The 60,948-nt window shown below is 39.6% G+C and overlaps 2 protein-coding genes and 1 long non-coding RNA gene across 9 annotated transcripts; 2 read left to right on the top strand and 1 right to left on the bottom strand.

Moving 5' to 3' along the window:
- The first annotated feature begins 1,428 nt into the window (after nt 1-1,428).
- Nucleotides 1,429-4,364, top strand: LOC146761811 (uncharacterized). Its single transcript, XR_014943440.1, has 3 exons — nt 1,429-1,551; nt 2,906-3,097; nt 3,461-4,364. It is a non-coding gene; the product is annotated as an uncharacterized LOC146761811 (long non-coding RNA).
- Nucleotides 4,365-15,405: 11,041 nt separating this feature from the next.
- On the bottom strand, nt 15,406-19,650 carry TIMM21 (translocase of inner mitochondrial membrane 21). Its single transcript, XM_015855174.3, has 6 exons — nt 19,223-19,650; nt 18,218-18,280; nt 18,024-18,121; nt 16,727-16,800; nt 15,983-16,088; nt 15,406-15,887 (listed from the first exon to the last, which is right to left on the bottom strand). The coding sequence occupies exons 1-6, from the start codon at nt 19,482-19,484 to the stop codon at nt 15,795-15,797; spliced, it is 696 nt and encodes a 231-aa protein (XP_015710660.2). The 5' UTR covers nt 19,485-19,650; the 3' UTR covers nt 15,406-15,794.
- A 140-nt stretch (nt 19,651-19,790) lies between these two features.
- Nucleotides 19,791-39,885, top strand: FBXO15 (F-box protein 15). Of its 7 annotated transcripts, none has more exons than XM_015855172.3 (10): nt 19,791-19,888; nt 22,611-22,724; nt 24,171-24,275; nt 25,359-25,601; nt 25,862-26,071; nt 26,224-26,353; nt 28,683-28,765; nt 30,563-30,708; nt 36,832-36,956; nt 39,302-39,885. In XM_015855172.3, exons 2-10 carry the CDS (start codon nt 22,615-22,617, stop codon nt 39,569-39,571), a joined length of 1,422 nt encoding a protein of 473 aa, XP_015710658.2. In that variant the 5' UTR covers nt 19,791-19,888; nt 22,611-22,614; the 3' UTR covers nt 39,572-39,885. The 7 variants fall into 7 exon arrangements, 4 of the variants coding, with proteins under 4 accessions (XP_015710658.2, XP_015710655.2, XP_015710659.2 ...); XM_015855169.3 differs by lacking the exon at nt 19,791-19,888 and adding an exon at nt 20,662-20,835; XM_015855173.3 differs by lacking the exons at nt 19,791-19,888; nt 36,832-36,956; nt 39,302-39,885 and adding exons at nt 20,662-20,835; nt 31,998-36,152.
- Nucleotides 39,886-60,948: the final 21,063 nt, after the last annotated feature.

The following is a 60,948-nucleotide window of genomic DNA, read 5'->3' as shown; positions in this document are numbered from 1 at the left end:
TGCACGTCTTCCCAGCTTAGTTTCCAGTAACTGGGGATTTTTGTGTAAAAATTCCCTAACATAGGCAAGACCTGTAGGCTAAGAGCCAAACTGAAATAATTTTCTTTCCTGCAGATGTGCCTGGAACAAGGATTGATGTTATTTTGCAATCAGGAAGCCAATCAAAAATCTCTCAAGGCACTTCACAGTTTTCAGTATAGTTAAAGCAGCTTAATGAAGGACGTAGCCAGTGCTGTGGGAACATGAAAACTGTCCTGTGAGACTTTAATTACTGAAGATACAAAAGAGGGAAAAAGAAAATGGACCAAAAATTCAAGTTAATGTAGCCATTATCTGGCAGGCTTTGCAGTGCTGACACCGTAAGATATTTCTGACCTTGTAAACCAAGCATTTTTAAGATGCACTTGACAGACGGTGTGGGTTTACATCCTCACTGCAATACTTGCTTAAAGCTGTCTGCTCACAACAGATTTTCAGGTCCAGGTGAATATAATCTTTAATTAAAAATTGTTTCGGAAATTACATTTTAGTGCTGCACAACTGTTTTGACTTAAGGCCCATAGTTGCATTTCTTAAATCAGAAGGCCCAGACAAAACTCCTGAATGATTCACAGCTTTCCATTTTAGCAGCAAGGTGCTGAAGTAGCCGTGCTTGGCACGTCGATAACTCCCGCATTAGGGAATGACAAGAGGAACAGACACAAAACCTGTAGAGAAATACAAGGAGCAAGCTGCTAAATGCCTTTGACTGGACATTTATGTGTGTCAGAGCACTATAGGACAAATAAAACTGGCTGTAAAAATAAGCAGCTCTTGGAGATGAATGGCCCATCACTACATCTGTTTTGGCAAAGGATGTAAAACAAAACAGCAATGAAATGTCCCGGAAGAATTAATCATGACCTGTTCAGCTAGCAAGTAAGATCCCAGATTCTCCTCATCTAAACTCACTCCTGGTAAGTAAGCTGAAAAATGTGACAGACTTCACCAGGAAAGTAGCTCCTGTAGCAAAGGAAAGGGACTATTCATTTTCTGATAGTAACATACAAGGAGATAAAGGATAATTCTTTTTCTGTCCCCAGAAGTACCAAATCAATCCCATATAGAAGCAGGTCATCAATTCTCTCTCTTCAGGATTGATTCCCTTCTGCTACTTGCTCAGCGCTATCTCAGGCCTCAGCTGCAGATAGGAGTGAGCCAGGGGTCTTATGGCAGAGCACAGTTAATACACAGACAATTAAAGTTCCTGTAGTACGAATGTTTATTAATTCCTATAATTTTATCTTTTGAAACAAGAATGCATTATTTGATGCAGAATAACTTGCAAACTGTCCTGCAGACTTCTTGCCAAGAGGGCCATACAAAGATCTGTGTTTTACCAGATCTGTGGTGGTTTTTTGTTTGTTTGTTTGTTTGTTTTGTTTTTTTTTTTGTCTGTCAGCCAATTATTTGGCTGCTATCAATCTGGTCACATTTGACTGTGTCCTTCTCCTCATAGTGGAAGTCTAAAAGCTCAGACACTGGGTAACGTTGTCCTACATTTTCATTAAGGTATGTATGTTTTAAATTAAACAAAAGGATAAATAGAGGAATCCAAGAAATTAAGAATTTTTGGATTTGTAGCTCCTCAGAGTTACAGAATTGTTGTTGGTAGGAACAGGCAGGAGAGGGACTAGTTGCCATCACATCAGGGAAAGATGCATAGGGCTAAGCACCACTGAAGATGAGATCCTGGCCTAAAGTGGCCCTTTGATTTGAATCAATGCAGCTTCTGCTTGAACTTTTCCCTTTATTCTGAAGGGGAAAAAGACCCTCATTGCTGCAAGAAGTGGATGAGGAGGACAAAGCCCTGACCTCAGAGCCTGTGCTGCCACAAGCAAGAGCTGGACAGAGATGCTTCATCTCCTTTCCAGTTGGCAGTATCCCATGATCCCAAATGGCATTTTCCTTTTAAATGTGAAAGTACTCTTCAAGGCATTTATTTCAAGATAACGCTGTATGATAAAAAATATGTGAGGTTAACTTTGGGCAAAAGAAAATTCAGTTTTATATGGTCATTGTTTAAGAACTTTCTCATAAAATTTTCTTTAAATTCCAATTAAATAACTTCCGGTGACCTTCTAATGCATCTTGGGCATAAGAATCCCCTAATTTTTTCCTGCCTTTATTTAGCGGTTTCTTGAGGGAAAGGGTGTTCCTGCTTTAAATTTCTGGAAAGTCCCTCGCTGTTGTTCACAAACGTGCTGCATGTATTTTAATCATAAATTATTTTCTCCTCAGTTTCTGTTTCATTTGTTTTTTTTTCCTACCATTCGTTTGGCTATTGGTAGTGCTGGCTCTTGGTCTGGGATATGTTAGCTTCAGGCTGGTTCCATAGATGTCTGTCTCTGCAGTGACTTACTGGACCTAAAAGCAGAGTTTGCAATTTTATGGAGCAGCTGAAGCTGAAATCCCGCACGTGTGCGCAGTGGCTCTCTGCAACATACACTCCCTTTGCAAACAGTTGAATTGTATTTGCACACGTGCAAAGCTAAATAAATACATATGGATAAAGCTGTGGTGAAGAGGCTGAGAACTCTCGTTTATCTGAGAGAAGCCCAAGCTGGTGCCTGCAGGGCAGAGGACAAGTGATACTGCAGAGGAAGGGGATACATGTTCTGGGGAGGGCACTGCATGTCTTGTAGCCTTGTCAACCTTATTTGGAAGCTTTCCTATTTTAGAGCTTGTAACTAGCTACGTAAAATGTGGTGCATGATGTAGACAAAAGCACTATGAAATGCTATGTCTGCTTTCTGTAAAGATTAGCCAAACAAGTTGGGTTACGAATAGAAACAAAATACTGCTGGTTCAAAAAAAACAACCAGAGAAATTGTATTTTCAGCTACCTCATCTATTTTTCATTCAGGATAAAGTGCCTGTCACTGCCGTACTGCCAGGTAGTGTGAAACATCAGATAACCAGGAAGTGGTCTCAAAGCACAGACATAACTCACAGGTGTAAAATTTTATGTGGTGAGGAATCCCAAAGAAAATGGAGCATGAGCAGATCTGAGGCAGTGGGCATCAGTGTGCAGTCTGCTGATGTGAACCCTCCTGCTGTGAGTAGACTTCAAGTTTTCTTCTGCACTTTTATCTCTCTTCTGATTGTAGACTTCTCCTTTACGTTTAATTTTTATTTTTGTGGGTTTAGAGCAGGGCATGTCTTTTTTTAAGACACATGCATAAATATGTTTTAGTAGTCATTTAACTGAGATTCTCTGCTTTCAAGTTTGTAGAGTCTGGCAGTGATAAAACTTGGAGCATATTGAAACATAATTCAAAATGTAAGGAGATAAAGTAAATGAAATATGTTTCAAGAGGCTTGAAATCACAATTTGTGTACTTTAGTCAGCGTTAGTGTCACAGTTTAATTGTAACATAACAAAATAACCATTTTAAAAAATCATGTTTTGGAATTACAGAGTATCCTGGGTTGGAAAGGACCCACAGGGATCATTGAGCCCAACTCCTGGCTCTATACAGGACCACCAGCAAATAAAACTCAGCCGAGAACATTGTTCAGATTCTCCTTGAACTCTGGCAGCTTGGGGCTACGACACTGCCCTGGGCAGCCTGTTCCATGCCCACCATGTTCCGGTGAAGGAACTTTTTTCACAACACCCAACCTGGCCCTCCTTTGATGCAGCTCCATACCATTAAACATCACGTCAGCATTGATAAAACTCAGTTTTTAAAAGGTTATTATTATTTTTTTCCCCAGAGTTTTAAATTGTAAGTTTAACAAATCCAGATGCATTCTCTAAATCATAGTATTTGTTCCCTCTGGAGATTCTTCTTTCCCAGAGTTTTCAGTACAGCAACAAAACAAATCAATGAGACTTCTTATGTGGCTTGTGCATGACCCAAAAAGACATCAAGGCCCGAGTCCTACAGAAACACAATGATTTTGGGAACAGCTGACACTAGAGTTAAGAATTCTATTGACACCTCAGGTGCTGAATTTAGCTATCAATTAACCACACCAGGAAACCTGGCCCTTTCCACTCCTGCAGGGAAATGTTAACAGGAGCAAAAGGCTGGGAGGGCAACAGAACATCATCCATGGGATAGAAAGTCTCAGTCTTTACTCTAAAGTCACTTTTCCCTAACATCTGTGTTTGTATATCTCACTTCTACTGGCTCTTTTCTGATGGATGTCATTTCCTGATGTTTGTTTTATAGCTGTTCAGCACTTTTATTACCCTGCCATCTGCTCTAAGCAGTTAAAAACGCTTTTATTCTCAATTTTTCTTCAGGGATGTAGACGAGGCATCTGCCTCCAAATGTTTAAAGTCTCCCAATATCCTTCTACAAATTATTTATGTGAAATAATCCATATATATTCAGTATGATTTACAGGTGAGTGAAGAAAAACTGCATTGCTTATACCTTAAAAAAAAAGTAGAAAACCAGCATGCATACCAACAGCTCATTGTTTTTTCTAAGCAATTAATAAAGTTAGGCTTGAAATCAATAGAGTTGTTCATCTGAACATTCCTTTTTAAGCGTGATCTCAAGTATTTTGCTAAATGAGGATCCTTAAATAACTTCTTACTGCATTTCTTTTTTTTTTTTTTTTTTTTCAATCTGTAGTCCTAATAGTGCTAAATCTACAGGACATGTTATAGTAAAGCCCCGTGTAAACACTGATTAATCTAGTTAGTACACTGGGGACTCTGAAACAGAAAAAGAGACTTCTTAAAAGCTTCAGAGCAGAATTAGTGAGTCTAAGCTGAGCTTAAAACTAAGGATTTCCAGTTGTCAGGCCATGGAAATAAATCCCCTCCTGACCCAAGTGTATCAAGGGATGAGGTGATAGTTCTTTCAAGTTTTTTCAACTGCCCCCAGTGTATGGGGCTCTTTCTCATATATTTGATAAGAGCTGTTGCTAAAGACCTTGGGAAAAACATGCTTTCCCACTGCTATAGGCCTCTGCTCCAGCCTGTACTTATTAGTGTTCTCCAGGTGATAGGAAAATCCCAAGTGTGTATGGATGAATCCATACCAGGGTGGCCAAAGCAGCTGCCCATCCCCATTGTGATGTGAACTGTGGGGATTAAACCAGATCTGCAGTCCTGCTTACAGCTCTCAAGGTACAGGAGGATACAAAAAGACAACTCCACACTGGAACAGACTTCTGAAAGTCTTTTTACGTACTGATGTTCTTCTCTAGCATGAGTTCACAGTTCTTTGTTAATCTGGCAGCCATCTCCTGGGTGCTTGAGTGGTGGGGGCTGAGGTCCAGGCTTGCCATGGTGTCCACCTTGGGTCTGGCCATGGGAATCTGGCCCCACAGTCACAGTTAGCCCCACCATGGATCCCTTCTTCAGACTGGAGGTTACTTATGCTGCCAGAAGAGTGTCTTTCTATTTTACATCAGGCAGAGGAGAGGTTTTTGTTCAGTGTTAGCCCCAGAAACAGCCAAACTTTCTTCGCTGAAATTTTCTTGAAGGAATGTGGGGAAAAAACAGCTGAAAGCAGATGCTCATCATGCAAAAAATATTTCCAAGTCATTAAACAACTGTAAACTGATTTTCTAGCTTTTAGAGTTGGCGCTGTCACTTTGTATAATCAAACAATAATTGCTAATACATTGCGCATTCTGCTGTCTCTGTATGCTTTTCGTCCTCTTCAAATTTCTAATGCAGCAGTACCATCAAATTTGAAGCGCAGGAGCTGAAACACAAAGAGAACATCCCCTGTGGCAAAGTTCTCACACAAATGCTTTGTTCAGGGAGCTGGCTTTGAAGTTTGGTTGCCTGAAAGGTGGAAAATTCTCAGCAAACAAGTGTGTATTTGTGGTAGAATTCTCTTACTGCCCACAATACTTTGACTTAGTTAGCAGTCACTCACAAGGGAAGGTGGATTACACTGAAGAAAAGCATTGCATTGAAGTGACTGAGACCGCAGATCCAGTTTTATTACCCCTCTGTTTCAAACTAGCATTGATTTCTCCTGAGCAGCCCTCAGACACTACTTCATACCCCTTTCAAGAGGCCCAAAAGTTTGTGGTTGCTTTCTATTGTCAGCAGTGCCAAGGATCATGCACAAAGTACCTGCTTTTTAGAGTACAGCTCAAGATGAAAGAAGATGGAGAATCACCGCCTGCCCAGGTAAACCAGCCTGATTTGCCTGTGGCTTTTGGCAGACCAGAGCTGTCAAGGGCATGCTCTGCAGTGATAACATCCCTGAGACAGCCACTGTCTCATGTATAGCAGCAATACTTTGCAAAATGAAGCCAGAGCCTGTCCAAATCAATTTCATGTACCAGGGATATTAACATTACGACTGGAAAACATCATGATGCTCCTTCATGGCTTTCTAAATGTATGCCTACCCCACATGCGGCTGGTTTTGATCTGATGCTGAGAAATCTGAGAGGGACTTTACAGACAAGAGTCAGTGTCTGAGAAGGTCTGGAGAGCCAACAGGAGTACATTCATCTAAAAATGGTCTGTCTTACCAGCAGGAATAAATTTGTTCCTGTTTTCACACAGACATACTCAGTGTAATTTCCTTACCTGTAAATATCCCATACAGCTAAAAGAACTCTCCTAATACTTTTTCTGTGCAAACTCCAGATGGAACAAAAATCAAATTCAAATTTTAATAGAAGCATCAAATATACGTTCCAGTTGAGCACGCAGATCCACTTACACAGTTGTCTCTATAGAGTAGAAATAGTCTCTGACTGAGTAGAAATTGTCTCTGGCAATATTTCTATGCTCCATTGATTGGGACAAGGAAATAGTATCTATCTGTTTAGTGCTACATGCTATGAAGATACCCTTCAAACCATAGGGCATTTGGTGTTTGCCTTCTAAGGGACACACTGGAAATGCAATCCAAACAAGCTAAAATGAGAACTGAAAAGACATGAATTAAGCTTCATCACAGAATGATGTGGATGCTGTTAGAATTACAGCATCTTTAATTCTGTCTGCTTTTGTTCTCCTTAGAAAAGAAGTAAATTAAATTAAGATCATTTAAATTTTGAACTCTTAATGAGAATACTGATACAAAAGTGCAGGGTAATCCACATTAGAAGACTCATTTACATTCATTTTCTTGAGAGTGCCTGCAGAGAGGGTACATGGATTCACATGTATTCTAAAGGTTGACACCTGTCATTGCTTTGCTCTTACTATTGATCAGATGTTTTTTGACAGACGTAAATGTGCATTCATTCCATAGACTACTGTCATTATTGGAGCCATTGTCAGTTGGCATTTTAGGAAATGAACATGTGTGATCGAAGGATGGAGACCTGGCATGGATATATGTGATGGTTGCTTTGTGAGCAGTGTCAGTATCTTTTCCTTCCCCAGAAGAGACAAAAATGAGGGGCTGCTTTATATTCAACATCAGCTCATTCTCGACTAATCACACAGGCAAAGAAACTAAGCCACAAAACACTTAAGAGATTTCCCCATGGAAAAAGCATTTCTTGGGGGTGAAAACAATTTCACAACCAGAGAGGGAAGCAAAGGTTTAAGAGGAATGAAGTTTCAGCATCCAGCATGGCAGTAAGTGTCTGAGCCACTGGGCTGTCCTTTGAACTGCAAGCATAACTGTCACAATGCCACCCAGTATTCTGTCACCTCTACCTGGGGCAGCACCACCTGTGAGTCTCAGATGCCTCACCAAAGTGAAGGACTCAGACAAGAAGAGGTAATACACACCTCACACCTCTTGTGGTTTGGTTTTGTTTTTAAGTAACAGCAAATGAGACTTCCATTAAGGCAATCGTGTCAGGGGGGGCCATGAGATAAGGAGCTCAGCCTAGAAGTAGGTTTTGTGAAGGGTGACTGTAAGGTAACTTTGTGATTAAGCATATTCTTGGTTAGCTGATCCTAGACATGCCCCATGCAAGTGAGGGCAAGCTGGGAAACATGCCAAAGAACATGTTTAGAAAAAAAACATCACAGTGCTTGGCTTGAATATTCTTTGAAGCGTGTGCTTGTCTCTGAGTTTAACATAGGTCAATTGTCCCTATGTCTGTCACTTGCAGTGGTTTTTATACCATCTCCTTGGATTTTGAAAGTACTTCTATTGTAGACCGTGAGGCTGCCAGTGTAGTAGCTGCCAATCCTGATTCTTTTTAAAGGAATCACTGAAAATTTCCATAACTGTTGTTTATGATGAAGTGTAGAAAATTAGCTGAAACTTGTTACCTTCAATGTTGAGTAAACATTCAGATCAGGCACTTAAAGTCTCTCTCTCTCTCTCTCTTTTTAATAATGAAATATGCTAAAGTTCAGTGTAAACTTCACCTATAGATTACCTTGGAAATGTCAGTTATCAAGACTAAGTGATGGGCTCTGAATCCATGCCAGCATACATCCACAGCTTTCAATAGGGCTGTCATACCTGAAGAGCTACAGGGAGTATTCATTTAGACATGTCATTTAGACACAGTAAGACAGTGTCTAAAAACTGCTGAGGTTGGGGAGCTCCATCTCCTTATTAAACATGGCTGGTACTTAAGGCAGGTCAGGACAAAATCACCTCTTTATGGGAATTCTGCATTTTTATTTTTATTTTTTGCCAAAAGACACGGCAGTGTAAAGCTGTCATTCTTTGAAACATAGGAAGGTGGTGCTAAACTACAAATGATAGCAAAAGCCAAGGGAGGGTACATTCTCTAGGGATAAAGAGAGTTACTGATGTTGATTACGGTGCCTTGAAATCTGGAGAGATTGTAGAGGGAATGTTATGGTGGGCCAAAAGAAAAGGGAATGGGCTTAGAAATGGGAAATAAATATTATTTATCTTCTTCTAATAAGGTACTCAGTTCAGTATTAGGAGACATCAATCCTTTCCTCCACATCTGTTATTTTTCTTCCAAGAACTGTATCAACCTCATAATTCAGATCTGCTCTCAACTTTGTGGCTTTTTTTCCTTGACCTTTAAGACTATTATAAAACCCCTTTAAGAAGATTAATGTGCATGGACATGAAATCATGTAAAACTTTGAAGCATGGGCAAAGATGTTCTTTGAAGACATAAGTGTTCCCATTTCCTTCCTCCAGCTTTTAAGCAAACATTAAATGAGAGCCAGGTGTGATGTGGCTGGACCTGCTATTTACAGTGAATAGATAGTCACTGATTATTGCTGTCCTTTTGCTTGTGAACTACAGATGGGCAGATTATTACTTTATCATTCCCATGTACTTGTTCATGCTTACACTTTGCTCACGGCTCACACACTTGAGTTTGAGGATAGCTGCCCTGCTGTTTGCTGCAAGTTTCCATTCAGTTCAGGTGCACAGACTGCAGGGAGCATCTGTGCAATCCTGGGGGCTGAACCAGCTGTAGATTAAGGTCTTGAGATGCATGTTCAACTCATGTACCTGCAACTTCCTCTTTGAAAATGCTTCACAATATTTCACAACTATTTGAGCCGGTCATTATATGCTGGAGTGATGTGTGTGCTCCTACTCCTGGTTTGCAATGCTAGCCCTCTTCTCATCAGAAGGCTGCAACCAGCCCAGAGAATGCGTCTTTATGTGCATAAAGAAATCCCTGCTTCCCTAGAGTGATGACTTTAGTTTTGTTATGCATAAAACTCTTTGGATTGTTCTGCATTTTAATCCAAGTTTAAAAGCTTCTGCTTCCACAGTCTTTTCCAGTTCCAAGGAGGATGTCATTAAAACTGGGGATTAACTGCAGTGCAGGAACATGGAATATCCGGGATAAAACAAGATGGGGCCACTGAACACTTTGGCCCTTCATCATCAGAACTAATACTATCTGCTTTCTGTGACATTTCCTGTAATCATGGATTTTGTGATGTGTGACAAAAGAAAAAAGGTTGATACAATGATTATTTTATTTTACCATGACAGGATACGTATTACTTAATTATTCTATTATTTATCACTTTTATAGCCAGAAGCAATGAGATTTTCTTTCTGGAAAAATGCTCTTGAGTACCTGACTTGAAATGTGTCTAATGAGGATGCTGAAGAGCTTCTGAAAACTGGTCTCTCTGGGTTTCTGAGGAGGCTGCTTTGTTTCAAAGGCCTTGCATACCTGTTCAGGCTTCATGAAGCCTGAATTCATTAACTGCCTCTTGCAGAACTCATTTGGGGCAGGAGATTATTGTAGCAAAGAAAAAGACAAAATTATTCATTTCAGGCCCACAGAATTGATGACTGACAGAATCGGTGTTTCCTGACTCCCAGCCCTGTGCTCATTACTGATTTTTGGGATGCAGAAAATATCTGTATCATTACTGACAAGTCCTTATTTCTACTGAGTAAGTTATTTCAGCATGAAGTGCAGTTCTCATGTAAGTCGGTATATTGCAGCACTGATTTATAGACAGTTCCAAAAATATGAGTGCTATTTCTCGTCTTTAAAATCCCAGCGAGAGCTGCAAGGAGTCACACAGTGCTTGGCTGCACAAAGCGTGACCTGAGGAACCTGGGTGTTGCACAGAGATCTAAAGGAGCAGCCCGCAGCTGGCCTCCAGCAAACTAACTCTTATTCCCAAGAAAGAAATGAATGACCCTTGAGTTAGAGGCAGGAAAGCTTCAGCAGAGCTCCAAATCTGAATAAAACATGGATTTTTAGAAGCCATCTGATGTCTGCCATTCTGAAGGTGGTGACCATCGTGGGTATTATGCCAGTGGCTATAGTAGCAAAACCATTTATAACTCATCACGGTGATCTCAGCATGGATATATGTGCTGGCTTCTCCTGAAATCTACCCACAGTGCAGTAATGAATCCATAAGACTGAGCATATAGTGGAGGTATTTAATGCTCACACAGGAAGATTGCTCACTGGTTATAGCACTGCCTGACAACATTCAATGATGTACTCTGCAGAGTACATATTCATTTTATTGACACCTTGATGGGTTTATTTTTAAGAGTATTAGCTTTTCCTTGGAATCTGGGAGCTCAGTAAACACAAGGCCATTCCTTCATGAAAATTCACAATGTCACATTACTCATACGGGTGGCAAGGCATGATGGATAGCCTGTAGGTGAACTGGGCTGACTCTCTGTGACCTGGTTTAGAATTAGTGCTTTCCAGATGGAAAAAAAACACCACCACAAGGCACAGATTCAAATACTTCCATGTTGGTATTCCATCCTGAAGGCTGGCAACTGGGGAAACAGGGACAAATAGCTGTGGCTTATTGGTATTTATGCTCAAGGTAGTTGATAGAGGGCTACTTTCTGGTTCAAGTCTTGAGATGTCTCAGGTAGTTTTCTCTGCCACTTTTATCATTTTCTGTCACACACCTGAATACAGTAACTTTGTGGATGCACAACTTGCTCAGCATCAGGCCAAAGAGTAACTAGTACCATTCTGACAATCTGCGCTCCTTCTCTGGGATATGGGTTTGTATTATGAGATGTAGGATAACAGACAGCCTCAGATAAGCATACAAAACAGCAGCTCACTTCCAGCTCCAACATGCCTGTCGAAACACTGATGAAGTAAATCAGATCTCAAGGAATATAGCCTCATATTGAGTATGTGTATAAAACAGCCATAATAAGACATTGCTGTGACATTATGTTTTTTTATTATCATGTTTTTAGAGGAAAAATGAACTAGGATTGAAATTGCAAAACAATCCTGTTCCTATATAAAGTTAAACTGCACTTGGATAAATGAAAGTTAATAGAGTCAATTATGGTGAGTAATACAAGAAGGCAATTCATGCTAGAGAACCTAATTACGATTCAGATAAAGAGGAATTGTAATTAAATGGAGGCTGGATGAACATGATAACTCTGCAAAGGTTTTCCTGTGCAGTACCAGGAGGTTTTAAGATGTGGTGGCAGAGGCGTATGTGCTTTGGAGCAGGAGGAAACATCTAACTGGCCAGGTGTTACTGAACTACAGCCAGGAAGGGAGAGATGGTGATCTGCATTGCCACATGTATGGCTGGACTGCAGCAACACCATCTTCAGAAGTGTGTAGCAGCGAGGGCTCCAGGGTGTTCGGGTTTTAAGTCCTGTTAAATTTCAGCCAGATATTTGTGTGTGTGGCTGGAAGGTAAGTTTGGGTTACATCTTGAGCTAACAGAAGTGAAAACAAGCCCTCACATTCAGTAGAGTAGGGTTGCTCTGCAAGGCACATTAGTACATTATTTCCAGCACTGATGCTCAACATTATTTCCATCCCAACTAAAATTCTGGTTTCCTTTGCATGGACTTCTTTTTACTGAAGTGTAATTAAACAGTGGGCAGGTAGTCATTTTTTTCCTTAAAGCTTTAACAAAATTAATTTCCCAGAGGTGTATTTCTTTTGGTCACAATCCTGCATGTACACAAATGTGGAACCTAGACTCAGAGGCCATGCAGAATATAGCGTAAATTTACTCTTACCGTGAAGGAGTTCGTTACCCACATTATATACACAAAGATGAGGGGTGAAATGTTAAGACCAAGTCATACACCTGCCTCAAATAAAGTTTGCATAGTATGACATATAATTTCTGGGGAAAAAAAAACCCACTTTATAACTTGCAAGTGACATTCCCATTTCCTAAAGCAGAACGAGGTTTTGAGCATATCTGTTTTTACCAACTCTCCAACAATGAAAACTTAATATATTTAATTTCCATGAAAATGTCATTGTTTTGGCTCTGGCTTCCTGGCAGTGATTTTTTTTCCCCACAATAACATGACAGTTTCACATCAGAAAATAACTGGCATCCGCTATAATTTTGTGCTTCCCTAGAGAGGAAGAGGAAGGAGCTTTAAAAAGGAAGCACTGCAATATTTATTACTTGTGTAGATGCAACCCATCATGTCTGGAACAAAAAGTAAAACTGAACCTCCCAGTCAATGCTCTCCATTTAGCCAAGCCAAGAAATTACTAGTTCCTAGAAGGCTTCTGTTGAACCTAACTTATTTTTGCAGCTAAAGTAAATTATAAATTTTTAATTACCTTAATACTCTTGAAATCTCACAGAGCTTAAATAATCTCTCGGTGGTGACAGGTAGCTAGCTGGAAGAAAAATACCTTAAGTTATAAAGTTCCTTTTCCTTCGATGAAGAGATTTTACTGGGAAAAAAGGTTCTCAACAGCATTTCTCCATTGAGACTGGAAACTTTTTTATCTACATGCTTGTCCTTTGTCTGAGTTAACAATGCTAATCTATCTACAGACTACATAAAGATTGATTTCTTCTGCTATTTCTTTTATATTGCTTTAATTTTCTCAGCCCTTTCAGAAAGCAGAAAGTGATTTTCTTTAGATGTGCCTTGCCAATGCAGAAATATAAGTGTATACGCACTTCTGCACCACTATATGCACCATTAACATGTGATGGTGGCAGAGCAAAGAATGTTTCGCAAACTCAGGTGGTACCACCTGCTACGCAGTTTGTTCTGGGGCAGAGCCAACTTCACTGATTAGAAATATGCATATGCCAGAAGCTGATTACAGATAAGAAGGTCTTCCTCTCTTTTCTGTTCTAAAGAGATGATTCTGAGGATGGCAATGAGGAGGAAATACGTCAGGTATAGGGTCACAAGTACTATTAGAGGTCTGTGAATAACTATCAGACTTAACCACAGTAGGGTGTGTAATGCAACCGTACCTTCAGCTGCGTGTTACTGAAGTTACCCTGAGAGGGCTGCCTTTGAAGCAAAACACTGCCCTGCTTCTCTAGTGTTCTGCTATTTACAAAGCAGAATAATAAACAAAGATGATTTATATATTCCTCCACTTTCTGTCCTGTGAGAGACCTTTTGCTAGTTACTAAGTATATGGAGGGTGCCAGGGTGGCTGTGCATCCTGCAGCTTTGAGTTAATGCGCTCAGCCACCTGCTTTCCTGCAACTCCACGGGAGAAAGATGAGTTGTGGAAAATAACAACAGCAGTTCTATGTAAATACAGGAGAAGAAACATTTTCTTAGCGGTATTGGGGCCATCCTAAACAAAAATTGGCTTGAAAGTAATGACCTGACTTGATTCCCTGTATTCTCCAGTTTCTTGAAATGCAGTGCATGAAATAGAGGTTTGCACACTGCATTTAAATGAAGGTCAATAGTGAACATCTCTACCTCCACCTGTATCTTTTAAACAATACTTGTGTCTCATCTTTTTGCCATTCTTTTTTTATGGTCTGTCTCCATTTTTTCTTTCATACGGGTTTGGAATGGTTGCCAAAGTGCCAGACAGCATTATTTTGACTTTGCAAAGACTTCTGAAATCACTAACTGCAGCATTTATTCCCAGCCAGGAATTCCCAAGTTTAATGGGAGTCTGATGAAGGAGGAGGGCAGTAAAGCATTACTGAATGTCTACATACATTTGTGGTATTGCATAAGGAAACACTGTATGAAGTTTAGAACACTCCAAACCTACCATTAGAAGAACTAGTTATAAGTTCTGATAACTGAACATCAGCGTATGTACTGACAAATAGCTAGTAAACTGAAAAGCTCCTGACATATTATAAAAATGCATTAGTTGGTGTTTAAAAGTGGTTAATTGTAGGAAGTTAAGGCTTGGATGTTTTTGGATGGCTTTTGGATGGTGCTGCTTGACAGACACAGCTGGGTCTGATCATTAATCTAAGAAGACAGGCTGAGGGAACTGGGCTTGTTCAGCCTGGAGAATGCTGCAGGGTGATATCATTGCAGCCTTCCAGTACCTAAAGGGAGCCTACAAACAGGACAGGAGTAAACTCTTTACAAGGGTAGATAATGGCAGAACAAGGGGAAATGGTTTTAAGCTGAGGGAGGGAAGATTTCGGTTGGATATCAGCAGGATGTTCTTTACAGAGGAAGGAAGAGGTGAGGTGCTGGAACAGGCTGCCCAGAGAGATTGTGAATGTTCTGTCCCTGGAGGTGTTCAAGGCCAGGCCCTGGGCAGCCTGGTCTAGTATGAGATTTGGAGGTTGGGGTAGGCGAGTTAGAGCCTGATGATCCTTGAGGTCCCTTCCAACCAAAGCCACTCTATGATTCTATGATTAATACAGAAGATTATGCTTGGTAACTGCCATGTGGCACTAATGAAGAAACACAAGAGATAAATTTAGTCATGATCTGTGTTCTTCATTTTGGGGTAAAACTACGTGAATCAAGATTCTCGAAAGACATAGATTAGTGATGTTATTGGAAAAACTGTTGGCAGTGCTGAGCAGCTACATCACTGCCATTATTACATAGTGGAGCAGAGTGGCAGACTTGAAAGGAGCAGATAGTAAAGATGCTGTTTATTTAGAAGATAGCAATACTCAAGTCTTTATGTTCAGTCATTTGCTGAGGAAGTGGGTCTTCACAATTCATATTCTTAGATGCATTTGAGATACATCTCCTTTGCATCACTATCACACATTCTTATTTTAACTAGTTACCTATAAAGGCATCCAGAATGAAAACTGTCTACACTTAAAATATCACTTTCTTTATTGTAGAGCTAGTAGGAAATCCAAGCAGAGGAAGACAAATTCCCCACCTAACCCTCAGTTATTAGGTGTACAAATACTGTCCAGCATTAAACAGTTTATTAAGAGACATTTTCTTATGTCATAAGTATTTACCTAAGAAATGGCTGAACTGATTTTCATTGGTTTCTCCTCAAATGCTGGATCTGTTGTTATGAAAGACTTTAATGGAGGCCCTGAGGGTTTACTTCCTGTAACAAAATCCCAAAGCTGCATAGATATAAAGCCCCAAAGATATAATCAAGAATACTACACAATTCACATGTAAACTGGCTACACCAGTATCATTAAATACTCAGTAAGATGAGACAGCAACTTTGATCACTGGCTATCTCTTGTCTTCTATGACAATGGTTCTTCTAGGATAGGAATCAACATCCACAAATATGTAGCGGACATCAAATCTTCCTGTTTCAGGATTCTGTAATAAGGAAAACAATTTCATATATTTTTTTTCTCTTCGGTAGTTTCAATCTAGGATTAGCCTTGTCAGCTGTATCCAGCAATTGTACATACCTCTTTGACTTCCACATGGACTGTTCCCTGCTTTCCTGGTTCAGATCCCTCAATATAGAACTTCAATCGCATATGTTTCAGTCCATCCTTTACGTATTCAATGTGACTAAAAATAGCAAAACAAATAAAAAACCAAAACAACCACAACCTATCACAGCAATGATAGGTAATTAAACTTTACATTTCAGCTTCCTATTTAGAGGAGCTGCATCATTACTTTGTGAGAAAGTGCATTCCAAAGCAGCCCTTATGCTATCATGGGCTCCTTCTTGACTTGTCTTCCCAAGCTTTACTGTGGGCAATAAAGAGTAGCAGTAAGTCAGATGAGAAAACTACTTAGCAGATGATGGTTAACAAATGAGGTTCTTAAACATTTTCACTGCACCTCAAAACTGAACAGCAACGAAACAGCTTTGATTGTTGAATTCCTTTTTATTTGTTCTAAAGAACTCCCAGATTCAGAGTCTGACATCTAGGAAACAAACACTCAGATCACCAACGACTATCAGGGTTGGTTTATTTCAGCCTATTCTGAGGAACAAGAATTGGTATTTTATATTCTATGTGCGCTGTGTTTAAGGCTGTGTGCCTCACAAGACACACAGCGAAAAAACTTGAAGTGAAAACAAGGAGCAAGTCACACAGTTCAGTTCAGTACCCTAGCTGTAGCTTTCTATGATGTGATTCAAAATGTCCTTTCTGTGCAAAAGCCATAATCTGTACGGAGCAAACACCAAACGGCACCTGACAAACTGTCGTCTTCCTCTTCGCGTTGCTTCTCCATAACCTTTAATGGGTTCACCAAAAACACCAATAACCTACAAGAGATAAGAGGTCTGAGTTGTCAGAAGCTGTCACATTCAAATGGCTATTCTAGCATCAGCTCATGTCCCTTCTATGAATAGATCTTCTTGCAACAAAATGCTCCTTGTGAGCCTGATGAATACAAGGGTTTATGAAAGAAAACAGCGCATGGATAAATTACTCCATTTCAAGCATTTCTTTACAATTGTTTATAAAACGCCTACAATAAATCCCAGCAATACGTTCCATTTGTATCATCCTTTGACATTAAGAAATTTTATTCTCAACTGTGTATTTTATTCCTTTCTGGTGTTTTGTGTGAGAAGGGGAAAAATGCATGAAATATTTGCTCATGTTTCTTCCAAGAGCATATTTTACTGTTTTAATCTTAAGATGCAAATTAACTCCCCTTCATCTTATTTGAAAGCCACTACTGCTTAGAAAATGCAAGCTTTTTTCTTTTTTCCCCAGATCTACAAAGCCAGACCAAATTATCCTAGCCTTAAACATAATGTTGATTAGAAAGGAAGGGTAGTTTTATAAGCACTGGAGAGAAGCTTTAATTCTGCAAATTTGTTCTACAGTAGTCTTTTTTATTCTTCCTAGTAACAGCTCATCACTTCAATTCTAGGTTAATCCCAGTAGTGTATGTGGCAACTTTTTTGGAGAGCTGTTCTATCTTGTTTGAGGCATATTTTGGAATCTAGTTTTGTTGTATTTATATATCTACCTATCTTATGTAATCGATCAGATGCCTATTCCCTTTCTCCTTTCCTCTTAACCACAGCAATGTTAATCTGGTTTCAAATGAAGAGATTAAATTTGTGGTTGTTAATGCAGTGCTGCATACAACAACAGAATCCTACTGAAGTGTCAAAGTAGAATAACCACGTTGAGGGGAAAAGTCATCAATCCAAACCTATAAATTGTAAGTGGAACCAGGTGCCACCCTGATCAGCAGGTCCACAGATACCTCTGTAAGCACATGCTCTAATGTGACAGACTGCAATTGCATCTGTTGTGCTGCTGTGCACTCCCTTGTCTTTTGGCAGGTATAATTCATTCAGGCTCAGCGCCTGTATTAACTTTGCCTAGTATAGGTCTGCATTTGGAACTGACCCAACTCTGGCAGATCTTGTTGGCATTTATTAAGCACCACATGTTCCTGAAGGTTTGCTTGTGAGATTCCTGGTGCAAACTTGTGATTTGGAGAGAGGCAGTGAGTTCTAAAACCCACCTCAGGATGAGATCTGCATTTTTCTAAGGCGTCTCCATAGATCTTGCTTGGACTGGAAGAAGAGAATAGCTCTTTAAAAATCACATAGAACAAACCACCTGTAACAGACAAAAATAAATGGAGTTAAGAACTAATCTAACTAGATTAAGTTCATGGAAAGTGTCTTCTGAAAAAGAATAAAATTTTAAAATAACCTGTGACACCAATTCCAACAAGCACCACAATCAAGTAGGTGAAGTCTCTTCCAGCTTCTTTCACTGAAATAGACACAAAACAAAGTGGGAGTTAGCAGGATGGAAAGTAGAAGTGTGAATACCTTTATTGCGTAAAGAACCCTCTGTCAGTCTACAGCTCAAATATCATGTTGGCAGAAATAAGAATTCCAACCATAGCTTCCATCGTGCCTCAGCACTAAAAGGTCACAGAATGCCCCTATTCTCCAGAGCATATTTAAATCTTTAGATTAAACATTATTATTTTCCTGAACAATAAAAAAGAAAGAATTACACCAAAGTATGTATTTCATTTACTGAGATCATCACCTGTAACTTATGATGTAATTTGATCTAATGTACAAGAGTTAGCATACACTGGGAAAAAACGTCACAAGATGTCAGTGTTCTTTAAAAACTGAGGAAGAGAGTGCTGATGTGACCAAGTGTGCCTTTTAGCAAAGTGAAAATTACCGAGGAAACACTGGAAAACAGTTTTTTTTCTTGCAATGTTCCTATTCTAATTTAGAATTTCAGAGGTGACATAAGAACAGCTTCCTACTGAAATGAATGCAAAGAACCAGAATGACAGCTGCCTAAAAAGGCATTAGGGTCAGACAGAGGATGCTGCCAATTTACTGGAAGTAAACTTGGTTTAACAGGACAAAACGGGCTGTGTGTGATGGGTTTCCTTGTTATAAAGGGAACTGAGAGGTTACTAAAGACGTGTAGATGTGGCCAAAACAGTGAAATCAGCCGTTTGGAAGAAACCACAACATTTTTGTTCTGCTTGTGCAGTGCATACACTGAAAAGTATTTAAGTGTGAAAGAAAGATCTGCTGGTGCTCTTGAAGTTGTGGTTTATCCAATTTCCAAGCGTTAGGTGCATACTGGGGCTCTAAAACTTAAGCTGCCGTAGGGTTGCCCTTCGTGTCAGGTTCTTGAAACACACTGGTACGACACTCCACCATCGATCCCAGACCTTACCTCTCTCAACAGCAGACACAAGCGTTTCTTCTTTCTCATCTCTCCGTACCGACACGTGCTTGCCGTCCCCGCCGTGTTTCCCTGCGCTCAGCCCCCCCGCCCTGGTGCAGATGGCAGCACCCAACCGGAGCCCAGCGGGGCTCACAGTCCGCTCCCCGCCCCGGAGCTGCGGCCGCCACCTGACGCACGGCCCCGCCAGCAACCACCGCCCCAGCGGGGCCCGCAGCCTCCCACAGTCCCGTACCAGGGATGCAGGGAGCATGCTGAGCGGGGATGAGCCTGGGCTGTTGCTTTCGTACCCCTGCTCCCCGTTGAAGCACACACAGAGGAAGGGAGGGGAGCGCTCCCAGCTCTCAGGAACTCCCACTACCCCTCGCCCGCCGACAGCTGTACAACGCCATTATTGTTGCGGAAATCTCTCGGGGTGTGAGCGGAGAGAGTCTTCGCAGCCCCTGGGAGCTGTAGTTCAACCCACCCTCCCTCCTACACCCGCTACAGGACAGGGCTGCAAGGAAGGAACTACAGCGCCCGCCATGCCCAGCGCCCTGCCCGCCCCGGGGCGGAGCCTGCCGCTAACGCCGCCGTGCTCTGTAGCCTGTTGGCTGGGTGCTGCTTGTGTGCCTGGCCGCCTGAGCTCTCTTTTCCGTGTTAGCGCCTGCGAGACAGGTACTAGAATGTCTTGCGTGTGTGGGCACAAATTTGGGAGCGATGTATTTGGTATTTCAGCCAGTAAACAGAATCACAGGATGGCGTGGGTTGGAAGGATGCTCAAAGCCCACCCATCCCCACCCCGTGCCATGGGCAGGGCTGCCCCTCAGCAGCTCAGCTGCCCAGTGCCCCATCCAACCTGGCTCTGAGCACCTCCAGGGATGGGGCACCACAGCTTCTATGGGCAGCCCGTGGCAGGGCCTCACCGCCTCCGATATTCTTCCTGACATCTAAGTCACTGCTCTCGTAGTGAAAAGCCATTCCCCCTAATCCTGTTACTATTAACCCTTGTGAAAAGTCAGTACCCTTCCTGTCTTTAAGCTCCTCTCAAGTACTGGAAGGCCACAATGAGGTCTCCCCAGAGCCTTCTGTTCTCCAAGCTAAACAAGCCAAACTCTCTCAGCCCTTCTTCACAAGAGAGATGCCCCAGCACTCTGATCACAGCCCTCCTCTGGACCTGCTGCAATAGTACCTTCCCTGTGCTTGGGGCACCACACCCAGAGACACAGAACTCCAGATGGGGGCTCATGAGGGCAGAGCAGAGGGGGACAATCCCCTCCCTCTCCCTGCTGCCACCCCTCTGTTGATGCAGCCCAGGATACAGTTGGCATTCTGGGCTACAAGTGCACGCTGCTGGCTCATGTACAGCTTCTCATCCATCAGGTCCCTCTCCACAGACTGCCAACTCTGTACGAGGTGTAGCCGCTAATGGCTCCGCCCTACCCCGCCTCGGGGTGCGGCTCTCCCCACCCTGCACCATGCCAACCGGCTGCCATGGCGGCACCCCGCGGCAGTACTCTGCCGCGGTCCGGCCGCAAAGCAGCTCCTGTTCCGGCCGGGCTTGGGCCGCAGTGTTCCTTTAACCCGGCTGCTGCTTCTCCGTCCGGCCGGGCTGCCGGGCTCAGGTAATGGCTTCCCTACTCTGTCTGAGGAGAGGCCACCGAGAGTTGTTTGCTCCCCCAGAGCTGCCCCTGGCACTTCTTGAAGCGTCCGCAGCGGCCTGGGTCGTTGTCCTTGCCGTTGTTCCCGTTGGAAATGCTGTCTGCAAGGTGCCTAAGGGACCTTGTGGCAAATGTGCGTGTTGGAACTTGTGAAATAGATGGGAGGCTTTCTCTGCGGAGTTTGTGCTGAGTGTATCCCGTCTGGTACAGGTTCAGAAGCAGGGTTGAGAAGACATTTCTACCAACGCTGTTGTGTAGTCTGGAGCTTAAGAGCTGTTTAATTCCTCCCCTTTTTAACCTGTAAACAGAAGGGATAATGCCCACCTTTCAAGAAGCCTTTGGAGTAGTTAGCTGAGGAGCAAAGCAGGAGTTAGAGTATTGCTAGTGTTGGTGTGCTATCATTGGTGTATAGGTATACAGGTGGTCTATAGGTATAGTGCTACACTTGGAGAGGTAAATGGGTGTTGTCACTACTCTCAGCTTCCTCTATGTTTTCTGAAGTAGGTTTGTTCCCTGGCCAGCTGCAAAGCAATAAAGGGCAGTGTTCACGTTGCAAGTACTACAGGGTATACAAGTGAAAAATACTGATACAAAACTGAGTTCTACAAATTGAAAGCTAATGGAACAGCAGTTGAGGTTGTTGTGCCTCTAGGGTAGAGTGTCCCTATTGGTAGAGAGGGAATTCAGCTGCTGTTGAACGGAATTTGGCTTTAAATCCTTTTAATGGCTCTCGAATAGTGCAGTTTGTTACAAACTGATTCAGACTGGTACTTAATCTCATTCTCTAAATGTACTTGATAATAATAACGTGCATCCGTGAAACATTTACTTGACCTTCAGGGTGTATTTGACATCTGGTTACTTTTTTGTTGCTATTGATGTTGCCAATTTATTAAAGTTTGACATCCAAACTGAAATATGTATGTTTTTGTGTTATATTTCTAACAATTCCATATAGAAATATGCAGAGATTTGAAGGTATTCTGACTGTGACTTATGAAGGTCATTCTACCAGAAAACTAGGAAAAATGTGTTGCCAGTTTGTTTGTAAGGTTTTGTGTTAGATGTAGGCAAAATTGCTTTTTTTTTAATTATTAAAAGAAAGTAATTTGTGTCTAAATTATTTTGTATTACTGAGCAATAAAACCACTGGTACCTTCTGTTGAACTATCGCCTGCAGTGTTACTAGTGTTTTAGCAGGGGGAAACCTGAAATGAGAGCATAGTTCTGTTTCAAATATGGTTCTGTTATACAGTCAAGGGAACTCTTTTTTTGAGCCTTGATAGTTTTTGAGAAAAATCTCAAAGTATTGTTCAATTGGATATCTTTTAATAGCTTAGGAAAGCTGTATGGTTTTGAAACATCTGTAAAATAATGTTGCAAACCAGATGATTGACACAGTGAGTTTGATGTAGTGTACGTGTGTCTGTCTGGAGCCTGATTCTGGTGCCAACGGTGATGCAGCTGTCTAATAGATTTCAACCAAATCCAAATGCATTTGATGGTGTGACACTTTTCATTCCTATCTGACTACTATAAGAGATTAATCAGAGGAGAGAGTTTAAATCTGCCATCTTCCTGATGTCAGGCATTTTAACTTGGTGATAATTGTTCAGATTATCTGATAATAATGAGTTACCATGTGATGCATTCTATCTTGCCACAGCTGAGATGTGTGTGCCCAATATGCATATTTCTTCATTGTATAATGATGTGACTAACAGCTTTTTACTTTATAGGAATATGTCACGGAGGTTTGCTGCTGGATCTAGGAAATATTCAGGAACTGTAAATGCTGAGAGTCTGTGTTGGACACCTGCTGTAAATTCAAAATCTAGTGTGTGCATTGAGAAGTAAGTATATCTTCAGCTTAAGAGAGGAAGTGTGCTTACAGGCTATAAACCATCTTAAAGTTATGAAGTTCATGCACTGGACCTTTCCATGTCAGATGTTCAGTGTTGAAAAGATTTGCTTTCCTGACCTTCTTTGTGATCCTGTGTTGACATTCTGATATTTTCTGGCATGGTTCTACTTCACATTCCTTTCCAGGTTCCCATGAAGTATGTAGGTCTTCCAAATTATATCAAGCTGCATTTTCCCAGTCATACAAAGCCTTCAGTAAGTCCTTTGCAAATCAGGGGGTGTGATGATCCTTAAAAATAAAACAATATTACTGTTTTACCTAAAGAAAAGTCAGCTTTGAAGTAAAACTTTATGAGGGGAGTCAAAGTGGTTAAGTGGACTGAGAGGAAGGAAAGTAGATGCTGCAGTTGTGCTCCAAAGTAAATGTTTCTCTCCTTACTTGAAACTAAAAGAGCATTTTTAAAAACACTCATTATTTTGTCTCTGAAAATCTTTCATGTTTCTACAAAAACACCTAAGAATATATTTCATAAAGGATTACTTCCTTTGTTTCATATATTTTGCAGCCTTCTGTGTTAGTCTTTTTTCTGTTTTTCATTTCATAACCAGTTCAATCCCTTGAATCCCTTGTGTTATTAGTCTGATATGAAAGGTGAGGGGAAAAAGCTTCCTTCAAAGGAAAAGTAATGTGGGTGTAGAAACTACCGTTGAGAATTCTAGATCAAACATATTATTTTAAACAATTTGTAGCTTTTCAAGAGATTATTTCTAAGTTTTCTCTGGAATAAATGCATTAGCTGTTTTGAATTGACATGGTTTGAATCCTTTCACTAAAATAACCATGCAAGTTTTGGCATGCTTGCTTCTCTTTTAGTACAAATAATTTTTGCACTGCGGAGTACAGGCATTATTATATTTATATGCTTGAAATCTACATATATATGGAATAACATCTTATAAATCAGCAGGTGTTTTGAGTGATACAGCTGGAAAAAAAAGACATGGCCCTCAGCCTTGTGTTGTCTTTGGTGATTTTGATATTATCATACTACCATGCTCTAGAAAGTGAGAGTATAAAATACTTTAGAAACATTATTTAATAAACTCTGTGCTGTTCGCTGATACGTTTGTAAAGGGTCAGGGTTTCTGTTTGTTAAAATGACAAATTGTTGTGTCTTATCTCCAGGCTGTGTTACACTTGTACTTAGGCTGCAAAAATTAGGTTGTTATGAACTGTTGTAGGCAAATATGATAGATAAAAGAGATAAATTAGAACCCAAACTCTGCAAATTAATTCTTGAGTTGAGGTTTGGTCTTGGGACTCAAGCTGGAGTTTTGAACCCTTTTTACTCCAGTTTAGTGTTAAAGTACTTTGCTATTTCCATTTCTGGAACTTGCAGACAAATCTAACAGTGTTTGTTTCTTCTGTTTTCCAGCATGCCATCAGAAATGCTGATTAAGGTATTTTCCTATTTGGATGCTATCTCCCTGCTGCAAGTTGCTTGTGTGAATAAGCGCTTCTATCAGCTGGCCAGTGATAAGTAAGGAAAGTCTGTTAATCTTACTTGTACATCAGTTGAGTTTACCCGAGTTATGAGTCTTTCTAATCTATTTTCACTGATGCCAGAACACTGATGAACAGTACCTACTGCCAGTTCCTCTGATGAAAGTGTATTGCATAGCTCACAGTACAACATGTTGCATGCAATTTTAGCTGTGCATGCCCTCTTAACTTTAGTGGGAATTATCAGGCAAAACCAAAATACAGTGCTTTGAAATGTTATTGCTAAGTGTTTATTTTTTTTCTGTAAAATTTGCATTTATTTCTGTTTGCATTCATGAGCACCTGCACTGGGTCATTAGCTCAGGCAGTCTTTAGTGGTGTGCAGACAGTAGCTTTACGGAATTAACTTTTTATAACTGTAGAAGTCCGACTTCTTTAGCTATTTTGTTTGTTTTCAGAGGATTTGATTTAGTGATTGACTGGTGGCTTTTGTCTGTTCCTTTGGCTCTCCACTTCATGTCTCCATTCCTTGGTACTGATGTTTTCAATATAACTGTTTAAGGCAGGGAAATGTTCCTGACCCCTCTTTCTGCCCTACCCCCAAGCCCAGCATAGAAGGGAAGGAAAACCACTGCATCACATGATGTTTTATTACTGGTAGAAGGTAATTGTATAACAGGAACTAAGAAGATAGAGCACCAGGAGATCTTTTAGCTTTTGCTCAGACTATTTTGCCACTGTGGTCAAATGATGAATGACAGTTCATGTCAGATTCTGGCACTTGAGTTAGTTTGAAGAGATTGACTTGGTTTATTGTGGTAGTGTCCAATAAGAGATTTCGAGGTGAATATCGTACTTAAGACCATGAAGCAAAAGCTGCATGTAATCTGCAGTCAGAGGCAAATTCGTGCTTCCTTGTTAGATGTCTTTATGATTTGTGTACTCTGAGATTTTTTCTGCTAACATTGTAATCAGTGATAACTGAGATCTGCCTGTGTAAGATGGACTTTCTATTGTATTGCTGAAGTGATTTGATGATTAGTGCTCATAACTATTAATGTGAAATTTGTGTGCTTTTTCCTCTGTATTCTGTTCTCTTTATTTTTTTTTTTTTCCCCAGTGGAATCTGGATTAAAATTTATTCCAGTCGTTTTCCAGCAAAACGGAGAATTTGGAAAAATGGGCTTCTACAGATGGAAACTGCTCCTTTGAGCTGTGCTGCTGTGGAGGAACGAAAGCCTGGATACTGGAAGAGAGAATACATCTTAAAACAAATAGCTGCTGTCCAAGCTAGAGTAATGCAACTTGTTAAACCTGTCGATCCATATACAGGTCTTCCATGTAAAAACCAAAAAGCTATAAAGTAAGCAATGCCTTGTCACAAATGGTGTTTACTCAAGAAAAATATACAGAATATTAATAGCTTTGGAAAGCTGAGGAAATGGGAAAATAGAATGCACATCATGCTGTGAAGTTGCAACTATAACCTATAAATCATCTAAGTAAATAGCAATTAATTGAAATTTAGAAACACTATTGGAAGCATAGTTACTTTGAGAACCTCTGTTTTTTTGGTTTTTTGTTTCTTTTTAAACACAATCTCTCTCAATCCTTGAACAACAGAGTCTCTGGCTTGAGCTGGATAATTGTTGTAAAGGACAAAAATGAAAAGGAACATGTAATGGAGACAGCACACCTATCATTGAAGGACACGTCTGTTAGTATATTTTGGGATGGCACAAGTTGGCCATGCTTGGATGTTCTATCAACCCTAAAATTATTTGGAGTTCTATCACTGTTTCCTGACCAAAGCACAGCTCCAAGCAAGAATGGGTGAGTTTTAACATCGGATTTTTGACATTTTTATTGTTGTTACTTGTTGATAACGAGACTGTAGGAGCTCTGTAAACTTGTTTCTTTCCTAGAAAACCTATCCATATTATGTCTATAATCTTGTTTCTGCATTCTTGGTGTTCTTATCACAGTCCTCGTCGACGTTCCCTAATTGCTGAGTATTATCTTTCTCACCTGACTGAAAGCAGTGCAGCAGTTGGGTCTGATAAGCTTGTCCAACTCTTCAGTTTGAATCCAGGACTTGTTGTAGGCCTGTGGAAGGTAAAGAAACATTTTGCCTTTTAGTTTTATTGCATCATTTTGGTTTTGGGTTTGTTTTTTTAAAATATTTATTTATTTATTTATACTTTGGATTTTAAAGGTATTGTCTAAGCTAAAAGCAGGAAAATACAGATAGAAACAATTATTTGATGATTTACTGTATTCTAAAGAGTTGTCACAAGCTTACCTGTACTCTACAAGCAAAAAAAGCCTCTAAGTTAAGTAACTGTTTCGTATCAATGTATTAGTTACTCTAAAAATCTTATTTCTGAACTGAACAGTTGTATTTATTTTTGCAGTCTTTGCATGTCAAATTTTTAGACCTCAAAGACATTTTAAATAGCAGAGTTTGAGGGTGACAGTGCTTCTCACCCCCTACACTCCCTACACAACCTGTTTCTTTCATTCAAATTGATATGCTCCCACAAGACAACTTGGAAGCTAATTGCTTCCTTTGGTCTCCATCACCTGGTAATTGTATCCCATCCTTAGCAATAGGAAGGCTGTAAATAGTGCCCTTGTGGGGATGCTCTGTGATATTCAGTGTCTAGTTGAAGTGTCTACATTAAGGGGTTAGTCTCTGTAAGCTGTATGTAGAGATAAGCATCTTTTAGAGAGCAGGGTTAAACTTCTAAAGCAGAGACCTGCTTGGAAGGAATCTGAGTCTTTGCAGTGGATAGATATACCCAGGTGTCTTCCTGAAGTGGCTTAAAGCAAGATTCTATGGAACTATGGCTCAAACATTGTTCTCTTGGGTTGAGTTCAGGAGTCGCAGCCATTCCTTGCTCCCTCTGCCATGGCACTGAGGTAGATTTAATTATTTAGCATTGGCAAGGAGCTTTGCTCAGGGAGGCTGTGAACAGTCACTCAGAACTGTTTTTATTTTCTGCTGGGATCTCTTGGTATCTCAAATGCACACAATTACCAGAGGAACTGTTTAAAACCACAAAAAGAATACTTGCTTCACCATTACTTAAAGGAGTCTGTTCCCTAGAAATCTTGGAACTGGCTGACCTGTGCTAGCCTGATACTGACTTTCTCAATCTTTGAAAAGCTCCAATAATTAGACAACAGTTTCCTATTCAGATGTTATTTAGTAGATTGGTGTCCCTGTATTGTTGTCCCTGTGGTTTTGCTGATGTGTTACCTTTTCCTTTGCTTGGAAGAAGAATTTTAGCACCCGGAAAAGGTTTAGATCTAAGGTTCCACAAATTTGTTAACAACTGATTGTCACATTCTAGTATGTTCTTCTAAACAGCTGCTCTTGCTTGATATGTGGGCAGAGTGACCATAGACAGTTAGTTGTAGATGAATGTAATAGTCATAAATGCCTGACATAATATAAATGCATGGTTTTTAGGCATAGATGGCAGCAGAACTGAAATGGTTGATGCTAGCAGTCTTGACTAGCAGAAATAGGTTACGTGGGCTTTCTGGTAGTTGGAAGGAGGAAGATGGTGAGATGCTGTGACTATGAATCTCCCTCATAATATCTTTTTTGTAGTGTAAAATTAAAACTATAAACATGAGTATGGCTAAAAATTTGATTTGTGTGGGGGGTGTCATTTTCTATTTGGTGACCCAGAGAGATGAAAACAATAGCTGACTGCTTTTCAGGACTATAACAGACTGCTGACAGTGATCACTTTTACCATTGATGTGAATGCAAGCGTAGGACTTAAAAATGTGTTTTTCTTAACATACTGAGAGAATCTTTGTATTCTGTAATTCTAAAAATAAATATATGCCTTTGTCTCTGCTTAGTTCTCAACATGAACTTCTAATTTTTCTTTGAGCTGTACAGGCCTGTAGAAGGTATGTCTTACTGTTTTTCCAAGAGTTTGCAATCTAGTGAAGACATCTAGGGTTTTACTTTGAAATTCAGTTTTTTTCTGTTGAATAGCTCTCTATTCCTCACTGATGTTTATCCTCTTTGCAAATAGTTTCTTATGCATGTAAAGCTTCATGCTTAGGTATTCGGTAGCTGAGAGTAAGGTCTGTTTAATTCTTCTTAGGTATCCTCTTTAAGGTGGTAAGTAGATGCTAGAGAGGTAATATTCACAAATTATTGGTGCTAAGTTTTGCCTTGGAATAGTTTCCTTGCTTTTCCCCATGAAACAGGAGTGCAGTGATCTTTTACATACATCCCGTACTCTTATGAAAAGAATAGCAGTTATGGAGGTATTTGTTCATGTGTTAAATGGTGCCATTATTACAATAAAAGACATAGTAATAAGCAGCAGTATTTATCAATGAATTTTAATGCTCAGGAAGACCTTGTAAAGAGTATTTCCAGATGAAAATGCAGCTACTTTAATTATCATTGCAGGGAAGTAATGAAATTGCTTTTGTTATGGCGAGTCTTCATTATCATCAGCTTCTTGAGAGAAGTGCTTTGGGTTCTGCCACAGTGTAAGTTTTTTCTTCTTTTTTTTCTCCCTCCTTTGTGGGTAATAAAGATAACCTTATGAGTAAAACTTTTGGTTTTACAATTAGAATTGGTTGCTGATAAGAGTTTGTATTTAGGCAGTAATTGACCATTCTTGTTCAATAGAAACAAGCTAGGGTAATTATGTATGAAAATGCAGAAGTATTTCTATACTCAGATGTTGCCATTGTTATGCTATTTAGGGGATAATTCAATCATACAAGTACTTGCTATTTTGAGGAAGTTAGAAATATTCTCTTCCTCCAAATATTGTCTTGCTTTTCACTGGCAGAACCTTCATTTCCTTCTCCCTGAAGGAGACCTGAAAAAGAAGACATTTTAGGGAGTGGGAAAATTATTTTAAGTTGTGTAAGGGGGAAGAAGAAAAATCCTAGTAAATTGGTAAGGTATTTTTCAGTGTGTTTGGAAAGCTGACTGAATTTCCTATCAAGTGTTATTTTTTCCTGTGTTTAACGTGTATAATATCTATAAATCACAGAATCATAGAATTACACAGGTTGGAAAAGACCTTGAAGATCATCAAGTCCAACTGCAGCCTAACCAGTACCCTAACTCTTACAACCCTACACTAAATCATATCCCTGAGCACCACATCCAAACGGCTCTTAAACACAACCAGGGATGGCAATTCAACCACCTCCCTGTGGAGCCTATTCCAGTACTTAACTACCCTTTCTGTAAAGAAGTTCTTCCTAATATCCAACCTAAACTTGCCCTGGTGCAACTTGGGGCCATTTCCCCTTGTCCTGTCACTTGTCACTTGTGAGAAGAGACCTGCCCCACTCTCACTGTAAGAACCTTTCAGGTACTGGAGCAGGGTGATAAGGTCTCCACTCAGCCTCCTTTTCCCCAGACTAAACAGCCCCAGCTTCCTTTGCCTCTTCTCGTAGGGCTAATTCTCCAAGCCCTTCACGAGCCTCATTGCCCTTCTCTGGACCTGCTCCAGTACCTCCATGTCTTTCTTGTGCTGACGTGCCCAAAACTGAACACAGTACTCGAGGTGAGGCCTCACCAATGCCGAGTACAGGGGCAGGATGACTTCCCTAGTCATCCCATGATTTGAAAAGGTGGGAACATTTTTAGCTATAGGAGGTTATTTTAGAAATTTATTTTCCCCTTCTCCCACCTGCTCAGCTTGCTGCTCAGATACAGTCATATATGATAGTAGTAGTCTTACATGCCTGCTATAACTTGGTATGACTTTTTTTTGTCACTGAAGGTAAGACTTAATATGATCTCACTGAACAGCAAAAGGGCACTATGTAGGATTTGCTCTGGAATTTGTGCACTACTGATGACTTGTGTGCAGCAGTTTAGTAGTCACAAACAAGTTTAATATCTGATATTCTAGAGAACTCTATCTCCCATTGACTTTTAGATTTGTAATTAGGATGATGCATTTTTCATCTTATGTGAACAAGTCTGTACTTAGGAGTGTTACAGATGCCTCTTAAAGTTGACTGTTGCATTTTCTTTCTGCCTTTGGCTAGAGTGGACAGTTAATTAGTAAACTTACTAGAGAAATATGATGAACTGGAGAGGTTTGCCTTTCAAAAGGATTACAAATATATATATATGTATATATGTGTGTGTGTATATATATATATATAATCTTCTATTTTTATTTATTTTTTTTCTCGTCACTTCTCCAAAATTATCCTCTCAGTGTAGTCGATCTATTGCATCACTTTGTGTTAAGTTCTTCCCTGTTGCTAATCTCAGTTCCTGTTTTGTTTTTGTTTTTTTTTAATACTCAAAAGTCAGTACTCTCTTCCCCCTCATAAACCTGTGCTGGATGATATTGACCCAGAATATGGACTGCATGGCTACGACCTACATCTTGATATGCACAGCGGAAAGCATGCTTGCATGTGCGGAACGTTCAGGAATCTCTTCTGCAGAAAAGGTTGAATTCACAGAACAGTAATGTTTGTTTATAAAATGATCTCTACTGTTATGCTTTCCCTCTTATATTGAGTTTACCTCTGCTAAGGGAAGAAACTGGCATTAATTTTTAGAGCAAACTATAATTTTTTGTTGCAGCATTTCTATGTATTTGCATGGTGTTTCATAAGGTCTTATAAGCTTGCTCTATGTGAAGTCTGTCTGCTATTATATTAGCATAACGTTGGGCCTGAGCTGTACATTGATGGTCAGGATGCTTTCATTTGGCTCAGTGTAGTGGCACAGCTTTTTGCTCAGGTTGATGTTCTTGCCTGCTCTTGTATTGTGTGTGACAATGAGTTTCTTCTCAGACAATCTGGAGATATACTTCTGTAGAATTCTTCTCAAGCAAACTGTAGGCATATGGATGGGATGCATGTGTAAATGTGTTTATAAGATAGACTTTGGACTTGAAGATTTACAGCTTTTATGTAGGTCAGCAAGGTTGCCCATTCTGCCATTCTTTTCTTTCTGTGTGTGTCTGTGTGCATTAAAACCTTTCCTTGATTTTTTTTTTTTTAAACTGTATTGTATTTTTCAGTTCTTTTTTTGTTTAATAGGGTTCTTAATATAAAACCCAACTTAATAATTCACTAAGGTTTTGCAAAACCTCATGGATAACTTTTCTTTTGGCTTGGCTTTAGCACTGCCCTGCCTAAAGCTACGCAGCTGTTTGACAGCAGCAGGGAACAAGTGGCTCTCTAAGAATCCTCTTGGAGTGACCACTACATTCCTGAGTAAGCTTTACCAGCAAAGGTCTTTTCTGCTGCCATCTTTCATTCACAATATAAGTTAATATTGTGACAGAGGCTCTTTCTGTTTACTTTTTCATCCTGCACGCTATTCACTTACAGCAATGCCAGCAGATTCTGTGGTTTGTTTTTCTTGGAGACAGTTAATACTAAGTATTTTTATATATGCATGTTTGTCAGTAAATACTGTAACTTGTTAAAACTAAATATTAATGGCTTAATATGTCCACTGAACTCTCCAATGACAAATGCATGAACAGTGAAACTGCAGAAGATATAAATACTTGCTTGTTTATTGCATAAAATTGTTTTTCTACTTTTTTTTTTTTTTTTTTTAAATAGGAGGTCCTGTCTAATCTTGTCTTTTCCCTAGCCTGCAAAGTGAATATATTGATTCAGAATGCAGAAGATAATTACTTATTCAGGCTTGAAATCGTTTTCCATAAATCTTAAGGATAAAACACCATGAATTAATTATTACTTCTTATTGTTTTTCTAGTGAGAGTACCAACAAGCCTTCTGGTGATTAATAAAAATACTGTGTTTAAAGAAGACAGCAGAGGGCACTGTTACCAGGCTTGACAATTTTACAGTGTTGGAAGAACTCAAATTCAGACCATGTGTAGCATGCAGTGTTGTAGTCCTTTGAATTTGAAACGTACATGTTTTCATATTTTCCCCAAAAGATCCAAGCTTGAAATAAAGAAACATGAGGAAGATTAAACGTCACTGAATTTCTATTCACACAGTAATAGAAACTCTTACTGAGATGTTGTTATGACAGGAGTCCTCTTTATACCTTTAGAAGAAAATAAGTTGTTTTTCTATGAATTGGCCAAAGAATGTGGGTGGTTGTTTTTCTGAATTTTTGTTTGCTTGTTTGTGAGGTAAGTGCTGTGTTTTATTCTCTACAGTGAAATTTTGAGGCTCATAGCTGTCCAGCTGCAGAAGATAAAGCACTGCATGGCACATCTTCTTTATTGGTATCACTTTTTTGCTACTTAGAAGTTATAAGAAGCTATAAAGAAAGGAGCTGAAGTTCTGATGCCATCTAGCTTTGATAGTTAGAGGATGTTTTATGATCACTAGTATTTTCTTGTCTGTTTTGACTTTGTGTCCTTTAACTGTATGAAAAAGTCACTCCATTCTCTCTCAGAGGACATCAACCTGCCTGAAGCTGTGGCTGTGCAGGCAAATAAGCTCATCCGTCATCTGTTTTCTTCCATGTAGTTGTGCAGTAATTCATTTTGGAAAATGCTTGGTTTCCTCCTTAGTTTCTGTTTGAAAATGATGTAGTGAGGCAGTTTATGGCTCTCTGCTGTAACGCAGCTTCACAGTGATTTGTTGTGTTCCCTTTTGCTCTTTCTGGTTAAGGAGGTGTTTCAGAAAGTGTAGGTTAGTCCAAGACTATTTCATGGCTTGAGCTTTGTTTTTAGGTTCTGCTTAACAACAGTCATTTCTGTTTGCATGGGGTAACTCTGAAGCATGAGGATTCCAACATAGTGAGAAGTCTTGTGTTTTCTTAAAATATTCTACCCAATTCACATTTATGTTAAAATTATTAATATGATCACAGAATCAGAGAATTGTAGGGGCTGGAAGGGACCTCTAGAGATCACCGAGTTCAACCCCCCTGCCAAAGCAGGTTCCCAAGACCACGTCACACAGGTAGGCGTCCAGGTGGGTCTTGAATATCTCCAGAGAAGGAGACTCCACCACCTCCCTGGGCAGCCTGTTCCAGTGCTCTGACACCCTCACTGTAAAGAAGTTCTTCTGCACATTTGTGTGGAACTTCCTATGCTGTACTTTCATCCCATTACTCCTAGTCCTATCCCCTAGCACTACTGAAAAGAGATCAGCCTCACCACTATGGCTCCCACACCTCAGGTATTTATAAACCTGGATCAAGTCCCCTCTCAGCCTTCTTTTCTCAAGGCTAAACAGACCCAGTTCCCTAAGTCTCTCCTCATAGGGAAGATGCTCCAGGCCCTTCACCATCTCAGTGGCCCTCCGCTGGACTCTTTCCAAGAGATCCCTGTCTTTTTTGTACTGGGGAACCCAGAACTGGACACAGTATTCCAGATGATGTGCCAAAGGTGGCTTTTACAGCCTGAAGCACAGAACAGTTTTCAGTTGTTATGCTAAAGTTTTACTTACTTTTTTCACACTGTGAAGCTGTAGACACTTCTGTGTTTCCAGGGAATGTCCATTTGTTATTCTGCAGAATAACTGGTTTTTTTTTGTTGTTGTTCTAATTGCTTTATTTATCTGCTTTTCATTAGTATCCAATAATGTCATGTTCATTCTTGCTGCTTCGTGTTCAGCTCTCTGCAAAATTCAGAGCATTAAATTAAAAAAGTTATATCACACTTCATTGAACCAACTGGATGGACTATGTGTGACTTCAGGTTCTGGTTTTTTTTATTCATACTTGTGCTGCAGTAGCTGGCTTTTTCAGCACCCTGTTTTGGCTCTTGTTTAGTATTTTATGTTTCCTTATGTTAAAACAGAATTGCTAATATGTTGCTGTTGACAGATACTGTGGGGGGAATATGCTAAAAAATTTCAAATTGAATGTATTAGAAAACTTCCCTTGTTTTCAGAAACCCATGACAAACTTTTACATATGACTCATCCAAATATCATGAATAGTGCATCTAGCTTTTAAATAAACATTCTGGAAATGTATTTACCTAGCGCTTCAACTTTTCAAGGATAGCTTTGTGGTCTTATGTTAGCCTAAGCTTCAGATTTTTAGTTTATTAATGTTCATTGTCACTTGAGTGTTGTGCCTTGAAAATGTAATGAGGTGAATTTTTTTGTGGCTAGAGCACTTGTACGATTTGTTTGTAAAATATCCCATTGTGTGTTTGGAATTTTTTCACTTGACCTTGAAAGTTGGTCTGTGAATTTAAGTTATTATTTCAGCACTGTAAGGCATGTTGTTGTCACCCAGAGTCGGTGAAGCATAGCATTGTTTATAGAAATAACAATCAAGTCACAACTTATAATTAAGAGCTGGTTAACAAACTCACTTAGCCACATAGGCACTTGTAAGTGCCTATGAACTATTGAGTTATTTCTTTCTTTCCATGAGGTTTGACTACATGATATATGTTCTCTATATTGGTATTCCCTTTATTTGGAAAATCTTATGCCCAATAACCTGTACTGACTGAAAGACTGCTCAGCTGCTAAACCTGTCTTGCATAAACTGAACTATAAGTATTATAAGGGGGCTGATGAAACAAATGATAGATCAGGTTTAAGAGAGCCCCGTTTAACTTGCCTCCTCCATGTACTCCTGGACACGTTTAATACTCCTTGCTCTGCCTTTTGTTTCCTTTCTTATCTGACTGGGATGAGGAAGGTGGTGTACTTAACACTTTGGCTTCTTCATAACTTCTAGTAGCACATTCTCTTCTGGCTATGAGCATTGGGATGGAACTTTTATACATAAAAAAACAAAGTTATGAAGTTGAATGAAGTGACCCACCTGTGGTTAGCATTCAGAATCCAGTTCTGTGCTGCCTCTTTCTGTCTTGGCTCATAGTTGAGACATGTCTGCAACAGGGAATTACTAAATTACACCCTACCCAATTGGCCTATCTAGCAATGCTGTACTTCATGTTATTAATGTTGTGCAACAGTGGTGATATCCTGGGCTTCATTAATTTATTAGTGGCATATTGTGTGCCCCCGTGACGCAGTGGTAGGAATGCCATGTTGCAACACCGGAGGCCCTGGGTTCGAATCCCCCCTGTGGCGCAAGTGGTAGAAGTGCCACTCTGCTACACAGAGGCTCGAATCCCGGGGGTTGAACTCAATGATCTCTAAGGTCCCTTCCAACCCACACAAGACTATTACCTATTACTTATTTTTTTTTCAGTCTGCCTTTATTCCATTAAAATTTTAATTTGTTTTGAATAAATGAGAAGTCTGGCCTCTCCTGTTTAAATCTGAATTGTGGATAACTGAGTAGCCCATTGAAGAAATGCTTGTTGACAGATGTTATTTTACATTTCCTTTATGAAAGCTCATCTTTAAGTGCAGGCTCTTAATGTTCACTCTGTGGAATATATGTGGAGTATATTAATACTCTGTCTGAATATTTATCTTGAATGAAATCTTGTCACTGGATTTGATTTACTGAAGTTGGGAACTGAATCACTTGGGTAGGTCTCAGGTATACTTAGCGTACTTTTTTCGCATTGAACTGGAACCTGGGAGGGAATTCTGCTTGTTTTTTCCTCTTTGAGTTCTCTAATAGGACTTCATTACAAGGATAATGGATGTCATTGCCAGGAGTGATGGAGATATGCCCTGGCTAAATGGCCATGCCCACAGGATGCTAGTCCATAGCACAAAGTCTAGCTGGGATTGAGTAACTAGCGGAGCAACACAGTGATCAGTATGGGCTCCAGTCTTATTTAATATCTTTAGAAATGATCTAGCAGTGAGTCAGAGTGTTTCCTTAGAAGCTTGCTAATGATAGAAAACTAGCGTGGAGTGACAGAATTTTCTCTGGTCATTGTGCTGCCATCCAGAAGAACCTCAAGAGGCTGTAGAAGTTCCTCATGATGTTCAAGAAGTGTGAAGCTTTGCATGTGGGGAGGAATGATCCCAGACATCAGTACTTACTGGATGCCACCTAGCTGGAAAGCAGCTTTACAGAAAACAACCTGAGTGTCCTTGTGGGCACCAAGCTGAACATAAGCCAGCAATATGTCCTTGTTGCTAAGAAGGCTAATGGTATCCTAGGTTGCGTTAATCAAAGCATTGCCAGCAGGTGGAGGGAGGTAACCCTTCCCCTCTTCTAATCTCTAACAAGGCCTCACATGGAGTACTGTGTTTGGTAGCCATGTTTCCTGCTTTTCAGGAAGCAGACAAATAATAACAGTAAACAAAAATGAAGGGAAGATATTTAATCATTTATTTAATGTACTACACATTGACCTGAACTTCTAGGGGGAGGCAGTGATGGAGGAACTAGGGGCACATGACTGAAATATTAAACATGAATTGTATTCCTTGCATCTTGCATAACTCCTTTAGGTAGCCATCAGATTTGTATACTCTTTTTTTTTTTTTTTTTTTTTTTTTAGCTGCTGTTTCTACTTTGGATCATGGAATAAAAGCTCTGAACTGTGGCTTAAATTCTCTGTGATGTGCTGGGTAGTTAGCTGGTGGTGTATGTCTGAGTTTCCTTATAGGTGAGCAGGTGGCAACTAGAGACACAGAGGGAAGTAGAGAGAGGAGAAAAAATATTTACAGTGTATTTCACTTGGTTTTATTTGTGGAAGTATGATGTTATGTATATTAATATTTTTCAGGTGACATTGAAAATGGATATTTGAAGCTCACAGTTGTAAGCTTAAAGGATAACACAAAGCACATACCTCTTATTGGGACAGTTGGCTTATCCTGGGAAACAACTGCCTTTAAAGGCATTGTAAAGGTCAGTCAGAAATGCTTCTCATTTCTGGAAAGGTTCATCTCCAAAATAGAATTAAGTATATACGTTCTAAATATGATGTTTTGTAAAATGTTCTGGTTTAGAGAATAGAATGCGTGATAGAACCATTATGCATGTTTGCTGATGACTGCAGTGCTTTTAACACCAAAGGCACTGTGTCTAACTAGCCCTGCTTGGAAGCATTGGACCAACAAGGCACTGCAGATGTGCAGGTGCCTTTTTTTTCCTTGCGAGCAATAAATTTTGAACCTCTGGGAAATACTGATCAGTTATGTTGTAACATGTATGTGCAATGGAAGTTAGAAACTTTTGGAGAATACTGAAATGCCAGCAGACACAGGCAGAAAATACAGCCTGCATTCACAAAGTCAGAATTCAGCTCTTGAGTCATGGAAATGGGGTCAGCTGGATTAAAAGGCAGGTATCAAGAAATGGTGTGATTTATGGCTGCTTGTCAGCATTCTTTTTTTCTTCCATGAAAATTCTAAGTATCACATAAAAGTCTGCAGAATTAACTATCAGACAAAACAGAGAACTCTGTCCTTTGTATTTACAACATAAGTTATTCTGAATATTTGCTTTTAGGAAAAAATGAATATCAATCTTTTTAAAATGCCTCATTTTATGCTGAGAGCTTGCTCATGTTGACATGTAGCTGTGAGTAGAATTCAATTTGGCTTTTAACAAAAGTCTCTAAAACTCTTAAGACAAGTGAAGACCAAATAAAATCAGCAACAGGAACAGTATATGACACTATTTTGAATTTATTTGAAGTTCATCTGATGTTCTAAGAAAGAAAGCACTTCTGGATATTTGTTTTGAAAACAAATTATTGAATTACTTCAGAGCGCATGGAGAAAAAGAGCTACCAATGTTCAGGGTCTCCCCTTACTTTTTACTTTTCACATTTGGCCTTTGAAATGTAAGGTGTCAGATTAGAAAACAGTAATTCTTAGAATTACAGAACCATTGAGGCTGCAAAAGACCTTTGAGATCAAGTCCAAGGACCAGCCTGACCTATCATTCCCATCTCTAAGCCGTGTCCTCTGAAGATACTGTATGTTCTGAGCCTCCTCTTTAGCTCAGTAGCAATTGCAAACACAGAACCACTGTCTAAGATATCTACCAGATTTTGTACAGGTAAGATCAAAAACTCAGTCCACTAACAGTGACTTCAATGCTGCTGATGCCATCTCAGTAGGGGAGATGAGTCCTTTACAGTACATATCTTTCCCTAAAATTCATGTAAGACTACTTTGTTTCAAGTGCATTTATAGCTAATATAAGTTATTAAATGATCATCAAATTTAGTTTGAATTGTGTATTTTCAGCATAGTCTGTATTAACCAACTTAAGGAAACTTTGTATATCATTTAAGGTCTTGCCATCTGCTCTGTATTGTTTGTTTAAAGTACAATAACACTAAAGAAACTGCTAAAGCAACAGAAACACAGCTATATAGTACTGAGAAATAAAGCCTTCCAAATTATTTTCTTGACATGGAATATGTGTTGTTGTGTTATGCTTTTGGAGCAAATGATGCTTCTGGAAGTAATGCATATATACAACATAATTAAGACAGGCTGATTCACTGAATGATTCAGAACTGCTGAGAATAGGTTACAAACAATAGTAACAATGATACTCAACCTGCGTGCTTTTCAGGCACATATGTGAAGCCTTTACTTTGCAAGTGCCCCAGAACTGGCATCCTGATTTTAGCCTTAGAAAGCGACAGAATTGTGTAGCGTTCTAAGGAAATATTTTCAAGAAATTTTTAACAGGAAGAATTATTTGGAGGGGAGAACAATGTATTAAAACAGTACTTTTTTGGGAACTGACACTTGCAGCCATTGTGAAAGTGACCTTTCCTTTATAGCTGGCAAATAGAGTAATTGTGTGTGTTGGCTGCCTGAAGGGTGGTTTTGTTATGTGTTTTTGGAAAGATTGCTGCATTCATGGAAGCTGAGCACTTTAGTTTAAACTTAAGTTTATTTCTCACATTGAAAAGACTATCCCTGTTTTTGAACCTCAGATTTTAAAGGCTTAAAAAGTCTTCAAGAAATAACGTCTGATTTAGGGTGACAGTGCTACCTTCTGTTTTGCAAGAGTTTTTTGATGCTTGTATGAAGCAAATTTGATTTCTGTTAGACATCTCTAAGTACCTTAGTTTGTAGTAGGCATTGAAAGATTATATTTTGAATTTTTTTACTTCATTCCAAAACTTGCTGTCTGCTGAAACCTTAGTATTTCTCCATAAAATCAGGGATAGAACATTTTACCATGCCATGGTGTAGGAAAGTAATCTCTTCTGCTTTTGTTTGTAGGACTGTTGCATGTTGGATGTTACTGTCTTGGATGAAACTCAAAAACCCTTCTGGTGTTTCAGTGCCCCGGTTTGCATGGAACTCTCTTCCAAAGTGTCCAACCTTTATGATTATATGGGTCATATCTATACCGCAGACTATGTAGATTCAGAAGGTAAAGTCTGTGCTGAGCTGGTATGGTTGGAAGAAACCAAAGAGTATTTCATAGTCAGTCTGGTTCTTTACATAAGCATTGAAAAGGTTAATAGTTGGTATGGAACAAGCTACTGATATAAGTTTATTGTTGCTTTCTTTGCTTTAAAATAATAATAAAGTGAACTTTATGTATTTCATGTTTAAAATTTAATGTGAATGGGTCATACTGTGTGCGAGTTTTGCATACATTTGTTATTGATGTTGGATGAATTGGAGAGGGATACTGATAAAAATTACTGGTTTTTTTTTTTTTTTTTTTTTTTTTTTCCTGTTGAATATCACATAGCCTGTTGCTGGTACTGTATGTATTGAAAATATTTTTAGTAATAAATGTTTTTTTTTTAAACTATACTCAAAGGTGTCTAAATAAAGAAGATAAGGCTGAGGTACTTAATGCCTTCTTTGCCTCAATCTTTAATAAGATTTGTCACTCCCTGGGAACACAGCTCCCTGCGCTGGTAGATGGGGATAGGTGGTTGAGTCACCATCCCTGGATGTGTTTAAGAGCCATTTGGATGTGGTGCTCAGAGATATGACATAGCAGAGGGTTGTTAGAGTTAGGGTACTATGGTTAGGCTGTGGTTGGTCTTGATGATCTTTGAGATCTTTTCCAACCTGATTAATTCTATGATGCTGTGACTTCTTGTGACAGCCATACTGTGAAGAAAATTTTCCTTATTTAAAATGCACTGGAATTGAGAGCATTCACCTTAAAGCCTCTATCATGGTTTCACACTGATAGGTAGCTAAGATCTACCATGTCACTCACTCTCTCATTTCTCCCATTCTATTGAAGAACCTCATGGGCTAAAGACAGATCTCTCACCAGTTATCATGGGCAGAAAGGACTCTGAACAGGGAGATGAGTGTAATTTATTGTTCATTGCTATCAGTCTAAAGCAGTGAGAGCTAAAAGCAAACTAAAACCACCTTCCCCCTGCATACCAGCCCCTTCTACCTCCACCCCTCAAGCTACACAGGACAATAGAGAAGAGGGGCTGTGGTCAGTCTGTAATGCTTTCTCTGCCACTCCACTGCGGTCACTCTCTGCCACTCCACTGCGGTCACTCTCTGCCACTCCACTGCCGTCACTCTCTGCCACTCCACTGCCGTCACTCTCTGCCCCTGCTCTAAGTGTGGGCCCTCCTGCAGGATACTATCTATCCTTCCTGAAGTGATCCTGTATGGGCTTCCCACAGGTTGCAGCTCTCCAAATTCTGCTTCACATGGGTCTCAGTTGGTGGCAGCTCCCCCAGCCCTCCTGCCCCATTGTGGGCTCTTCTCCACAGGCTGCAGCTCTGGCCTGGTGCTGTTCCAATGGAGGCTTTCTGTGGGCTTTACCTCCTTCAGGCCTCGTCCACTACTAGTCTGTATTCTCTCCATGACTCCATGATTTTTGGTATGACTGAAGGGTTTCAATCAGCGTTTATATTATAACCTGAAATGAAGAATCCTGTTCTCTCTCCAGGTATTGTTTAATTTTGGGTCTGCACTTGTGAATACATACCTCCTACTCTTTGAACTGAAATTAATATAAAATACTAAATTTTGAACTGGATGTCCCAGAAGTGGTCTAAGCCAAAAGAGATTAATGCCTCATTTTACTATGAAAAAGGAATACTTGCAGTTTTTCCTCTGATATTACAAAAAGAATGAGTTCTGATAAATCATTAATGCTCTGTTTTCACCTGCTCTATTCTGATGATGAACTAGAATTGCTTTTCAATATATATATATTTTTTTTCCATCTCAGTGAAGGTAAAAAGAAAGATGGTAAGTAAAACCTATGCAAGAACACATACAATTGCAAAAGCAAAAAAGAACTTCGTTGGACAGCACCTCCTCCACTGCTTCTGCACTGACCTTGGTTGCAGGGATGTCTCTCTTACATTTTCTTTCATTTCTCTCCCCTGGCTGGTTTTGCTCATCAGTTTTCACTTCCTTTCATCTGCTCTCCGAGAGCACACTCAGTATTGCCCATGGCTCAGCTCTGGATGAGGTGGGGCCCTGTTGGAGCAGCTGGCTTTAGCTTTGGTCTGACATGGGACCACAGCTGGGTTCTGCTCATGGAGCCAGTCTTGCTACCAAAACCTTGCCACCTATGCCCAATACAACCTACTAGTAAAATAGCATGTGTGCTGTTTCCTTCCTGTTCATTAGAACGTTACTGGTAAGTAACATCTTTTGGAAGATTTTGTTGAATGTAAAAATGTTTTTCAGAAAATAGTTTATGCAAATGTAACAAAAGATGGCAGAAAGATTGCACACCCAGCTGAAGTGCAGCGTTATTATCCTATGAAAGAATTATTCAAACAGGAGAAGTGGGGGGCATCAATTGAAGTCAGATCATCCAAATATACAGCTGCTGGTGACGCTGTATGAAAGTGTCATTTTTGTCTATTGCTTCAGGATTTGTTGCAGCTGCTTTTAACGATTCTGTTGATGTTTTATACCGAGAACAGGATTTAGCAGTTTTAGTGTCATTTATCCAAATTTGAAGACCATTTCTGTGAAAGAATAAGTGCTCGTGAGTGAGGGGGAAAAAGTTAGAAGCTTTTATTTGTATGTGCTTCAGAGAACAACCCCTCTACATCAAAAAGAGAAGACAACCACTATCAACTTCTGAATGTGTGTGTTTAACTACTCTGCAGCAGATAAAACTATAATATCTTTAAAAGGGTGATTTACCTGGTAGGGAAGCATAAAAACAGTACTTGTGTTTATTTTATTGCACTTGTAATAGTGCTCGTTTAAGTTAATGAGCTTAAATTGCATTGGAAAGGAGTCAGTATGAAAGAGTGATTTAATGAAAGGTTTTTTATGAGATTACTTCAAGAGTGGAGGAGTTTTCTTCTTAATATAACTACATCACAATGTTATTCCAACTGTTTGTCATTGCTTTTGTCAGATATCTGCTGTGTTCCGAAATGCTTCTATTGAAGCTTTTCTTTTTTTTAATTCTTGATTTTGTAATTTTTATTTTTGAAAGAGCTGCTTGTAATAGAAAATGTTTTCAGTGAACGATTCATTAATACTCCTGGGCACTTTATATGATTTTCCATTAATACAAGCTGCAGCTATGTTGGTTTATATCATCTGAACAATTGCCCTTAATTATAAAACTGCCATTCTGGAGTCGTTGCTCTTTACTGCGGTCATTTTCCTCCAGCGGGGAACTAATAGCAGCTATACATTTCCAAAGTCTTTATAGAGTAGGGGAGTTATTATACAGTATTTTTCTTCAAACTGCCCTTACAGTGGTTTTGCTTCTTCCCATCTTTTTGCAATTGTTATTAGAAAAACACCTGTTTTCATAGTACATGCCTGTTCCTCATTTGGTTTTGTATGCATGGTTTAGCACATAAAACAACTGTATGGTGAATAGTCTCTAGATATGTTTTTTTTCCTGCCTGTTCTGCCTCTCTGTTCAGCAGAAATTTGCATTTGTATAATCACAGAATGGTTTGGGTTGGAAGGGACCCCAAAGCCCACCCAGCCCCACCCCGTGCCATGGGCAGGGCTGCCCTCCACCAGCTCAGCTGCCCAGGGTCCCATCCAACCTGGCCTTGAGCACCTGCAGGGATGGGGCACCACAGCTTCTATGGGCAGCTGTGCCAGCACCTCACTGCCCTCATGATGAAGAATTTCATCCTTATAAGCAATCTAAATCTACTCTTTTTTAGTTTAAAACCATTGCACTTCATCCTGTCACTATATTCCTTGATGGAATGTTCTTCTTCAGCTTTCCTGTAGACTCCTTTTAAGTACTGGAAGGCTGCAATGAGGTCTCCTCCAGAGCTTTCCTTCTCCAGACTGAACGACCCCAATTTTCAGCCTGTTTTTATAGGAGAGGTGCTCCAGCGTTCTGATCACCTTCGTGGTCTTCCCGTGGACCCACTCCACCAGATCCACATCCTTCTTTTTGCTGAAGGCCACAGAGCTGAACACTGTGCTCCAGGTGCATTCTCATCTGCCGAATTCATCCATTAGCTATTTATGATATTGTCGTCATTTCATTGAAACTTTGTCCATTGTCTTCACATGGTTGCTTTTTCAGACAATGGCTGTTTCTTTGTATTCTATTACACGCCTGTCAGATGCTAGTGATTGAATACTTAGCACGTACACAAAAATAATAATGAAGAGAAGAGAAAAAATAAGAGTTCAGCATGAGCTGAACTGGCTGAATATTGGCTCAGATTAGGGATTTAGGCAAGTAATCAAGTTACCATATCTCAGTGAGTTTCAGTCTAGCAAGTTATGCAGTAGTTCACATTGTATGAGCATAGCAGGTAGTCCAGCACGTTCAATTAGAATGAGATTAAGATTAAAAGTATTTGGTCTTCCGCTTGTCTGATATGTTAGTACTACTCAGCTAATATGTAATGACTCTCAGAGGTGTGGAAACTGAATCAGAGCTCAAATATGCCTATATTAGAAACTGCATGGATAAATGTTTCTACAAATTATAATGAGAACAGCGTGTTTTAATCTCTTCCTGTATGTGGTAGATTGGAAAGACATTACTATGAAAAGTTAAATTCCATTGTTTCCTGCCTCTTTCATCCACCATGAATCAAAGTGGAATGTGATGATAACTAGGATAACTAGTGAGTTGTATGTGGAGGGGTTAGATTTATGATACTGAATGTTGGTGCATCACTTATGTTCTTGCTTTCCAACTTTGTTTAAACGCGTAAGAGTCTTTTTCATGGTATGTCTCTTTTGAATGTCTGTGGAAAAGGTGCAGTGTCACTCTGTATTAATGCCACCTAAACTGTAGAAATGTTATAATCTAGAAAACTGTAAGGCTTTTAGACTCTCTAAAGAAAATTCCCGAAATGGAGAAGTTATTCTTTCTAGGCTTAAGTTGTTTATTGCTTAAGAATATGTTCTACATATCAGTCCGCTGAACCTTTTGAAGGTCTTATGAGTCAGATATTGATCATATGTATTAATGGGTGAGATTACTTATTCTACATACAGGCCACTTAGAATACAAGTTAATAATTTTTTCTATCGTGTATTAGTCATGCACAAAGATAGATTCATCTGTGTTGGTGAGATCTTACCAGAAAAAAAAGAAAAAAAAAGAAAAAAAAAAAAAGAAAAAAAAAAGCAAAATGGGGGAAGAATGTAGGTGTATAGCGTTCTGTTTATTCACTGCAATACCATAAATTGTGTTCACAATCTTGTTATATCATCTTGAATTTCTGCTTCTCTTATTTTAGTTTATTTTAAAGTAAAACATGTTTGTATACACTTACCATGAAAATGTTTAATGAAGCCTTAAAGGAGAGATGGTAAGGTGCTCTGAAACTCTGACTGTTATCCATCTCAAAGCTAGCTATTGGTATGATGCCGTAAGTAAAAGGGTGCATTAATGAAGAATAATAACAATGGAAGTTACGCCGCATATCCACCATGTTTCATTCTTCAAGTATATAAGGATCCTAAAATTTCAGGTTTAATTCCATTGTAGGATAGTTTTGTAAGAGTGGTGTGCTCATGTGTGAGGCAAAGTGGAACTTCATACTCTGCAACACTGATTTAGTGAAATCCTAGAAATGCAATAATACCATTACTTAATAAGTTTTTACTTCAAATGAGAGTATCAGTTTGAAGTCATGTATACATTAAAAAGAAGAAAAAAAAGTTGGAACCGATGTGCTTACATGGACATACTGTTAAGTTGCTGGATATGATCAATATTTTATTTTTGGACCAACACATTTTCATCTGAATTTTACCTCCTGTGGCGTCTTAAACAGGTGATATTCCAGTGTTAACAATCCATTATCTCTTTCATCTCTCTCCATGTTATCTAGAAAAAAACAATGATACACATGATACACACAGCCATAAGCCTAATAAATGATTTGAAATGCTTTGCAGTGTGAAGATTCTTCTGATGTGAAATAGTTGGTTCAGTTAATTGGAAATAATGCATGTTACTAGTCTAAGACTGCTGAGGGTGAAGCTTGACATTAAGATGATATAAGAAAATGTAACAAGATAAAGGAAAGGATGGGGAATGATGTAGCAGTAGTTAATTTATCACAGATAAATTCATTTAAGCAGACCAAGAATGAGCTGAAAGCAGCTGTTTTGGACTTCATTTTTCACTACTTTTTGTGTCTCTCTAGAAATTTGTTACTGCAGAGACTTTGGTCCAGTTTACATGGTATTCCTGAAGGACCAAGGCTTAAGAACTTGTACTCTATTTTTATGCTGTTGGAGACTTCAGCACAGGAAGTGGAGAGTTGGTTAACTTCTCTTGATAAATGCTATGTGAAAAAGTTTGCATGTTTTATGTAGCCCACTCCATTAGAAGTCATCCTGCAAAGACTGGATTGTGTCTCAAAAACACAAATGCAAAAATGAATTGATTCTGTCTGAATACACTTGTACCTTGCCTAACTCCTGCTAGCCAGCAAACAAAACTTGGAGACAAAGAAACCCAACAGTGCCATAAAATTGTTTTTTCTTGAGACATGGAGGTTTGTTTTCTGACATCTCCCCAAAGCGATTAGGTAAGTATTACGTACTTATATAAAGTGATCTCTCATTTACCAGGTTCAATGTACTACATTCAAATTATTAATATGGACAAAATTGTACATGGAATTGTAATTTACTGCCACAGAGCACTCTTAAGACTTCCACTGTGCTCTGCACTGGATGTAATTTTGGAGTAAATATAATATTTTGGTAAAAAGAGGAAATCATCTACAAATATAAAGTCAAAAGAGACCTGTTTGCAAGTCTTCACACCAAAGATTATGTTACATAAGACATCAATGCAAGGATGTATTAAAACTGGAGTTGGTGCAGTAGCTCAGCTCTTTACGCTTTCCTATTAACTCAGTAGTAAGAGTTTCTGGTGTAGATGTCTTTTATAATCTTGTATCTCTGCTGAAATGAGTTATCTTGTAGTGAAACTGCCCAGGATTATATTCAATGATTTGTGCTGATAGCTTTTTTCCATGACTATTAAAAATCCAGTTTAATCAAATAACCCCAGTTTCCAACTGGTAACTTGGGTATTGGCACAGAAGCAGTCTTGATTCTTGCTCTTTATAATGCTACAATTACTTTCCATGTATATGCTCAGGTATTAGCAGGCTTCACTAAATTTGTCTGCTTAATCTGCCTGAAAATAGTGCATACCATTTGGCATTTGTAGCAACTACTCATTCCTCTGAAATTCAGTAATTTCTCCTCTTTCATACACAGGAATAATGGTTATCATTTTACTCCTTTTGTCCCTCATTAATGGTTTTTGCAGGGTTTTAATTACATTTATGAGAATGTAATGTGGACATACTTACCCAGGTAGAGAATATGTGTCTGTCTGGGTGCGTGACCTTATGTATAGCTCTATCTGATCATAATGCATTTTCTATCTGTGCATAACCTCCTGCCTCCATTAAACCTGCATCTCAGATCTTATTCCAAGGACTCAGGTTTTGGAATAAGATTTAAAGGCAGTGTGTTGTTTTGTTGGCTTTTTTCCTACCAATTCCTTTTCTGTCTTCTAGTCCCATGGAAGCACTCACCACCTTCTACTACTCAGGTGCATTTGGCATTCCAGACAGCTTGTATGTAGAGTTATCTCATTTCAGTGTTATATATATTGATATTCATATACATAAAACATCGCAAACAACCTTGTGCACAAAATCTTGTTCATTGTGAATGGCCCATGATAGGTCCCTCTGTTCTTCACGTGAGCAGGAGCTGGAATCTCTGCAAGCTCACTTGCAGTGCAGCATTCATTTTTTCTGCTGTTAGGTTGCTTTTTCTCAAGGCACCAATATAACCGGCAGTCTGGTTGTCCTTGTAATCAGTTTTCATGGAATCGATCTGTCTTGCTTCTGCTTATCTGTTCCCTCCTTTCCCAGCTGTGTGTGTTTCTCATAAAGGTGTTTGTATGAGCCGTGGGAAAAACTTAAGGCTGGTAGCACAAATGTAGCCAGCAACTGGTTATCTGTGCTTGGAAATGCAGTAGAAGTTTTCAATAAAATGGCCTCTACACATAATGACATGAGCAAGGGGAGCAGCTGGAGGGGTGGAAAAATGTACTGAACCTCAGGCTTCACATGCATTTTATTTTATTTTATTTTATTTTATTTTATTTTATTTTATTTTATTTTATTTTATTTTATTTTATTTTATTTTATTTTATTTTATTTTATTTTATTTTTCCTCCCCATTGGTTTTTATTCTGTTTTATTTTACCTGTTTCTTCCCACAGTCAGAGGCTGCCTCTGACTTCTTGTACCCCAAATGTCATCCATCGTGGCGACTGGGGGATGCCTTCTGCTCATTTATCAGCTGAATATTTGGCAGGTTTGCTGCTGAGACCTGCATGAACCTTTCAGAGCTTCCTTAGTGTCAGGTGAATGATCTGGCTTCATAGTGCTTGCAATAAATCTCATCTGATCTCTTTCCACAAGTGTAGAGCTGAATAACTCGTAGCAGTTTGAGGCAATTCCTGCTGTCCTTGATGGAAACAACAGTAGCTGTCTTGTACTCACTCTAGTGTCCAAAACAACAGAGAGAGAAGAATCCAGCTATAATGTAAACTTGGCAAAGAGTGGTGTTTATGCAGAATATGTCTCTCAAGAAGCATCTGCTTTCTACTGGCAGAACAGGACAGGATATAGAATAGGTTTTCAGCTATTCACAAGGAAAATGTGAACCGAAGCTTGAATTTAACTTGTATGCTAGCTGCTAGCGTGTATTTGGTGAATTTTCCAGCTGTCTTTTCTGTAGAGGATGTAAATCACAAGCCAGCACTTTTCCCTGGCCCTTCCATTAATGCTTGTTTTCATATCATGCTCTTGCGGCTTTGTGATAGGCAAGAAGAAGAAGCTACACAGAAATTTGAGATTTGTCTTGGTCAGTACAATTTTCTGGGTGTAAAACAGAGTAGAGGGAAAAAGGAAAGGGCTTTTGTGGAAATGTTCTGCTTAAATTTTCTTGCAGCTTATGGATGTAATTGAAGAAACTGCGTATTAATCATTTAGCATGGAGAGTGTTAGCATGTAAGGGATTTTAATGAGTTAGTTAAAACTGAAAATGATTTTGTAATTTGCACTTAGGTTTAAGAAACCTCCTGTTGATGTTACAGGCAATGCTTTTCCTAGTTTGCATTTTGAGTTAATTTAAGTCTTTGGAAAGTGCTTCCTTTGAGGGAGAAACATTCTAAACAGATCAAGAATGGTGCAGCATGGATGGCATTAAGAATTTGTCAACAGCTTCCTCCTGGGAAAATAGCCTCAAGACATACTCAAGTAGTTCAGCAGTCACGTCCTTTCAGCTTTGCTGCCTTCAGAGACACTAAAGATGATGCAGCAATTTAGCATCATCATCATTCAGAAACTCCTGCAGTAGCACAAACCCACAGCTTGGTTGCAATCTTCAGTTAACTGTGGGGAGAAATAGGCCCCGACATGCAGTTTGTGTTACCTGGCTCTCAGTTATGTGGCTGACAATGAGTACCCTGCCACCTTGATACAGATATAAGGTAGCATATATTACTTATTAATGATAGAAGGCTGAGTTTAATTTCTTTGACTGGATTTTAACTGGTGGCTTGAATGGTACCTTCTGCTACAGAATCCCATTTGAAGTGTCTGTGTGTACTTCTGGTTTGGCTTTTTGGGAGTCAAATCACCGCCTGCTTCTGTCATAGCCTCAGATTATTCATGGTGAGAATAGTGATGAAAACATACCTGTGGGAAAGGGATTGATCCCAATAAATCTTCTGTGGGTGACAGTGATTAAACATGGGAGGGTGTGGTTGTAAATTGTGAAGTGACAGAACTTAAGACTTCTCATTTTGTATTCACATTTTTCTCACTGCCTGTATGCGATTTATTCCTGTCTAGTATACTTGCTGGAAAATCTTTATCTTTCCTGCATTACTGTTCCTGCATTGAAGCACCTGCAGTCATGTAATATGGTAAAATGTATGTCTGTGTAGTGGCTCACAATGATGTTACTGTGAAAATGATGATTTTGTGATGTCTATCAAAACAAACAAACAAAAAGCACTGAGAAATGAAGGCTGACAAACCACTAAGGGTGTTGATTGTAGAAGTATCTGTACCACTGGGCTTTCTGAGTAGAATAAAATGCATGTCCTATCCCTTTTCCCCCTTCCAGCCAACATATCTTGAAACTGTGGTAGTAAGTCTATTGGTCGTCATGCAAATAACCCTTCCTCTTAACTGCTCCTGATGTGTGGTTATGCAGATTAACAATCTTCAGTTGGCAGGTTGAGATTTATTTGATTATATGTACTTTTTTTGTTACTGCCCTAGAGTCATGCATTGAAGAGCTAGCTACTGTGTGTGTAGTTCCAGCTCACTCTCATTGGTGACCCTGGGGCTTCTGCACATTGTGTTTTAAATAATACTTGTCCAGTAGCATTCTAGATGCCATCTGCTGGTTCCAGTCTCTGATGAATTCCGCTCCAGGCTCCATGTTTCATTATGTCTGAGTCTGCCCCTGCATTAATTTCTTTAACTTATAGAAATTTACTTTCTTTGGATGGAAAAGCCACTAAGGTTCTGCTGTGAAATGTCAAGTGGGGTCAGAGTTGGACTTTTCTGCTAAGGTATGCATTAAAAATGGATTATGGTTCACTTTCTCTTAGTTCATCTGGGTGCTTGGAAATACATGGAAACTGAAGCAACAGATTAATTCTAACTGATTCTTATGCTTTTGATGAAAGAGCTGAAACTCAACAGCTTGTACAGATTGGACTTTGACATCATAAAAATTTACAATTATTTCTGTTTTTGTCTTCTGCTCCCATAGAACTGCTTGTAATTGTTAGTACAGTACAAAGCTGGTTAGAAAGTGTTCTATTTTACCAAAAAACTCACCAAAACAAAAAACCCTCAAGACCCTTCTTAGGGAGCAGTCCTACCTATCTATTTATTCTAGGGCTTGGAAGATCAGATAGTTTGTATTAGTCTTTGTTGGGGTAGTACCTGTCTGTGTTGTTGTCTGGGTGCACTGCAGCATCTGAAGTTCATGTGTTCTCTTCAGCTGTTTCCCCCGTATACCCAATGCTTCTTCAGGTTCCTGACTGTGTGGGGGTGGAAGCAGGCTAAAGAGCAGGACTTGAATGAGAATTGAATACTTCCAAATCAAAAGGATTTTTAAAGTGCCTGCAATACATTACTTAAGGCCTGTTATTTTTGAGCTAGTGCTTTGTGCTGAATTGCCCATTTCTGGGTGGTAAAAATGTGCCTGAAACTAGCTGTCATGTCCTCTGCTGAAATGTGGCCTTGAAGTCACATGAAATGGATTCATAGCTAGCATCCTCTCAATAAGCAAAACCTCCATCCACATACAGCATATTCTAAGGTCTCACATGGAAAGAAGTGACTGTGTGTATTAGAGGAGACTTTGGACTGTTTCCTAGTTGCTAAGTGTGAAGAACTGCTGTTTTAAAACTGGCAGCTACATTTCCAGTCTCAAGAGAATGGGTTCATCATAGTCATAACAGGAATATTTGGTAGAGGTAACCAAGCTTAGTTACAAAGGCAGAATGTGTGTCAGCAGGTTAGATCTGTGCTGTGCTTTACATTATGCAGGGCTCTATTCAATATGGCTTTTGCTTTATTATATCTATAAACAACAAATTGTAACAGCAAAACTAAGCCATAAATCTTGGTGCTGTTAAAAGAGATCCCTGGTAAAAGTGGCTATTGCATTTTTGTTCTGTGTTCATTTTCTAACCCAGTTGTACTTTACTGAAACACTGCAACATCACTGTTGGAAAGTCATCTTAGTTTTGGAGATGATGACCTTGTTTCCCTTATACCTAAATGTTGAACCAGGGCTTCTGTTGGAAATATAACAGGCATAACCATTGAGAGTCAGAAGGCTACAGTTACAAATAGCATTTTAGAAAAAAACCCTCCATTCTACATTTTTCACAACAGGTGTATTGTATTCTTTATTCACCATTTCTGTGCCATAACTGAGTAGTTAGTGTAGTGGAAAATGATGTCTGACTTAAGTCCTGATAACACCGTGTGGTATACAACTGCTTCAGGACACAAAAGATGTCTCAAATAGGCAGTGAAACTGCATTTAAAAAGGCATTCTGAGATCCTTAGGCAGTTTCAAATAGCAGTGTTGCTGTAGCTACATGAAGTTAATACGTACAGTATGTAGATTGACCACTAAGTAGTATGCTGTCTGCTATGCTTAATGGAGGTGCTTTTAATCATGTGATTGAGTGGTGTGTTTTGCTTCAAATGCTGTTTCTTATACATGTAAGACTATTACAGCAGCTGGAAAAATCACTGGAGCCTGAGGTATATACACTGAGTTGTAATTTTCCATTTTCTTTCCTGCTGGTGGCATCTGAAGGCTTTGAATTGATCACAGTAGTAGATGTTTCTTCTTAGGGAAGTAGAACAACATTATTGTAGACTCAGTTGAATGTTCTTAGTGCACTGAACTGTTTTGGCTGTATATATATAAATATATATAATCAGCTGTTAATCACAACAACTGTTATAAAGAGGTTAATTATAACTATGTGCATACCTAGTGCAGTCTTTATGTTTCTTTAGGAAGTGAATGCAGCGTATCCTCTTTATCCTTCATAATCTTTCCCCCAGACTAGGCAGATATTCTGCTTTCACTTCTTGGAAGGGTTTTATTTCTGAGAGAAGCTGCATTTAACAATAGTTACCTCCAAGAGAACAGTGGATATATTGTTGCTTTGTGCACTGAATGTTGGTAACATCTCATTTTACTCCTTCTTTGCAATCTATCTATGTTCTGGGATATATGGGGGGAAAGCAAGTCTAGACTATGTCCTTGACTATTTAACTGGCAACTGAGTATTCTCAAAAGTAGTTATAATCTGTTTCAGCAAGTCCCACTGCTAATATGAGCCAGGTGGTGAAAGGATTGGGCTCAGCCCTGCTGAAAAAGACCTGGAGTTACTGGTGGATGGCAAGCTGGGCATGAGTCAGCAGTGTGTCCTCACAGCTCAGAAGACCAGCTGTAACCTGGGCTGCATCAAAAGAAGCATGACCAGCAAGCAGATTGAGGGAGGTGATCTTGCCCTTCAAATCTGTGCTGGTAAGGCCTCACTTGGAGTACAGCATCCAGATGTGGAGTCCTGAGTACAGAAGAGACATGGACCACAAAAATGATCCAAGGGATGGAACACTTCTTCTACAAGGGCAGGCTGAGAGAGCTGGGGCTGTTCAGCCTGGAGAAGAGAAGGCTCCAAGGTGACCTGAGAGCAGCCTTTCAGTATCTAAAGAGGAGCTACAGGAAAGAAGGGGACTCTTTATCAGAGTGTGTGGTGATAGAACAAGGGGAAATGGTTTCAAGCTCAAAGAGGGTAGATTTATTTTAGATATAAGGAAAAAGGCTTATACAGTGAGGCTGGTGAGGCACTGGAACAAGTTGCTCAGAAATGTGGTTGATGCCCCATCCCTGGAGGCATTCAAGGTGAGGCTGGATCAGACCATGGGCAGTCTGACTAGCTGTGTATATCTCCATTTGCTGATTTGCTGCAGGGAAGCTGGACCAGATCATCTTTAAGTGTCCCTTCCAGCTTTAAGTATTCAGTGATTCTTCTCCGGTTTTCTTTTGTTGCCTTACAGATGAATTTTTTGTTTCAGATCTTTCTTTCACAGTCACTTTTCAATGAAATTTGAGGAGTAATTTTTTTATTTTTTTATTTTTCCCTCCATAATTTCCTCTTATTAAGCAACAACAAACAAACAACAAAAAGCTTTGAATTTAGATATGTATGACTAACTAGACTGGTTTTGGAAGATCTGGAATATTATTCCAGTTGTGTGGTTTTCCTAGGGTTAAGAAATTGTTTATTTTGCTGCTACTTCTTTCATTGTTGTTTGTTTATTTAAAGACCTGTCTGTGTTTCTGAACTTTCAGATTGTAGCAGAAATGCTGAGTCATGGTTTGAACCAGTGATTGAGCACCTGGTGGGAAGGCAGGGCCAACACAGGGCAGTTCAGTTGAATGCAAAGCAGCTGAGTGACCATATGGGGAAGGAGTTGGATCTACCCCTTCCTAGACCTTGTGTAAGAGTTGACAGTGGAGGTGAGGTCATGTTGTTTGAGATGCTTGCATATTTGAGTTCTTCCAAGGGTATGTTTCTTTTCCTTTTCCTTTTCCTTTTCCTTTTCCTTTTCCTTTTCCTTTTCCTTTTCCTTTTCCTTTTCCTTTTCCTTTTCCTTTTCCTTTTCCTTTTCCTTTTCCTTTTCCTTTTCCTTTTCCTTTTCCTTTTCCTTTTCCTTTTCCTTTTCCTTTTCCTTTTCCTTTTCCTTTTCCTTTTCCTTTTCCTTTTCCTTTTCCTTTTCCTTTTCCTTTTCCTTTTCCTTTTCCTTTTCCTTTTCCTTTTCCTTTTCCTTTTCCTTTTCCTTTTCCTTTTCCTTTTCCTTTTCCTTTTCCTTTTCCTTTTCCTTTTCCTTTTCCTTTTCCTTTTCCTTTTCCTTTCTGCTTCTGCATTTAGGTTTATTCTGGCTAGGACTTTGTTACCCTGCTATTGTTGCTCCACTTTCTATAGCATTACAATGTTACACAGATTAAGGTAGATATTTAAGATCTTAGGTAAGATACCTCTGCTTGTGAGTAGAATGATGTTGCAGGTAACTCCAAAGTTTTATCTGTTTATTTCTGTTTATAATAGATGTCCACATAAAACTTTTATGTGAGGCGAATGCATGTTCTTGCTTTTTCCTAGAAATCTAAGCTCTAGTGATTTATCTTAGATATATCTTGAGCTGCAGCTGGTGGGCTGCATATTCAGTAGTACAAAATAAATAAATATAATTTTATATATTTTCCTCCCCTCCTTCATAAGTCTGCTCTCTTTTTGACTACAGATTCAGGTATCTAGAAACAAGAAGCTTCACAGCTGAACTGCAAGATGTGTGGACTCTTCTATTTTTATTTTTGCACTTACCATCTGCTAGTTTCACTTAATTGCCTTTACTTGTTGTGCTGGAGAGACTGCATCCATTCTACTTGCAATTTTATAGATGTCTGTAAGACCTCCCTCAAAAGTCAGTGCTTGACTTTATTTACCTATTGTGTGTCAGTAGCAGGTTGAAAATTATGTTGAAACTCTAATTGCAGTGTTTTCAATTGATCAGTTGTTCAGAGTTCAGAATCAATATATGCAAAATATTTCTCATTTTACATTAAGTACACCAAGTCAGCAATGTGCCTTTGTGACAGAGGAGGCTGAACCACGTAATGGATTGTATTGGCAAAGCTGTGCCTGTGGAGGATGATAGAAGGGCCCTGGAGTAAGAGAGAGAAAGGGACTTCACAGAAACTAGTGAAAAGATTATGTAGAAGTTTATGTAGAAGTTGTTAGAAGAATGGGGGGATTGCAGACACTGGGGATGAAGGCCAAGGATGAAGGATAAGGTTGGAACAGCCTAAGAACAGTGAGGTGATTGGATGTCCACAGGGCAAGGTGGAACCAGTTTGTGGGTGCCCCTTCCACAGGGTCAAAAGTTCACAGTGAGGAAGATGATGACTCTTCATCCCACAACCAACACCACAACTCACTATGTACGAGCAAGGGGGGAGGTATCACATGCTAATGAGGTCTCAGGAATGTAATTAATATGTATCTGAATTCCTGCCAACTATTGATTATGTATTAGTTCAGCCTATATCTGTAGCACGCTTTCTTTTAACAGTGTGCAAGTGAGGGGGAGCTATCCCCCTTGCACCGGGTTGTATATGCATCACTCATTAAACATACCTGCTTTATAACTACTTTGTGGTTATAGAGTTTGATTTTGCAAGTCAGGTGAGGAAGGTGGTTAATCTTCTCTTAGCAATTGTGAGACTGCATCTGTGAAGCTGTGCCTAGCTGAGGGTTTTCCATTATAAAACAGTCAGTGGCATAGTAAAGCAAGCCCATCAATGAGCCATGAAGGTGTCTGAAGGCTGGAACATATAGTGTTCAAAGGACCAAGGGAGTAGTTTAGCCAGGGGTATCTCAGAGGAGAACTTGCTTGCTATCTTCAGCTGTCTGATGGAAAGATAGAACCTGGGCCTTTGTGCTTGTGCTTGTCAGGGGAAATGACAACAAAGTGAAACTAAGGAAATCTTTATTCAGTGTAAGGCATTATTTATTTTCCATAATAAGGATTGTCAAACATTGGAGCAGGATGCTCAGACTCATTGTGAAAACTCAGTTCATCAAGATTCTTAAGTCAAACTGTATTTCCAGAGGTTCATTCCAACCTAAATTATTGGTGCCTTAATTCATATCTGCTGTTCTACTGCCTCCTCACATTGAGTTCTCTTTGGAACTCCTTCCTATTGATGCTTCTGTTTACTCTCTCAGTTCAAGATAATATGGCTGGTAAACCTGAATCTTGCCTGGAAGATTTTAAAATGTAGTGGCATGTCTTCAATCTTCTTTACTTCTGGTAGAGTGGCTGTTTGACATGGATTGAAAGTTTGAGGACTAGGTGCTGCAATTATTGCTTCTTGTTTCCCTGGGTAGCAAAAGGATGATGGTATACTGTGAGTGGAACGGGGAATTAGTGCTTGTATTCTCCTGCTTGCCTGAGGAAAGAGAACTTCCTCATCTCATGATCAAATAGGAAGTCGCCTTTTAACATTTCATTAGCTTAATTCATGATTGCTCAATGACAGTGCAAGATAAAAGTGGCCCCCAAAGTTTACATAACCCTTTTGAGTATGTGCTCACTTCTGGTGTACCTCAGCTACAGACTGAATTAAGTCAGGTGTCACGGGTTACTTAGATTTACCTATGCCCGTGACAGGGGAAGCCACCCCGTGGGCCCCCCTCCCGGGGCCCGGAAAGGAGGGGGAAAAAGGGAGTGGGATAAAACAGCGACAATCTAAGGAGGAAAAACTTATTTTACTAAATACGATACCGAAATACAAGATAACACAATATAATATAATTGAGGCTAACAAATTGAACGAAACAGAGAGAGAGAGTCCCCGAAAACCGAGAGGCCTACTGTGAACTCTAGGCGACACGGCTGGAACGCTTCCCACTCTCCGAGAAGTTCGAGAGAAGAAGGAGGGCACTCCAGCCTGGGAACGAGATTATACAGCGTCCTGGTCCCGTGACTTATCATTAACCCTGTTGTTCTCTGGGATATGTAGTCTTCTTCTGTGGACTGCACATTCAATAGAAGTATCCATACTTTACATGATGTTATGATGTGGAATACTGATACTGATAGCAAAATTACAAAACCATGACATCAGGTTACTCAAGCTGCCTCTCTTTCCTGACATCCCCTATGCTGCCTTCCCTGATTAAGGAGTTTGCCTTTCCTAATTTTGTGTTCAAGAAAAAAGCAAACACAGTGCTCTCTCAAGAAAGCACTAAGATTTATCCAGAAAATGGGAAAGAAATTTCCTTTTTTAACAGAGGAAAGTATTAGACTGAGGCCTTCATACAGAACTCCTAGTTTATATAAACGATTGTTCAAATAGCATACTGTAGTTGCTTTTTAAGTATTAATTTGCTTGCAATCTTTCACCGTATGGCAAAATGATTTTTCTTTGGTGTCTGGGAAGATCCATGTTTAAGTGTTAAGAAACAGAAAAATTTTCCAAATCTGTTTGAAAAACAGGTGATTGAGCACCTGATGGGAAAGCAGGGCCAACCCAGGGGAGCTCAGCTGAATGCAATGAATCTGAATGACAGGAAGGGGTGAAGCCACTATTCACCGCTTCCCAGGACTCATTTAATTATATTGGCAGTGCTGGTGAGGATATCGTGCTGGAGATCAACTGTATACCTGAGGCCTTCCAAAGGTAAGTAAATTTTCTTCTTTCATTGCTGTGTCTATAGCTGCTGTGTTTGGGCTTATCCCTGTTTGCTGTAGGCACAGTCTTTGCCACCCTGATATTGTTGCTGTACTTTCCATTGCATTGTAGCATTACAGGAGGCAAAGAGTATTACACTTCCTTACAAGTTAAGGAGAACTTACCTAAATCTGACCTGCTAAACTCTGGTTTGACTAAACTATGAATAGGAAGTTGGATTTTGGGCCTGTAAGTGGAACAGCTTTTTTTTTTTGTTGTTGTTGTTGTTTAGTACCAAATATTTGCATGGCAAATCTGTTTTAATCTTAAGAAACAGGGGAGAAGGTGATGAGCTGGAAGGCACCTGCAGAGAAGCTGGTAAAACCTGCTGGTAGTTTAAAACATGAAAGGAAGTAATATGTAGAATGGTTTGTGATCTGTGGCAGTACTGGTGAAATTACACTTCCTGTCAAATCATCCCAGCTGGTAATAGCCTGCAGAAAATTGCTTCTACTTTCAATGGCTATTTTCTTTCTTTTAAAAGATTATTAAAAGAAAAAAAAAAAAAAGGCTTGGCTGTTTTGAAAATACAGGAGCATTCACTTTCAAAAGTATTTGCTTAGGAAGTAACTGCTGTGGCTCAGCAGGCAACTAGGATTGTCTAGTGGAGCTAAATGCAAAACAATCAATTAATGGACTTGTGTACACTCAATCATTTCCTCCCACAGCCCTTGTAAAATACTCACTGTTTATGGCAGTGATTATTTTAAACCCATTTCTGATAGGCTTAGAGTCCTTGATCACTGTTCAAGTGCAAAAGAACTGTGTTAGTGAGAAGGATATGTATACAGATAGACAGATACAGCTCTGAGGTTGGCTTTGACTTCAGAGGTAGGAGATCATGGTAATACCACTTACAATGCTGCAGTTGAGGCTCTGTCTACAGCTCTTACCAACAAAACTCACCTTTAAAAAGGCAGAACTTGGCATCAGAGCCTTGCTTTGAGCTGAACTGTGCCCCGAATTCTTGATCATAGAGCTCTTAATTACATATTTTATGGTGGCATGAATGGTATCAGTGCATTGCCATAGTAAACTCTCTGAGCAACTTAGCCCTCTCTGTAACAATAAACATGCCACAATGATTAAGGCACAACTCTAATGTCTTAGGAAGTGTCAGCGAATGTCAGAATTTGTATTACAGCATTTATTCCAGAGAAAGTAAAGCTTTCTGGTAATAAGTAAATGATGATCATTAGATGTGGATTTAAAGATGGAAGAGCTTTGAGAAACCTTTCTTTTTTTCTTTCTTTTTTAAATTCCCCACTCAACAGCAATGTTAAAAGGAGTTTTGGGGAGAACAAAAGGCTAGAGCAAGCTTGTGATGATTATTTTACAGAATTTTCTCCCACCTGTTAACCATTGTGGCCTTAGGACTTCTGAAGCTGAATTTGCTTTCTATTCATTTACTAGAACATCTTATTGGAGAAGAGGCTGCAGATGATCTGCTGTCATTGTGCCTTCTCCTGCTGTAGTGCAGCCTGAGAGTAGTTGCTTCAACAGCTCTTCCCACCACCTCACTTTCAGGGCTCCCAGCACTGAGTAGGTTCCATTTGCTATTAAAGCCTCTCTTGTAAGCTCTTTGGTGTCACTGCATGTGAAATGAGATAAATGTGTTCAAACGCATCTTTCCAGTGAAGCAAAAAAAATGTGGCATGTATGATGTGGTATGGTATCATGCTTACAGTCTGTAGTTCTTGATTGGAATGGTGATGCTGCCCATTTGCAAAGGGGGCAAAGTAATTGTTAAGTGTAGCTTAAGCATGCATTTTCAGAGACAAGTAATTAGGTGTTTATTTACTGGACTTAACTCTATTTTTTGTATTCCTTTTCATCTGAAAACATAGGAAGGTGAGCAGCTACAAGAACTTATAGAATTGGTACTCAGGTCCACTATTTTTCTTAAAGTGCCATTAATATGTTGAGTACTGCAGAGTTCTACTCTTTACCTTAAGGAAATGTGTGTAAACTTTAAAATAGCGGTAATAAACTGACAGTCTAATCTTAGAACATTTGTATGCCCATGTGTCACGGGTTAACCAAAAATCTACCTGCACCCATGACAGGGGGGCAGCTGGCCCGCAGGGCTGCTGGCCCAAAAAGGAAAGGGAAAATGGGAAAGGGAAAAGAAAACAGCGGCAATGATCTAAGGAGGCACACTTATTTACTAAATACTGTATTGAAATACAGGATAACACAATATAATACAATATAATTGAAATTAAGACTAGTGAATCAAGTAAAATAGGAAAGTGAGAGAGTGAGTCCCAAAACTGAGAGGCCTAAGCTCTAGGCGAAAACGGCTGGAAGGCTCCCACACACTCCCTGGATTCAAGAGGGCGAGTCTGGCCTGGGAGTGACATTATATAGTGTTCTGGTCCCGTGACTTATCCCTGACCATGATGTCCTCTGGGATATGTTGTCTTCTTCTGTGAGTTGAACATTTGGTAAAATTATCCATACTTTACATGATGTTATGATGTGGAATACTGATAGCAAAATTACAAAACCATGACACATGTTTAAGCACTCATTGTCTGTTGACATTAATGGTGCTGCTCATTTTCTGAAGGTATGTGAGCCTATTTCAGAGCTTAACAACCCTTTCAGTAAATAAGTTTTTTCTGATATCCAACCTAAGCTTCCCAGGCACAACTTGAGGCCATTTCCCCTTGTCCTGTCACCTGTGAGAAGAGACCAACACCACTCTTGCTGTAAGCACATTTCAGGTATTGGAAAAGAGCAATGAGGTCTCCCCTCAGCCTCCTCTTCTCCAGACTAAACAGCCCCAGTTCCTTCAGTCTCTCCTCATAGGGCATACTCTCCAAGTCCTTTAGAGCCTCGTGTCCATTCTTTGGACCTGCTCCAGCACCTCAGTGTCCTTTCTGTATTGAGATGCCCCAAACTAAACACAGTACTTGAGGTGGGGCCTCACCAGTGTGGAGTACAAGGGCAGGACTACTTCCCTAGTCTTGCTCACCACATCATTCCTGATGCAAGCCAGGATGCCACTGGCCTTCTTGGCCACATGGGCACACTGCTGCTGTGTATTGCTTCAAGGACGCACTTTTGTCTTTGGCCCATCAATTTTCTCCACAGTCTGGGGGAGAAGGTGGTTGTCTCTGTCTTTCCGTTTATGACTTAAGCAAATTTTTCCAGCTGATTTGTTGTTTATTTTCAAGTTTGATTTAATTTTTTTTTTTTTTTTTTTTTTTTTTTTATGTGACAGTTGTATTCAGGGCTTTAATTGTAGTGAGTTTGGTAATCACATAATCACAGAATTGTAGGGGTTGGAAGGGACCAACCCCCCAATAAATCTTGTTTTATAGACATTTAATATCCAACATCATCATACAGATGTTTGGGAGCTCTACAATGTGATCTCAGTTAAATTCTGTTTATATATTCCTCCAGGGGTAGAAAGAAGACAACAAGGAATCTTCTCAAAGGAATCAAACACAGGTCGAACATACTGTGTGATTGCATTACCATTTCTGGAATAGCTTAATGTTCCAGAACAGCTTTTCCAATGAACACGATATAGGCTGAAATGCAGG

The sequence above is a fragment of the Coturnix japonica genome, chromosome 2 (assembly GCF_054131305.1).
Source record: "Coturnix japonica strain WE chromosome 2, WE-NBRP24, whole genome shotgun sequence".
Classification (NCBI taxonomy): domain Eukaryota; kingdom Metazoa; phylum Chordata; class Aves; order Galliformes; family Phasianidae; genus Coturnix; species Coturnix japonica.
This window is presented reverse-complemented; position numbering and strand designations above follow the sequence as displayed.

What these genes read in the sequence shown, in the direction of transcription:
- TIMM21 (XM_015855174.3), bottom strand. Translation starts at nt 19,484, where the DNA reads ATGCTCCCTGCATCCCTGGTACGGGACTGTGGGAGGCTGCGGGCCCCG. An exon ending in AATGCAGATCTCATCCTGAG is followed by an intron (nt 16,801 to 18,023) that starts GTGGGTTTTAGA and finishes TATCTCTTGTAG; the next exon opens with GTTATTGGTGTTTTTGGTGA. An exon ending in TCCATGTGGAAGTCAAAGAG is followed by an intron (nt 15,888 to 15,982) that starts GTATGTACAATT and finishes TCCTTATTACAG; the next exon opens with AATCCTGAAACAGGAAGATT.
- FBXO15 (XM_015855169.3), top strand. Translation starts at nt 20,705, where the DNA reads ATGGCGGCACCCCGCGGCAGTACTCTGCCGCGGTCCGGCCGCAAAGCA. An exon ending in AAAAACCAAAAAGCTATAAA is followed by an intron (nt 25,602 to 25,861) that starts GTAAGCAATGCC and finishes CTTGAACAACAG; the next exon opens with AGTCTCTGGCTTGAGCTGGA. An exon ending in CCTTTAAAGGCATTGTAAAG is followed by an intron (nt 36,957 to 39,301) that starts GTCAGTCAGAAA and finishes TTTTGTTTGTAG; the next exon opens with GACTGTTGCATGTTGGATGT.